At 35.4% G+C, this 72089-nt stretch overlaps 1 protein-coding gene across 1 annotated transcript; it reads right to left on the reverse strand.

Annotated features, from left to right (window-relative positions):
- Nucleotides 1-37771: 37771 nt before the first annotated feature.
- On the reverse strand, nucleotides 37772-38733 carry LOC141602271 (uncharacterized). The gene is made up of 2 exons (XM_074422573.1): nucleotides 38386-38733; nucleotides 37772-38293 (listed from the first exon to the last, which is right to left on the reverse strand). Exons 1-2 carry the CDS (start codon nucleotides 38731-38733, stop codon nucleotides 37772-37774), a joined length of 870 nt encoding a protein of 289 aa, XP_074278674.1.
- Between the last annotated feature and the right edge of the window lie 33356 nt (nucleotides 38734-72089).

Below are 72089 nucleotides of genomic sequence, written 5' to 3' on the forward strand. Positions count from 1 at the left end.
TTTGGCCATGAATGCCTTGGCTAAGGCGTCCTATGTTGTGAATGTGTCTAGAGGGTGAATATTTAACCATCGGTCCGCCTTACCCGTCAAGGAGAAGGGGAACAACATCATCCTTAGAGTGTCTTCGGATACCCCGTTCTTTTTCATCATAGCAACTTTTCTCTTGAACTTTCGTAGATGAGCATGAGCATCTTCTTCAATGTGCCCTCCGAACAAGTCTTTTTCAATCAATCCCACTTGGGCGGGGTGCATCTCAAAGTTGTTGGGAGACAAGGTGCCGAAGTTAATGGGATTACAAGCATCATTATGGTTAGGGCGATTGTGATCACGTAAAGCCATTGGAGGTACTTGTGGCGGTGATGATTGAGGTGGAGTTGGAATTTGAATGTTGTGAAATGGGTTTTCTATTGAAGTCTCAATTGTGTCGTTTGATTGTAGTGGGGTTGTGGTGTCAATGATTGGTAGGATGTGTGGGTTTGGTTGGTCTATGTTTGCTTGAGGAGGGTTCCTAACTCTATCAAGAGTCCTTGTCCTCAAGGTCCTAAAAAGCCTTTCGCGGTCGGAGTTGAAGAGTAGAGCTTGATGGTTCCTCCTAGGCATGCACTCGACAAACCGTTAGTCTCCTAGTGTCTTTACACACTAGGGGGGGCAAGAAATCACACACTCTACAATGAAACACACAACTACTAAAGCAAACTAGCAAGTGAGATAAAACTAAAGCTAGGACTCTTAACAAACTAAGTATAGCCTAACGCCCTCCCCGGCAACGGCGCCATTTGATGAGTAGAAAATATTGCCGTCATTCCTTATCATCAACAAAATTTATAAACCCAATTTAAGTAGTATAAAGCGGGTCGAACCACAAAGATGGCGGGGTTAATACTCAATTTGATGCGAGTCAAGTTTAGTCGGAAAATAAGAGAGGTTGATTCAAAACTAACAACTAAAATTAAACTAAAACGAGTAATTGTCTAGATGTGTAAACGATTGATTTAAAGACTAGAGTTTTCGGGTTCATCTAAATGGGTAAAGGTAAACATGGGAGAAAAATTGGTTAAGGGTAAAGACTAGTCAAGGAAAAGGCTCAACATTTTGGCCTCCCTAAAGATGACACATAACTTCCATTAAGCATTCAATCTTCTCTTAAGCATACTATCAAAACCCTCTACAAACTTTCATGTATAAAGGATTTAAGCAAACAATGAAGAAAGGTAAGAGCTTTCACTCACACAATTCATCAAACACCTTATATACATGCAAAAGAGGACTAAGCAACTCACCCAAGACCCAACTATAAATCACCCAATCATACCCTTAATTCCTACTTATAATCCCCCTAAACCCTAGGGGGTCACTACTCACACATATTCAAAAGAAAAGTGCAAACAATTGGAGAAAGACAAATAGACATAATATAAAGCATGGTGCAAATTACAACAATGGTAAAATGAGGAATTGAAATGTAAACTATTGATTAAACAAAGTAAATAAGAAGAGAATTATACCAACAATAAGGAAAGATGCTACTTTGATTGAATTAAGGAAGAATTTCTTCAATATCACCAAAATACAACTCGATAACCAAATGTAAACAATTGGAACTAAGTAGATCTATATTAATTAAGTAAGTAATTAAGGTCTAATTAAGGGAAGATTAGTACTTTGCTTAATAAATCTTGCATAAACTTAGGGAATTTCTGAAATCTAGGGTTGTGTGTCTAAAATGATTAAGGGAAGGGGTATTTATAGGTTGCATACAATTAGGGTGGAAATTACAAAGTAGGGGTACAATGCGGAAAAGGGGCTCCCAGCCGGCCGGCCGGCTGCCGGTGCAATGCCCGGCTGGGAGTTTGTTGGAAGAAATGAGTTGGAAAATATCATCAGGTGCCCCCGGCCGGTGGAACGGCTGCCGGTGATCCACCGGCTGGGAGTGCATTTGACTTTTTCTTCTTCTCATGTTGACTTTGTGATTGGCCTGCACTCCCAGTCGGCCGACCGGCTGCCGTTGGTCTGCCCGGCTGGGAGTTCGCTGTAACTTCTTCAATTTCCTTGCTTCTCCGTGTTCTCCCAGCCGGCTGCCGGTGGCCTGCACAGCTGGGAGTTCTCTGGAACTTCTTCCTTTTCCTCCTTCTTGATGTACTCCAAGCCGGCTGCCGGTGGCCTGCCCGGCTGGGAGTTCTCTGTAACTTCCATCCAAAAATTGACATGCCAAGTATATGGGTAGTCCAAGCCGGTTGACCGGCTGTCGGCCTACCGGCTGGGAGTTCCCCTCAGCATTTCTTCCTCCTTCTTCATGCTATGTCTATCCAATGGTCTCGCTTGCTCCGATTATTCCATTTACGCTCCAAAACCTGGAAGACGGGCATAATATCATAGACTAGGGAATCGGGCCAAAAAATGCAATGCAAGACGCACAAAACCGACTCAAATTGAGTCGGAAAACATGAAAATAGAGAGGAAAATTGGTTCATTTGAACACTATATCAATGCGTGAAGTCATCTCGGAAGCAATTCAACGTTCAAATGAGCTGGCTAAGTGGAGAATGACTCGATCGAAGACTTTTACTGACCTAGTCTATTTGATCGAGCAGTTTGGCTATTAAGGAGACCTCGATCGAATTCTTATTGTGTTCGATCGAGAGGTGCTAAATTGGAGGTCCTCGATCGAGTAGTATTTTCACTCGATCGAGAGGTTTTCGCTAGATGTTGTTCGATCGAGCAGTTCCAAAGTGCTCGATCGAGTAACTTGCTATTTGACGTGAGATTAATATCTTAATGTCGTATCTTAGGTTTAATAATTATCTCTCCTATAAATAGGAGAGACGTATTTACCTTTAAGCATCTTTTTTCATATCACTTTACCTTTGCCTTGAATACTGCTTGACGTTGCTCTTTACCTTTCTGGATCTTGTTTTATGTAACCTTTCTCTTACTCTCTTTCTATTTGAGCTTTCCCCTCTTTTGCTTATATCTTTTATCATGTTTGTTCTTGCTTTACCTTTCGTTATTGTTTTGTTAGTTATTATGTGTAGCTAATCCCTTAATGCTAGGATTAGGGGAGCCATGATAGTAAATCGATGATGCTTTAATTGATTAGGAGGTTTTGTTGTGAGAATTTTTTGATATCAATATAACTGTAATTGTTAGGTTGAATGCATGCAACTGAATCAATTAATCCGGTTAAATTCAGACCTAGATCGAGAGATTGGAATGAATAGACCTGTTATGGACAATAGACTACACTAATGAGGGTGAAAGCTAAGTTAGTAGTATTTTAGGGCGGATAGCGGACCGAGAGGACCTTTCCACTACCCTTCTCACATCAGACCAACTGACCTACCTTTAGCTAATTTGTGCGATATCATGGTGAACCGACATCCTGGCATCTTTTTCTCTTTTTTTTATCTTGATCCTTTTCGCTCTTGCCTTTTTAACTTTTATTGCTTTAGTTTAGTTAAACAACTCAAACCCCTTGTTTTGTGACCTTAGACAGACTAGAATAACGAGTAGATAGTGACCGCCTCCCTATGGATACGATACCCGGCTTACCGCTGCTGCATAAGTTAGAGCCAGTTGGTTTTATTTTTGATAGGGTTACGACAGCCGTGTCAATGATCGTATATATTGGAGGATTTGTTGTTGTTGTTGTTGTTATTTGGAGACGTAAGACGGTTGGGAGACCGTTTTAAGCTTAAGTCGCCTCTTGGAGCTTCCCACTCCAAGAGGGATGTGCACATTAATGGCTTGAGTCACGTTGGGACTCGTGTGGTTGAGACACGACGTCTGGCAGGGGATCCGGTTGGCTTCCGGACCCAGTACATCTGGGCGTGTCCCGGTACCTGTTTGTGGTTATCGGTATCTCTGGGCGTGTCCCGGTACCAGTGTGGTTGTCGGTATGTCTGGCCGTGTCCCGGTACCATAGTGGTGGTTGTTTGATAGTGGTTTATTCATATCATAGTCATGTTGTATGCTCACACACTCGAGTCGTGTCACACTTTATTTATTTAATGCATGAAACTGACGTTTGTTGTGTCTGTGTAATTGTCACCTATTTCCGGGGTGGCCGGTGTCAATCCATATGATATTTCTGATCATATGGGGAGCAGGTTAAGTACAGGTTGTTTGGATAGCACATGGGAGACGGGACGAGTTTAATGAGTCACGAGACGAGTCTAGTTAGCTAGAAGAGTATAGATGTCATGAGTTGTACTTTTATTCATTTGTTTACGTTTATGTAAATCATTAAATATTACATTAATAAAAGGTTCTTTTATTGAAGTTTTGAAACACTACCTCGGGAAACTGATATGGTAATGCTTCAATTATCTTGGCCGGATAATTGGGGTGTTACGTGAAGATTGCACGAAAGAAAGCTGAGAAGTAGTGTGCATACTCGATCGAGTTGGCATGTACTCGATCGAGTGGACATGTACTCGATCGAGTATACTACTGTACTCGATCGAGTAACCTAATTCGTTGAAGACTTTTCCGATATTTCCTTAAAAGTCGTCTAATTTGTATAATATATACTAAGCTCGTATTATGTTTTTAGGTTACGTCTTATTTACCTTTAGAACTCCTAAAACTGCTAAGTTTAGTCGGCTATTGTTATTTCGGATCTATAATTCGTTCTACAATCATTTGCTACGGTACTTTAATCTTTCTTCAATTATTATATTATCTAGTTTATTCTATTGCTTAATTATTCTTCTTACATGCTTTTAGTTATGTCTCCTATTATTATCATTGTTGTTAAGTATCTTGTCATGAGTAGCTAATCACCTTATCTAGGGTAAAGGGGATCTAGGTTGTTTAGAAGGGAATTAATGGTTTAATTGTTAGTAACATCGCATGAATTATCTGTTGATTATTGTTCTTCTTCTAATTATTTGATTTAGGCCTGGAATTATAATTAGTCTAGTGAATTAGTACTTTCACCGACCAGGTTAGAATTAATATAGGCTGCGATAATCAGATAGGGAAAGTTTAATTATAGCGTTTGCATGTTAAACTGAATTTAAAGGGCATAATTGAATCGACCGATCTTGTGACGTTAGGTAATTCGATTGACCTTCCAATTGATTAAAATACACCCCCGGATAATTGACCTAGTGAACCCGCTCCCTACACTTTGTAATATTATTGTTTACAACCTTTACTTTATTGCAATTAGTGTTCAGAAATCAACCAAACCAAACCTTCAAGAAAACGGTTACTTTAAGACACTTTAAATATTAACAAACTGAATATTACCGCCTCCTCGTAGATTCGATACCCTACTTACCGCTGACTATTAGTTAGTAGTGACCTAGGTTTACTTTGATTTAGGGGACACGACTTTACCCTTGCCAGGAGACCAACTAGGAATGCAAAACGAGTCGGTCACTCGATCCCCCTTCAGATGAACCATTTTGGTCTGAAACAATAAAATAGGGTCTTGAAACCATTTTATATGCAAATGTGACCATTTTAAAAAAAAAAACAAATTAGTATAAGCATTAAGTTGTAACAACACTAACTGAATCATTGTAATTAAATTTGATTATAAAGGATGATTCATGTCAACCGACTCCAAGTTATTTTGGGATTAAGGCTCTGATGTTATTATTATTGTATAAAATGATTATAAAACCGAAATTGACCGTCTAAAAAAAATTTGCGATACAAAAACATGTTCACTTTTCAGTTTTACAATGTGTTTAATGTCCGGCGGCTAATATAAAGATGACATCACGTTGCGGACGCATCAAGACGTGTGTGATATCAATATTACGAGTCATTGAACTCCACGTACAAGGAAAGCGTATTATTATTTGATCAAGTTGAAAAGGTGGCCCCCTTTAGCATTTCTCATCAACCACATATTTTACCAAAGCATGAAAGTCCAGATCCGCATTGTCCCACTTTGAAGTATTTGACCTACAATAAATAAAATGTCAACAACACTTAATTTTACTTCCATTTTATTCGGTTCTGGTTAGAGAGTTCAATTTAGTTTAAATTTAAAATTTTTTATCTTAAGTGTTATCAAAATAAATAAATACTCCGTAGGACATTAGTCCATTTAAGATATGCATTCGATAATTAATTGGCTTTCCTAAGATGAAGTATTGTAGATTTATACATTCGATAAATAGTTAAAATAAATAATCATCTCTACAAATCAAATACTCCGTATTAACCAAGTACTTGTTGATTTTTTTTTTGTAAAAAATACAAACAATAAATATTAAGTGGGCTGTAAATTTTAAAATAACAAAATAAAGATTAGTTACTCTACCCTAAAACGAATGAAATATATAACTACATAAAATTATTTAGATAAATAAAACAAACTTTTTCTTATTCTTTATATTTATATTCATTTGCCATGAGTAATACTAATACTCCCTCATATTCTCTATGTTCTTCCACAATTGTTTTTGGGTAGAATTTAGTGGGAGGATGATATGTGGATTTAAATGAAAATAAGAGAGAGAATGTGGGGTCATAAGATATTATAACCACAAAAGATAGATAAATAAGGAAAGTGGAAAATCTATGTGAATTTGTCGTTTTAGGAAATGTGGAAGATGTTAGAGAATAGGAGGGAGTATTTAACAAGTATTAATTATAAGTGGGATATTCATTTTACACAAATTCTCATCTGTGACGGACATATCCATCGAAAGCTTGCGACGGACCAAATACTACTCATGTGGAGTAGATAAGACAAAGGGCTTGTTTGGTATTCAACAGATTATAATTAGGAGAAACAGATTGGTCAAACAGATTACAAATGACAGATTTGATTGACATGTTTGACTAGTATATTACTATTAGCATATTTAGTAGAAGTGTTTAATAATTAACGGGTTTAGGTTAATACATTGTTGTATACATGTGCAAATTATAGACAAATTCATTTTTTATAATCTACTAAAGTGAATATGTTGGGGGAGCAGGCCCGAGCAGCATATTGGAAAACAGTAGATTGAAGCTCAATCTACTATTTCAATATGTCATTTACCAAACACGTAATTTAATAGATTGTTGAAAAGTAGAGTGTCTAGGGAGTAATGATCTGTTTTGTCTTATCTACCCATATGAATAGTATTTAATCCGTCACAAGCTTGACGGATATTCTCGTCACAAGGAAGACTCATCGTTCATTTTAAACAAGAATTTATATTTTTAAAATTATGTCACGTCAAATTATTTGCCTTTATTTCACGTCACTAAGGGATCATTTGGTTCGAAGTATTGGAATGGTATGGAATAGATTCTGATACCATAGTGGTATGAAGTTAAAACCCCATACTTGTTCATGAATGTTTGATTCGACCCGGAATGAATATAGAGGTAATAATAATATTGAATGGAGTTAGAAACTTGAGTGAAAACATTGGTATGAGATTCAAAGGGGTTGGAATAGAGTTAGAATCCATTAGCTATCTAATTCCATTCAAAAACCTCCAACCAAACCTTAGAATAGATTGAATTCATTCTAAAAGCTCCAACCAAATACCTCTAAAACTTGTGCTTGTCCCTATTTTATTGTGTTCCAATTATTATTTCCCCTCATTTTATGTGCTTATATTGAATACACCTAATACATAATACTCCCTCTTATTCACTATTATGTTCTACTTTCGTTGTTGAGGAGTTTTTAAGAGGAAGAAAATATGTAGATAAAAATAAATGTAAAAGAGAAAATATGAGATCACAAATTTTAAAAACCACAAATAATTAACATCTCGGTGAAGTAGTATTCTTCCCAAAATATCAATCTCACAATCTCACTAATACTATATAAGTATCCTCACTCTCTTCTTCTTACCTCCACTTATCTGGATTTCTTAAACTTCAAATATCATTAATTAATTCATCACTCAACCAACAAAATGTCATCAGACTTTGGCGATGTCCAAAACCCTAGTAGTAGTATTACCACTACTACAACTCTTCCTAATTTTCCTCCAAAAATAATCAAACAACTTGTTATAAACAACAAATCTTCCAAAAGATCTGGAAAAAACACAAAAACAAATAAGACCAAAAATAATTACCCTACTAAACCTCTCAAGGTTGTCTACATATCGAACCCGATGAAGTTTAAGGTTAATGCTGACGAGTTTCAAGCCCTGGTTCAAGGCTTAACGGGCCGTGATGCGGCCGAGTGGCCTGATGAAAGCTATAACAACTTGGTCCGAGTTTTGGCACGTGATGATGGTCAGGTCATTCACCAAGACCACTCGGGCCATGGCGGGCCCGAGTGGCCTGGTCCAGTGGACTGCTATGGGTCATCTTCTGAAGTGAGTCTTGATTATTTTGGACCGTTTGATGGTGATGTTTGTGGAGATGAGGATTTCCATGCTTTTATGTCTGGTGGTGATTGATTAGTTGGGTAACTAAGTGTTAAGCGTGGTTCAATTTAATTTAATTAAATTCCGAAGTCATGTAAATTTGATAATAAGTGAAAAAAATAAGATCCATAGCTTAGTCTAGGGTTAATTGTAAATAGTTTTATTGTTTTAGGCTTTATTTTGAATTAAGTTGTTTACCCATATCATTATATGTAATCATCTACTCCCTCCTATTTATATAACTCTCCCCTTTCAAAATGACACGCAAATTAAAGGGAGAGTTATTTTATTATAAAATATTGTGGTTGTGTAAGGTAATTGGAAAGAGGGAAGATTTATTGTGGGGTAAGATGATTAAAATAAGTATTGTTGTAGAGTAAAGTGATTAAAATAAGATAAAGTATGAGGATTGTGGGGTATTGTTATGGGGTGAGATGATTAAAATAAGTATAAAATTTTACTAAATAAGGAAAGGAGGAGAGTTATATGAATAGATGAAAAAGGAAAGGGGAGAGTTATAATGAATACTCCCTCCATTCAACTCCACATGACCCTTTTCTATTTTATACACTATTCACAAGTGAGCATTCACTATCAATTTTCTCTCAATACGTAAGTGAAATTATATTCACGTGGGATCTTGTTTGATTTGTCTTTACGAGTACATTAAAAATATCTAACTTTTATATTTTTTGCAAATACGTAACTAATGTTATTTATCGCGTAAAACACGCGTTGGCAAACGTGAAAAAAGAAAGTTTTGTGGAGTTAAATGGAGGGAGTATTAATAGATGGCTAGATTGCAATCAAAAAAAGTTGTTTACTTAGACCATCCCCAAGCAGAAGGTCGCCTTAATCGGGTCACCAAATTTTTTCCTCTTAATCGCACATTATTAATCTTGACCCATTTTCACCCTCCCAAGCAGAAGGTCACGACCTGGGTCACCAACCCAATCATTTTTCCACTTTTTAACATTTCCAATCATTTACCACATTCACTACCCCACCAAAACCTCTCTCTTACTTTTACAATAAAAATACAATTTACAAAATACAAAATATTTAATATTTACAATACTTACATAAAAATACAATTTACAAAATATTACCACTCAACTATTTCAAAAAAATACAATTTTTTATTTTAAAAAAAAAAAGTTGAAAATTAAAACACAATCTCAGCATTTACTCTATCGACACATGCATTCAACTCACCAACCATACCTATACCCATACCCACTGACAACCCAAAAAAAACCCCCGAAAATCCCATTCAATTTCATTCATAAATTATTGTTTCATTCATATCATCATTCATAAATTTCATTCATAAATTTTTTTTAGACAAACGTTCATTCATATATTTGGATTTGGGTTTTATTTCGATTTGGGTTTTACTTCATTCATCCCGATTTCAGGTAAATTCTTGTTAAATCGTTTATGTGTTCTTGTTAAATCGTTTAATAATTACTTGTGATATTACTTTCTGATTTCATTCATGCAATATTAATTGAAATCGAAATTAATCGTTGGAATTTGTTGGAATTTAATCAAAATCTTGTTGGAATTTAATCGAAATCTTAGTTGAAATTTGTTGAATCGAAATTCTTATAATTTGTTCATTCATATATTTGGATTTGTGATATTACTTTCTGATTTCATTTACCTAGAAAAGCAAGGAAGAAAAGGGGAGGAAGTTGCCGAAAAGAAAAGCAAGGATGAAAATGGACAGCCTGTATGCAGCAGAGAAGAAACGGAAGAAGAAGCAGAATAGCTAGACCTGACAAACAGATCAGGTCGTGTCGTATTCGTGTTCGTGTCAACTTTAAACGGGTCATCACTACCCCAACCCTAACCCGACCCAATTAGATAAATGGGTCATTTGTCTCAACCCTAACCCAACCCATTTAATTTTCCTATAACCCAACCCGACTTGTTTAACCCATTTATCTTGTAGCAGGTCATTTTTAACCCATTTAACCCGTTTAACCCCATAAACTAATAAATAATCTAAGTTTTATAGCCTTATTATCCCAAAAATGATGAATGAGAATGATTATTGTTAAGTTGTTTGGTTGGATTATTGATTGAACCCAGCTATATTATGACACTTTTAAATAATTGGGTTATTCGTGTCGGGTTCGTGTCAAAAGAGCTCAACCCTAACCCGACCCATTTAAGTTTCGTGTCGTGTTCGTGTCAACCCAATTACTTAAATGGGTCACAACCTCTCAACCCTAACCCGCTAACTTCGTGTCGGGTTCGTGTCGTGTTTTCGGGTCGTGTCAATTATTGCCACCTATAAGAATAGCTGCAGTTTTTGTTGTACTTTTTTTTTTTTAATGTTCTAAACCAATAGAACTACGCCACGTGTAAGGTCACCAACTTTTACCAATTTCTAACTCAAGGTCACCCGGTGACCCTGAGTTATTCAAGGTCACCAAATTACCACCTTATTAGTCCTTAATTACCGTCATTAGCATGACCCAACAAGGTCACGACCCAGTTGGTGACCTTGCTTGGGCATGGTCTTAGAAGTGAAATCTTTTGCACGGTTGACTAAAATAGTTCACATCTTTATCTAAAAATGTTGTTAAAATTTGTTCAGTATTAATAAGGAGTTCCTTGCTCCTGATGACAGAGATGTACTTTACATTCGTTTTACTCCTAAGGAGGTTCGTACGGCTGTGTTTCAACTTGGTCCGTTAAAATATCCGGGACCTGATGGTATTCCTGCTATCTTCTTCCATAAGTGTTGGCATTTTATTAAGCATGATGTTGTTGGGACGATCTTGGCTATCCTCAATGGTATTAGCTCCCCAGAATTCCTGAATAAGACTTTCTTAGTTCTTATCCCGAAATCTAGTGCCCCTGAAACAGTTGATAACTTCCGACCGATTAGCTTATGCAATTTTATAATGAAAGTCATTACTAGATGTATCACTAACCGTTTGAAAAAGTACATGGGAAAACTAGTGGGTGACTTTCAAAATGCTTTTGTTCCTGGGAGGAATATTGGCGATAATATTTTAATTACGAATGAAATATTACACAAAATTTCATCATCAAGATGTGGTAGGATGGGTAGGATGGCCTTTAAAGCTGACATGAGTAAAGCCTATGATCGGTTGGACTGGAACTTTATCAGAGGCACGCTTCTCTTGATGGGGTTTCCTCCTAATTTCATTCAGCTGATTATGAAGTGTATCACGACGGTGTCTTATGAAATTCTGGTAAATGGTGTTCCTTTAAGACGTATCCACCCGAGTTGTGGCCTTCGTCAGGGCGATCCTCTTTCCCCTTATATTTTTGTTATGTGCACGAAAATTCTCTCGTTAAACATTCTACGTATGGAGAAGGAGGGGATTATACGAGGAATAAATATCAGCAGAAATAGTATCCCTATCTCCCATATGCTCTTTGCGGATGATTCTATGTTTTTTATTGAAGGTAATTCTAAGACTTGCGAAAGCCTTGACAAAGTTATTAAGGATTATTGTCATGCCTCCGGCCAGGTTATTAATGATAATAAGTCCTCTATGATGTTAAGTTCGAGCTCCAGTCTGTCCTTTGCTCGAAAATGCTTGAAAACCTTCAACATACCGCGTGTCACTAATTTGGGATCTTACTTGGGTATTCCTACGGACGTGGGAGTCTCAGGTGGGAATAAAAGTTAAAGAGAAATTTTTGAGTTTATCATTGATAAGGTTAGGAAGCGATTATCTTCATGGAATTGCATTCTTCTATCGTCGGCGGGTAGATTGGCTCTGATTTCTTCTGTCTTGTCCTCCCTCTCGGTTTACTTTCTATCGGTATTCAAAATACCAGTAAGTGTGACAAAAAGATTAGATGCTATTTTGTCACATTTTTGGTGGGCGGGTCATAAGAAATCTCCCTCTATTAGCTGGTGTAGTAGACTTTTCCTAAGTCAACCCAAATGGAATGGTGGTCTGGGTATTAGACGTATGAAGGAGTTCAATCAAACACTTCTAGCAAAGATTGGATGGAGAATGATCACTTACCTAGATTCTATTCTCTGTAAGTCTATTGGTGCTAAATATGGCCTAAAGTGGCGTGATGGTGATCTGTTTTTTAACGATGGCAAGAGTAATTCTTCGTGGGGATGGAAAGGTATTGTTTGGGGCCTTCAACTCATCAAACCTCATTTAGCGTGGAACTTCTCCCCATTTTCTGACCTTGGTGTTTGGAATACTAAATGGGTTCATGGAACGGTGCCGAGACCACGATGTGTTGAGCTTCTTACTGATTCACCCAACTTGTGTAATTTGAGAATCAAAGATCTTAATTGTAACGGCAACAGTTGATCAGACCATAGACTTCTGTCTATGTCTTTTGATGAAACTTCCATTAAGGTCATTCTTGCTATTCTAATTCGATGTTCTGAAGGCAGCGACATCTTCTATTGGTCTGCCTCGTCATCTGGGAATTACTCAGTTAAAATTGGCTATCACATTGCTCTTTAAAATTATTGGAACACTTCAGCTTCTCCGAAGGACCGATCAAGAGTTCCTGCTGTAAGAATGGGTGTCTTTCAAAAAATCCTTTGGAATCTGCCAGGGCCGAAAAGCTGGATCATTCTCTTATGGAAATTTCTCACGGAATCGTTGCCCACTGGGGAAGGATTCCTAAGGAGGGGCTTTGATGGTCCGTTTACTTGCGTGCTTTGTGATTCACAAGAAACGGAATCACCGAAACACCTGTTCCGGGACTGTTCTTTTGCTAACAGAGTTTGGGCTATTAACAAGATTAACATATGAATTAATAAAACATGATTAACCGAATATGCCAAAAACTATATAGCAAAAAACAAATTTTTGTATCATCAACAAAACTATTCCATTTACATTACAATTTAATCCTCATTAAATCAAACATCTACAAATTCATTATATTATTATCTTAACCTATTAAAACAATAATATGAATAAATCTAAATGGAACTAATCATCAAAAACAAGAACAAAAACCGCAACAAACGGCTGTAAAAAAATTCTTCACGACACAAAAAAAATATTTCAGCCGATTAATTTTTTTTTTTTCGGAAACCCTAATGTTGTCTACAAACAATTTTATGAAAATCATCAAAATTAAAATTTGTGGCCTTGGCTCTGATACCACTTGTGGGATTTATCTGTATGCATCTCTTTAATTTTAAGGATTATAACGAATTATAATGATGAATGCTTGTCATAAAATTAAATTACACAAACAAAAGGGTAAAGAGATGAAGAATCAACCTTCGGTCCTAGCAAATTCGGCCTAAGAACAATATCGCAATGATATTCGCCTATTAGTTGCACCCAAGACGATATGAGAAATGCCCTTAACTTGTTACTAGAATCGATCCCCAAATTTCAGTAAATTAATTAGGGTTTTTGTTTTTTGTGTTTTTAGATGAGAGGTAAGGATGAGTTAGAATGATTAGGTCAAAAATAAGCTCCCTCTTCCTCTTATTCTAACCGAAAAAGAGAAGGGAATAGGGAGTCTTTTTTCTTCCTCATTTCGGCCCAAATCCCACCGAAATAATAAGGATTAAAATCCTTATTTTCGGTTATTCCAAAAATGTATAAAATGTGTTAAATATAAATTGTCATCTAGTAAGGATCGAACCCGTAACCTCTTGGTTTGAGTACCCTTACTATTACCACTATGACACATTCATCTTGTTGATTAAATATAACCGATTACATTTAATTACGAATTAACATATTAATTCGTCCAAGCTAACATTATATACATTAATTAAATATAACTTATTATATTCAATTTACGAATTGTGATTAATTGTCTCAACTAATATTATTTAATCTTCATTAAATAATTGTCTCATCAACACATTGACTAACTGTTTAGTCATATAAGGCATCAATGTGATTACATTTCCATAACCACATCTCTCAAACACATCCTATAGGTGTGACTTTTAGGGACCAGTTGATCACCGCCATCTGTATGATAATAACGTCAAACTCTCTAGCAAGCCAACCGTTATTAGGTAATTGTTAATCAACTGATTAAAATACTAAGTATACCCTTATAAACCTGTAAGAGATTTACAAATGTTATGACACTAATTTGCGGAGGACACAAGCTCCAACAAACTCCCACTTGTCCTCACAAGTGTATGTGCGATAACCGATTCTCATATCCTAAAATTTCTCCCACTCAATGTAAAACAATTTGCAAATTCCGTATTCATAAAGGTCGTATTTTACAAGTGATCTGTATCAAGAGTGGTTTCCCCGACTAGAGAGTAACTTAACTGATAAACGAATCAACATTCGAGCATGGCCATGCTTTTCAGTTACAACTCCTCGAGTGGCCCTGAGAAATAACTATACCTGATAAGGGTTGGATATTTTCCTCAACTCGAATCCTGCAGATGTAAGCACAGTATGAAATGACCCAGAAAAAATCTACTTAGCCTCCAGTTACGGCAGACCGTGAGAAAGAAACCAAAGTCACCCAAAAACTGCCTTAATCTCAAGAGACAGTCGATAGTCAAAAGAATCGACTCTAGGAACACAATGGATGTCCTATCCACGACATGACACATTGACACCTAATGTTTTTAAACATTTAGGACTCCATTACGTCGTCAAAAAAATTTGTCCTACGAGGTATCGTTATAATCTCGTATTTGTGAACGATCAGTCAACCGTTTGACTTATGACTCGTTGAACCCACCATCAATCGACTGCACAATATAATAGCCAGAGTTATCAGCTCTTGGAGGCGATTACGGACCAAAACTAATATAATGTAATTCAGTTCACTTTGTGGCGTTCAATGTTGTCAGTACAATCCACATGAAAAACAAAATATTATAATAAAACGATGAAGTTATAAATAGTATATGAAAAAGATAATGTATCAAATCCATAATCAACTACTACAACTCATGAACACGTTTATGAAGGAAAAGTAGATCTTTATACATAAACATATTCATATATGTTTTAATTTAATTTGTCATAAAATTAATAAGTGATCTTATGCATGCAAACTAATAAACAACATAAAGAAGAAACCATCATCTTACATTGTGATTTTCGGATTTATGGGCACAAGTGAGTTCACCTACTCACTTGTTCTTGAGCTCTCCAAATGGAAGAACAAGGATTCAAGTATAGAATCCCTCCCAAAAGCATATACCCAAGGAAAACTCTTAATAACTAATATTATTTAGATCTAGTAATAATATTAGTTTTACTATAAAATTGACACAATATAAATTGTAATTTTACTCTTGAATATCTCGGTCAAGAGAGGAGATTATGTGTGTTTTTATTTCTCTAGATTTCACAAGATGTAGAGAAAGATACATTTCTTACACTAGAAAAATGTTATGAAAAAGAATGAATGAATTAGAGAGGAAAATTGCTCTCTTTCTTTTGATAGGGCCGAAAAAGAGAAGAGAGAGGGAGACTTGGGTAGGTAGCCCAATACCTTTTATTTTTGCTCTTCTCAAAAGCATAGGTGTGCATGGCTACTCCTTTAGGTATAATTATTGTGTTTTCCACTCAAGATAAAAACACAATGTATATCATATACTCCCTCTAATTTAGGCATTTTCATAATAAAATGGATGGTCCATTTTATTTTGTCATTTGTCAATTTTGTCACATGTAACATGTTACATGACATGTCACAATGTAATGCATTTTTAACATATTAAAAATCAACATACTCATAAAATATGTCATTTACAAAATCGACTAGTAATTCGTAATTACTTGTACCAAAATGTTTCCAAATTATAAACTACAACATTCTGTATTTATAATAATTTATTCATTCCGTTTCAATTGTTTCTGTAAACAATAATTTCATCTAAGTAATAAAACAATTCGATTACTTAGACCGTGTCTCATTTAATCATATTTACAATAAGATACGTAAATTATACTCACAAAATCATCCGTCAATTTTAAGCAATTTAATTAACTCGTATCGGTATACGATTAATTAAATAATCAATTAAGAGTATTTCCCTATAGGTATGACCTAAGGGGATCAACTGATCACCACCGTCGCACGACAGTAATGTCAAACTCTAGTCAGCCAATCATTACCGATATGTGTGGACCAGTTGACTGTAAAATATTACATCCCACATGTATTCTTAAAATGAGATTTAATAATGATATTTAAATCATGTGATCGAACTATTGTTGAGGACACATTTCCCAACAATCTCCCACTTGTCCTCGACAAGTGTGCGTCACCAATTCTCTTGTCCTACTACTATCTCTCACTCAATGCAAGGTGTCTTTCAGGTCGTACTTGCAAGTGATCATATCGAGAGTGGTTTCCCCGATCTGGAGAATAACTAATTGACCGGATTTATCTATCATAGATACCTTCCGAGCGTGGCCACGCATTTCCAGTTCATTACTCCTCGAGTGGCCCTGAGATATTGTTATAACCCTGACAAGGGGGTGGACAATTCCTATCGCACTTATTTCCTTCGACTAGCCACAGCCATCATAACCCAAAATATGCCCATTTGACCCCATTTACGAAGGTCGTAGTAACACAAATCAAAGTTAATCTGAAACTGTGCCATCTTAGGCGAACAGTCTTTAGTCAAAAGAATCGACTCATTAGAATACTATAGCAGCTCTCGCCACGACCAGGCTATATAAATTTGTCAGAACTCTATAAGCGGTCATAAGGCCCGACAAAGTGTTCCTAACAGTCTGCCTATGTGATCGACTAGTCATCTCACATGACTGTATGACACTTGAACTTGCCATCAATCGCATCACACTCTAGTCACTTCGAGACGTCACCTCATACAAGTGACTATGGGCGAATACAATGCTAATCCGTGTTCACTTTAACGGGGTTCAATTGTCTCCACAACCCGTTTGGATATAACAAAGTATAATAAAGGAGTTTTAAAGTAAAACTCGAACGACAAATGCGATTATCACACATGAATAGTCAATGCCTGATTACTATTTCATGTTCTATAATCTAATTTGGTCTTGTATGTAGTTGTTCATTTCAATTCAATTGAAATGACATGACTCATCATGTTTAGCCTTTGAGAAGGCTTTGGTTAGTAGGTTTTATCAATTTCTTGTACCTTACTCAACCTCACTACATAGTCGTTTTCCTTTGTAATGTATACATTTGCATTACAAAACTTTCTGAGTACGTGTCGAGATCCAATCAAGACATAGGCCCTCTAGCCTAAGAATAGCTCCCACTGTTTTCATAGTGTGCAGGACTCATCATTCTTGCACATCTCATGATTGCAAGTGTACTCAATTTCCGTTATAAATAACTCTTATTGTTCTTTATTGCCTAGAACGATTCTAGAAAATCTATTTCTTAAATAACATAACCACAATGGTATCTTAACCATCCTAATGTGTTTTGATTATGGTTTTTGTCGGAAACCATGCGCAACCTCAATTGTCAATTTTCACTTGTGTAACACCCTTACACAATATTGCATCATAAACACTTTGCATCATAGCCTTAATGCTTCTGCCAGCACTTAAGAGTAATCTTTATGGCTTACTTGGTAAAGATTACTTAGATTCGATTTTGAAAACAATTCATCATACTCAAGGCATATGAAGTGTTATACATCATTTCTTTTTAATTGATTCTGCAGCGGAAGCAAATGAAATCAATCAAATATGTTCAATTTAATTGAACTAGTCATGAATCTTATCAACATAAGACTTCTTACTGACGCTAATATCATGTGGATTTATTTTCATAAATCCGGATATTCAAGATGTATTATAATACTCCAAAAGTCTTAAATCATTCTCAATGATCAATATGTCATCCACATATCGGACTAATTAAAAATTCCGTAACTCCCACTAAACTCCATGTATAAACACAACTTCTCGACTTATCGAGAAATGTTTTATCACATGATCAAAATGTTGATTCCAACTCATTGATGTCCTACTTAAGATCCTCTCTTAAGTTTCACATTATCTTAGGATTGCAAGAATCTATAAAACTCATGACATGTATTGAATACATTCCTTCTATTGAAGAAGTGGGTTTTATATTCACTTGCTGTATGCATATCCTCATAATGAAACACAATCCCTAAGAAGATCCAAATAGACTTAATCATTTCAATTAGTGCAAAACCCTTTGCAACCAATCTTGCTTTGAAATATCTCTTTATTAGTGCAAAACCCTTTGTCACTAATCAAGCCCTTTTGTTTCGGATTTTCATGGCTCTAAGCCTTGTATTGAGTTGTGACTTAAACACTCTTATGTAAGTCATATGTTCATTACTTTCTAGAAGTAATCAACTTGAATCAACAATTTCTTTTGTAAGTTATAAGCTCTTTACTTTCTTAAAAGTAGCATGAATTATCATCTTTAACAAGTGACGAATTTAACCTCCTAGGTTTTAAAGAAACAACGTCTTACACAAAACGTCTCATGTAGCCAAGAAAGACCAGTTTCTTGCGACATAACATTAAAAACAACGTCTTACACAAAACGTCTCATGTAGCCAAGAAAGACCAGTTTCTTGCGACATAACATTCTTTGTGGCTCTTGAATAATTTCTCCCACTCTGTCTTCTAAAAATAAACTTGTATTTTAGAAAGACAGCTTCACGAGCCGCAAACCCATCGTACTCGTGATAAATGAAGGGAAAAATGAGCATTTGTTTCTTGTGAAAACTTACAAACATGGTATCCTACCATTTCATATCTCATATGATTCGATTTAGTGGAAAAATAATTTAGACAAAAATGATAAAATCCCCAAAAGGATCAAGTAACTCAAAGTAACTTGATTGAAGTCCAAACCTTATCGAATAGCGTTTGAATTCTTATCCAATTACACATTATTTCATAATGCGTGCTAAGAGAGATTAACTTATGATACTATATCACATTTCCTTTGGCTTATATCAAAGTCTTCACTTTGATAATCCCATCACGACTAAATCGTGATTCCTTGAACTCTTGAACTTCTTCAAAGATTTCTCTATTTACCTTATTAAGTGAACACACTAGTGTCAACTTAAATCGTTGGTAAAAGATGATGATCAACCTATTTTGGATTGATGATTTATAACCTCGATCTCCTTTTCAACCAAAAAGTACGAGATATCTTGCTTTGAATACAAGATACGCATATACCCTTAACAATCTAATGGTTTCAAGAGTACTCGATAACTCTTTGCGTTCATCATTCCAAAATTTAAGGTTTAATCTTGGGTTAACAATTTGAGTCTTGCATCATCTTCATGATATATCATTCTAGTTTGGTTTAGAATATAATCACCTTGATGATGGGCTAGCCATACATCAAATCATGGTGTATAGGGTCACAAGAGTGAAACCTCTTTTGTATCTTTAACAAATTGTATTCTTATTTAAAGTTTATGTACTTAATAGTCACAATTAAGTACAACTCCAAACCCGAAAACTAAATTTAGTACACAATGACTCTATCTCTTGACTTCATTGTTGCTAGTCGTCATATTCTAATCATCCTATGTATCAAACATAATGATGAAAACCACCACCGGTTTCTAATATTGACGAAGTAATACTAGCAAAATTTATGTTTAATCAAATAAACATTTAACGAAGAAGGTTCCATTAGATGTGCCACAACTAACTTGTTGATGCTTCAATAATTTGGGGTAGTTTCCTTTCTCGTGTCCAACATTTAAGACAATGGAAACTTTATCAGTCGGGATTGATAGGTTTAGTATCGTCATTCTCAACAACTTTACCTTTAACATAACCTTGTATCAATTCCATTATAATCTTTACTTCTTGAACCTCGTCCTCATCTTAACGGTTTAAGAGAATGCTCCCACTTATTTCAATGAGTCTTTGCTTTGAGAAGCAAAATTGAATTCATGAAGATTACTCTTCATTTGTTCGTTGTCTTAAAACTTTCATTGAAGTGGTTGCGTTATTTTGGTCAATTACGAATTCTGACAAATCTAATTACCAAAATATTTTATCGCTTCAAGGTACTTAATTCAATTAAGTATATGAATAACAATCCATTGTAAGTAGATGTGTTAGTCAAGAATCAAAAACCTGTTTGATAATGAATAACCTTAATCTATACTCTTTACAAGAGATCCTTAGCAATGGTTCTTTTGAGGTTTTAGAAGCAAATTCATATTTGTCTTTAGTTACGATGTTTTAAAGGAGATTTGAAAAATCGAAATGATATCGTATATGAATTGTGGTAAAGAAATAGAACAATATGATAACGGAATAGTGGAAAACTTAACATTTATCGTTTTAATAATACTTGTAAATAGTATGATTTAAACAAGTTTTATGCATTTTTCTAGTGACCTCTACCCAACTAGATAAATGATTCCAAGACCCTAATTCATATCGACTTCGGCACGGTATGGCCGATGAAACCTTTATCAATATAACTCGGTGGATTAACGTTTTAATCGATTCTACTTTTAGAACTCTTGGTCGATAAAATTACTCTAATAATTATCTATAGCCCGGAACACATGCAACTACGGTCGCGAATACTTCCGTTGAGCTCAATCCAAATTTCGAATAAATGTGTCCATGATCCAAATCCACATCAACTTGGGCACGGTATGGCCGATGAAACCCTCATTAACATGAACTCGGTGGATTAACACTCATCACCCACTTCCCCTACATAACAAGGTTTGTACCCCGGTAGGGCCGAGTGCACTCCCTCGCGAAATAGGTTTTCATGGTTTCTACTATTTGGTAAGGCTATGTCTCAATTAATTCTTTTAGCGAAAGGTCATGTCAATTTATTATCTATCACGTTTTAAGTGAACTAAAGCGGTGAACTATGATAATTCTAATTGACACGGTTGATAAACTCGATAAAATAAGGATGCATGTTTTAGTTATGACGATTTAGCGATGCATGTGACATAAAATAAAATGCAAGCATAAAGATAAATAAATCCTAGTATGGCCTTTCCTAAAATAGAAAAACTATTTAACTATTACATATTCGGAAACCAACTCCATTGGTCCCTTGAACTTCGGTTGTGGCCCGCATCTCGAGGTAACACCGTCTTTATGTTTCGCCATCTTGAAGAAATCCGTCTTTGGGAACTCCGGAATGAATAAAATTACATAATAAATTACATAATTTCCTATTATACATTTGTAACTAAAATAAAATAAATCTATTAAATTACAAAACGGTGATACGAGATCACAAAAAAATTACAACCGAATCGATATTCCCATACATTTCGGGAAATACCAATTAAAATCTAAGGCCATACTAAGTAAAATTACATAATTCAAAATTACATAAATTAAAATTATGACAATCATAAAGAAAAATGCAGCATTATAATATGTATGAACATGCTCAATTTAATGCTAAACCGCCTTTAATTAGCCAATATCGTATATTACTCGGTTTTTACGGATTTGCGTGATTTCAACATTTTACAATCACAAAAATACATAAATTCATATTTATGCATAAGTTAATTACCCTAATCTCTTAGGACTCAAAATTTAGTCTTCACTAATAATTTGACCATAATTAACCCATATTTTATAAAATTGTTTATAAATGGAGTAATGGACCAAAAATTACAAAAATAAGCTATAAACTTCAAATAAATCACAAAATTTTAAATAAATTCAAAATTTGAAATTTAAACTCATGAACATTCTGGAAAATTACCATGACACTCATAATGTTCAAAATCTTAGGTTAAAAAATTTCAAAAATTTTCCGGAAAAACAATGTTGCGGTTTATCGGTTTTAACAAAAATAATCATAAAAACATGGAAAAATTATATTCATTAATTTTTCAATTTTAGATCTGAAAAAGATAATAAAAGGCAACATTAGACGTTTTTTCTAAGTCATAGATTATGATTTATTAATTTTTCACTAATAATGTCACTATTTATGCTATTTTTCTTCAAAAATCTATAAATCATGCAAAAAGACTTCTTTATAGTCAATTATTTTACACACATCTTGTAAAATTGCATGTGACAATATATTAATTTTCTATGACCAGATTCGAAATTTAACTCATATTAACCCATTTTTTCACCAAAATTCGAATTTAATAATGAAAAATCCATTTTTCGAGCATAACAAGTCCAAAAATTATGAAAATTTACAGGTTATCTCAAAATAATATATGTGACAACATATCCAAAAATCAACTGAAAATTCGAAGTATAGCTATTTTTAGACCGAAAATGACATTTTTACTCATAAAATCATATTTAAATGCCATTATTGTATAATATGAACAATAAAAAACCGTAAAATTAACCAAAATATCCTAAAACATTTTAGGACCAGAAATATTAACATGCATGAATTAATTTCGTGATATGTCATAATAACACAAAATTTACAAGTTTTATATGTTAATCTTTATAACTCGGAAAAACTTTTAACCGATTTGCATGCAAACAACCATGGCTCTTGATACCGATTGAAGGAAAAGTAGATCTTTATACATAAACATATTCATATATGTTTTAATTTAATTTGTCATAAAATTAATAAGTGATCTTATGCATGCAAACTAATAAACAACATAAAGAAGAAACCATCATCTTACATTGTGATTTTCGGATTTATGGGCATAAGTGAGTTCACCTACTCACTTGTTCTTGAGCTCTCCAAATGGAAGAACAAGGATTCAAGTATTGAATCCCTCCCAAAAGCATATACCCAAGGAAAACTCTTAATAACTAATATTATTTAGATCTAGTAATAATATTAGTTTTACTATAAAATTGACACAATATAAATTGTAATTTTACTCTTGAATATCTCGGTCAAGAGAGGAGATTATGTGTGTTTTTATTTCTCTAGATTTCACAAGATGTAGAGAAAGATACATTTCTTACACTAGAAAAATGTTATGAAAAAGAATGAATGAATTAGAGAGGAAAATTGCTCTCTTTCTTTTGATAGGGCCGAAAAAGAGAAGAGAGAGGGAGCCTTGGGTAGGTAGCCCAATACCTTTTATTTTTGCTCTTCTCAAAAGCATAGGTGTGCATGACTACTCCTTTAGGTATAATTATTGTGTTTTCCACTCAAGATAAAAACACAATGTATATCATATACTCCCTCTAATTTCGGCATTTTCATAATAAAATGGATGGTCCATTTTATTTTGTCATTTGTCAATTTTGTCACATGTAACATGTTACATGACATGTCACAATGTAATGTATTTTTAACATATTAAAAATCAACATACTCATAAAATATGTCATTTACAAAATCGACTAGTAATTCGTAATTACTTGTACCAAAATGTTTCCAAATTATAAACTACAACATTCTGTATTTATAATAATTTATTCATTCCGTTTCAATTGTTTCTGTAAACAATAATTTCATCTAAGTAATAAAACAATTCGATTACTTAGACCGTGTCTCATTTAATCATATTTACAATAAGATACGTAAATTATACTCACAAAATCATCCGTCAATTTTAAGCAATTTAATTAACTCGTATCGGTATACGATTAATTAAATAATCAATTAAGAGTATTTCCCTATAGGTATGACCTAAGGGGATCAATGGATCACCACCGTCGCACTACGTAATGTCAAACTCTAGTCACCAATCATTACCGATATGTGTGGACCAGTTGACTGTAAAATATTACATCCCACATGTATTCTTAAAATGAGATTTAATAATGATATTTAAATCATGTGATCGCACTATTGTTGAGGACACATTTCCCAACAGTTTAATTCCCATGGAAACAACGTGCCCTACATGCTTATCATAATTCAACGATTCAGTAGTAGAATCTGCTACAACACTCTGTCTGGAACTCTTCCAGCTGACCTCAGCACCATTAAGAGTGAAGACGAACCCGGAATGAGATTTTGAATCATCTCGATCCGTTTGGAAGCTAGCATCTGTGTAACCGATTGCGCATAGCTTAGTATCGCCTCGATAAGTCAATACCCTATCCTTAGTCCTCCGTAGGTACATGGATTATTTTGGTACCGACTCGGCATACTCAATGCATATGCCACGTCTGGACGTGTGCATATCATGGCATACATGATTGATTCTATTGCAGATGCATAAGGAACACGACTCATGCGCTCAATCCCTTCAGGCATCGTGGGTGACTGAGACTTGCTCAACTGCATCCCAGACGTCATTGGAAGGTTCCCCTTCTTAGAGTTGGTCATGCTGAACTTCTCAAGAATCTTATCCAAATAAGACTCCTGACTAAGTGATAACGTCCGTCGTGATCTATCTCGGTAGATACGAATTCCCAAAATGCGTTGTGCCTCACCCAGATCTTTCATCTGGAAATGGTTCTTCAACCATTCTTTAACCGAAGATAGAAGAGGAATGTCATTCCCAATCAGGAGTATGTCATCGACATACAATATCAAGAATACAATCTTGCTCCCACTCGACTTGATATATAAGCATGGTTCTTCGACCGATCGAGTGAAACCATACTCTTTTATCACCTGGTCGAAACGATGATTCCAACTCCGAAAAGCTTGCTTAAGTCCATAAATGGAACGCTTAAGCTTGCATACTTTCTTAGGATGTTCAGGATCTATGAAACCTTCGGGTTGCACCATGTACAACTCTTCCTCCAAATAACCGTTTAAGAAGGCGGTTTTCACATCCATTTGCCAAATTTCATAATCATAAAAAGCGGCAATCGCTAAGATTATCCGAATGGAACGTAGCATGACTACAGGTGAAAAAATCTCATCATAATGCAATCCGTGCACTTGAGTGAAACCTTTTGTCACTAGTTGTGCCTTATAGGTATCTGGTTGCGCGTCTACAGAACGCTTTATTTTGTAAAGCCATTTGCACTGTAGAGGTTTTACCTTATTAGGTAAATCAACTAGATCCCATACGTCATTCTCATACACGGAGTCCATCTCGGATTGCATGGCTTCGAGCCATAGCTTTGAGTCGGAACAGGCCATAGCACCTTTATAGGTAGCGGGTTCATTACTCTCTAGGAGTAAAACGTCATTCTCCTCGACCATACCAATGTATCTGTCCGGAGGATGAGAGACTCTACCCGACCTCCTAGGTTCCTCAGGAATGTTAACCGTATCATCAGTTGGAGGAACAACTTCCTCCATCTGTTCCTCGGTTGTTGGTTCCGGGAATCTCCGACAGACTCGAAGGTTCTATTACTTGTCTTGTTCTCGAGAAATTCTTTCTCTAAGAACGTCGCACTAGCCGCAACAAAAACTCGATGTTCGGTAGGCGAATAGAAGTAATGACCAAATGATCCTTTTGGATAACCTATAAAGTATGTCTTGACCGATCGCGGGCCGAGCTTATCCTCGTGTCTCCACTTGACATAAGCCTCGCAGCCCCAAACCCGAATAAAGGACAAGTTAGGTACCGTTCCCTTCCACATTTCATATGGAGTCTTGTCGAGCCTTTATTCGGACTTCGGTTAAGTATAAGAGCAGCTGACAAAAGAGCAAAACCCCATAATGAATCAGGTACTACCGTGTGACTCATCATGGATCGAACCATATCAAGTAAGGTTCGATTTCTCCGTTCGGACACACCATTCAATTGAGGTGTTCCAGGTGGAGTTAACTGCAAAACGATTCCACGGTCTTTAAGGTGTTGATCAAACTTATTTGAAAGATATTCGCCACCCCGATCTGAACGAAGTGCTTTAACCTTTCTACCCAGTTGGTTCTCAACCCTGTTCTGGTATTCCTTGAATTTCTCAAAGGACTCACTTTTATGCTTCATTAAGTAGACATATCCATATCTACTCAAATCGTCCGTGAAAGTGATAAAATATCTATAGCCATCTCTAGCGGTAATTGACATAGGTCCACAAACATAAGTATGTATGAGTCCTAATAGGTCACTAGCGCGCATTCCAACACCTTTGAAGGAAATTCGAGTCATTTTGCCAATGAGACATGATTCACACGTGCCATATGTAGAAAATTCGAATGCGGGAATAGTCCCATTATCGACGAGTTTCTTTACGCGTTTCTCATTTATGTGTCCCATTCGACAATGCCATAGATAGGTTTGATTTTTGTCACCAACCTTTAATTTCTTATTATTCACGTGTAATATTTCCGTGGTTTTATCTAAGATGTAAATTCCATTCATGAAAACTGCTTTGCCATAAATCATTTCATTAAAAAGAAAATACGGCTATTATCCTTTATTGAAAATGTAAAACCGTCTATATCGAGTACGGAAATAGAAAAAATGTTCTTAGATAAACTGAGTACATAGTAACAGTTATATAAAAATAACTCAAAACCACTAGGGAGTTGGATTACGTATGTTCCCTTCGAGACTGCAGCAACTCGTGCTCCATTCCCGACTCGCAGGTCCACATCACCCTTTTCGAGAGGAATGATGTTCTTTAGGTCCTGCAAATAATTACACAGATGAGAACCACAACCAGTATCAAGTACCCAAGTTCCGAAACTTGCATTGTTAATCTCAATCATATGAATATAAGATGACATACCAACAGGAACGACGCGGCCTGCTTTAATGTCCTCACGGTACACGGGACAGTTCCTCCTCCAATGTCCAGTCTTGTGACAATGGTGACACTCAATGTCACCTCCCTTGCTCTTTGCCTTGCCCTGTGAGCCATTAGTCTCACCGGGCCCACTCTTACCGTTTCCTGGCTTCTTGAATTTTGGCTTACCTACAGTTAGGTCGCCTGGAGCTTTGCCCTTACCTTTACCCTTGTTGGAAATCGTGAGAACATCCTTCTTCATGCTCCCACTCAATTTCATATCCTTCTCGGTCTGTACGAGAAGTGAGTGTAGCTCATGAGGACTCTTTTTCAAGTCATTCATGTAGTAGTTCGCCCTGAAAAGGGCAAAACCATCGTGAAGAGAATGAAGCATTCAGTCAATGACAATGATCTCACTGATTTTGCAATCAAGTGCCTCCAACTTCTCGACATTCTCAATCATGTTAAGAATGTGTGGGCTAACCGGTTGGCCCTTTTGGAGTTTCGCATCAAAGAAGCGACATGTATGCTCATAAGTAACGATCCTCGGTGCTTTTGAGAACTCGTTAGTGACCGTGGTGAAAATTTTGTTCGCACCTTGGGCAATGAAGCGTCTCTGCAAATTGGTTTCCATTGCAAAGATGAGTACGTTCTTTATCGTACCCGCTTCCATAACGAAATCACTATAAGCAAGTGACTCGTTAACTCCCGCATTGGGGCCTGGGTTTACCGGTATTGGCTCGGTTAAGTACTTGAACTTACCGTCAGCAATGGCAGCATTCCGTAGTGCTGCCTCCCAGTCCGCAAAGTTGGACCCATCATTCTTCAGTCGCGTGTACTGATTCATGTTGTCCATAAAAACTTTCAGCCAGGACTCGCGTCCAAGTGTGGCACTAGGCATTGGGATTTCGTTATTTCCAGCCATTTGTTGTAACAGTAAAATAAACGTGTTCTACACTGCGAAAAGAAGAATAAATAATAAGCATGTGCATCGATTTTAATTTAAGTCTAATGATCTAATGTCATAACGCGAAGACTCAAGCATTTATATAATTGACCTTCCTCAAGAATTATATAAATGATCCCAAGACTCAATTATCTATAAATTGATAAGCCAACCTTTTGGCTAATTCTACTGTTAGAATTCTTGGTCGATAAATTTCTGTAAATTCTATCTTTAGTCCATCATAATCACGAGAAACTCTTCGAACTATAATGTTGAGATAAACTAAGTCAACACAAACTACTTACCCAACGTAGAAGGGGTCATATTATGCCTACCGATGAAGAAGGGATTCATAGTTGTTTGCCCTTATAAAGACTAATCTCAATTTCCGTTTTAGAGGAAGATCCCATCAACTTTATTTTAATTCATTTTAAGTGAACTAAGGTGATGGCTTAAAAACATGTGACATCTGTATGTCTATGAAAACTAACATACAACCTATATGTGTCAATTTTCATGCATTTTAGTAGTAGGTGGTTTGGTTTTAGGCGGAAAATGATGCATAAACTATCGTGTGAATGAAAAGCAATAGGAATGAAAAACGTAAAAACAATAATAAAGTCCTAGTGTGGCCTATCCTATCAAAATGAACATTAAATACAAATTTGGAATCCATCCTTGGACCCGAGAAGCTTGTCTCGATGTTCCATCTTGATCCATGTAGCGGGAGTGAGCTCCAATCTCCATCTTTAGTCTTCTTTGAAAATTACAATAAATAAATTTACATAATAAACCTATTTATTACATTCTAATTTCAAAACCCAAAAACTAAAGAAAAATAAAGGAGATTCGAGATCTCATAATTAGATAAAAATTATGTTTCCTTCATTATGAAAACATAATTAACTAAGGCCACACTAAGTATTACAAATTACAACCGATTGCAAAAATACGTAAATAAATTCATTCAACGATTCATTCAACAAAAGAAAAGCATCAACTAAAAAAAATATGCGAGACATAATTCTTTAATTATGTTGATTAATTTTATCCAAACCACATATTTAAATTATCAAATTAAGTGACAATTCCTCAATTAATCACATTAATTTCAATCTTAATTCATATTAAACTTGTAATATGAATTTAATCCATCAATATTTTAAACTGCTTTAAAATAATTAGGTATCAATTAATTATGAACCGCTTCACAATAATTTATCATACATTGTAAATTTAATGTATAATCATTCTTGGCCAAAACAAACCAAACAAAACCTTTTTTTTATTTCTTGTCTCGGCAAAACTGAAAAACAAAACAGCCCGCGTTTTTTTTTCCTTTCTTCACGGTTTTTCTGTAAAAACCGAAACAAAACCTTTTTTTTAAAAAAAAATTCCGCCTACTCTGAACAGTAACAGAAACTATTTTTTTTTTCTCGGCTGAAAAAAATGAAACAACAAAAAAAAACAGAAACCCTTATTTTTTTTGTCTTGGCTGGAAAAAATTAAAAGAGCCCCAATTTTTTTTTATCAATTCGGCATGATGCCCTAATTGCAAAAACATAATATTGATGAACAATAATCGTTTATTGTTGCTATTAACAAGATTAGCATATGAATTAATAAGACATGATTAACCGAATATGCCAAAAACTATATAGCAAAAAACAAATTTTTGTATCATCAACAAAACTATTTCATTTACATTACAATTTAATCCTCATTAAATCAAACATCTACAAATTCATTATATTATTATCTTAACCTATTAAAACAATAATATGAATAAATCTAAATGGAACTAATCATCAAAAACAAGAACAAAAACCGCAACAAACGGCTGTAAAAAAAATTCTTCACGGCACAAAAAAAATATTTCAGCCGATTAATTTTTTTTTTTTTCGGAAACCTTAATGTTGTTTACAAACAATTTTATGAAAATCATCAAAATTAAAATTCGTGGCCTTGGCTCTGATACCACTTGTGGGATATCTGTATGCATCACTTTAATTTTAAGGATTATAACGAATTATAATGATGAATGCTTGTCATAAAATTAAATTAGACAAACAAAAGGGTAAAGAGATGAAGAATCAACCTTCGGTCCTAACAAATTCGGCCTAAGAACAATATCGCAATGATATTCGCCTATTAGTTGCACCCAAGACGATATGAGAAATGCCCTTAAATTGTTGCTAGAATCGATCCCCAAATTTCAGTAAATTAATTAGGGTTTTTGTTTTTTGTGTTTTTAGATGAGAGGCAAGGATGAGTTAGAATGATTAGGTCAAAAATAAACTCCCTCTTCCTCTTATTCTAACCGAAAAAGAGAAGGGAATAGGGAGTCTTTTTTCTTCCTCATTTCGGCCCAAATCCCACCGAAATAATAAGGATTAAAATCCTTATTTTCGGTTATTCCAAAAATGTATAAAATGTGTTAAATATAAATTGTCATCTAGTGAGGATCGAACCCATAACCTCTTGGTTTGAGTACCCTTACTATTACCACTATGACACACTCATCTTGTTGATTAAATATAACCGATTACATTTAATTATGAATTAACATATTAATTCATCCAAGCTAACATCATATACATTAATTAAATATAACTTATTATATTCAATTTACGAATTGACAGTTAATTCGTCTCAACTAATATTATTTAATCTTCATTAAATAATTGTTTCATCAACACATTGAGTAACTGTTTAGTCATATAAGGCATAAATGTGATTACATTTCCATAACCACATCTCTCAAACACATCCTATAGGTGTGACCTTTAGGGACCAGTTGATCACCGCCATCTGTATGATAATAACGTCAAACTCTCTAGCAAGTCAACCGTTATTAGGTAATCGTTAATCAACTGATTAAAATACTAAGTATACCCTTATGAACCTGTAAGAGATTTACAAATGTTATCACACTAATTTGTGGAGGACACAAGCTCCAACACTATTAATATGTAGGTCTCGTTAACCCGATTGTCAAAAAAAAAAATGTCGGAGTAGTAAAATATTAATAAGTTACTCATAATTGAGCAAATAGATAGTCACGTCCTTGTCCAAAATTTGACTAAATAGGCTCTATTTGGTAAAGTATGGTAGCGTATTGAACAAAAAAATTCAGTTACTTTATATTTTTTTTTACAAGCGATAAGGCTCTATGCGACGGTCACAAGTTTGAGACGTCTCACAAGCTCTCACACTTAATTTCCAACTTGTTCTCCCATTTGCATTATGTAAAAGGTCACAAGCTTGTGACGTAAAGTGTCCATCACAAATGAGAATATGAAATAAAATGCTACTGTCGAGTTTATGGATCTTAAGAGTTAAGAGGAGGGTGGTAAATTATGTACCCTTTTAAAACTTTAAACAAACAAACACGGTGATTTCAATTTGTTAATCAGTACACAGTTTGTTCAGACAATTCTAATGACCGTATAGTCAATGATAATCTGCTATTCTGGATTCGAACGCAATCGTGAATAAAAGATAAAGAAAATAAAGAAATAAAAAGCGATAAAAGAACGAGAACACAAGAATTTTTGAAGTGGTTCGACCTACTCTCTAAAGGTTTACGTCCACTATCTCTCTTATAATTATTTCCTTTATAACCCAATTCTATTACAAAGAAAAATCCCACAATCAACCCGATTGTGCAACTTGAGTACAACCCCGTACCCTTATAAAGCACTCTCTCACAAAAGTGAAAGTTACAACTCTTTTGTCTCCTTATATGGTGGTTCATAAATTAGAACAATGGAAAACAAATTAAATTTATGGATATGAGAACTTAAGCACTCGAAAGTGGTTTAAAAGACACAACACAAATATTTTGCAAAAGATGGTTTAAAAAACATAGTTCGAAAACAATTTGCAAAAATGGCGTTTAAAAGCTCTTTAAATCGGTGACTGAAAATTGAATTTTTCCTTCTGATTTTATAGGAGAATTATGGTTACGGGTTACCCATATCTCCTAAATTTTTTGCAGTAATATATCTTTCAAAGATAATATTTGAATAAAATATCACAAACAATATATTGACTTATTATTCAAGACAATTCTATAACAATATTCAAAAATATCTTTTATCACAAATCAAGGAAGTTTCTCATACCAGGATATTCCATCCCCAATCCCCTATCTATTAAAATAATAGGTGAATTCTATCATTTTCCCGCCAAAAAACATATTCTTAGAAAAAAAACTAATGATAATTATGCTCACTAAATAAGGAAACTAACAATTACAATTCATCTATTATATTTCATTAAAATTAATCTTTTCATCAAATTATATTATTTTCACTAAACTCTAAAGTATACTATTTTAATTAAAATAAAATAAAAATGATATAAAACTATAAATTGTTAAATACTAGGTTGAAAGCCCGTGCGTTGCAACGGGGTAATTAACTTAGTTATAATGAGAAAATGTTATAAGACTTTAATGTTTACATATAATCATTTGTTTACATATGATTAAAATATCTTTTTCAAAGAAAATAAAAGATAAATACATACACACCTACCGTTTATTGATTATGTGAGAAGAACAAATAATAAATAAATTCCGTTATTATAGAGATAATACTAAGAGACTCAAAAGATTTTGGGTTGATACCTAATTTTCAAAGATGACTCTTATTTATAATAATTATTGGATCACCTCACCTTATGGTAATTTTCCGATGTGGGATGATTCGATTATTTATACATTATATATTAACCACACCTACATTATTTTTCAATGTGGGACAAATAACATACTAATAAGTACACCAAATGTTTCACAGCTATTTCGACATCCGACCCGATTAATAATGAGCAAATACTATACTATGTTCGTACATTTTTTTTTCTATTTTTTTATCATAATTAAAATATGTGCACATTATTTTTTATATCATATTGTAAGAGCTTTAAGACAATATTTGAGAGATTCAAAAGATTTTGGGTAGATACCTAAGTTCCAAGGATGTCTTCTATTTATAATCACATGAACACCCCCACTTTATGCTAATTTTTACATGTGAGACAATTCTATTATTTATACGTTTAATGTGGCACATATAATTATAACACTGCGACAATTCTATTATTTATACGTTCAATGTAGCACATATAATGATAACACACTAAGAAGTATATAATCTTTAATATGTGCAAATATTATGAAATCTATACTCTAATGATAACATTTTTTACCACAAATCTAATTATATTTTTTGTATTAAATATTATTTAGGATATTTCCTAAATTATTTTTTAATAATACAAACTCTTAAGAGTTTTCTAAGGCAATACTTAAGATACTAAAATGATTTTGGGTTAATACCTAAGTTCTAAGGATGAATCATATTTATAATTATAGGATCACCCCATCTTATAGTGATATTTCGACGTAGGACAATTATACTAGTATATGTAGTATATTCACAACACCTACATTATTTTTCAATGTGGGATAAATAACATTTTAAGAAATACACCATTTTTTCCGCACGCAGTTCCACATCCAACCTGAATTCCGAATACGGGCAATTGCTACTTCATTATATCCAATAGTTATATACCATCTATTAATATTTGTACTTTTTTTTTCTATTTTTATCATAATTAAAATGCGTGCAAATAATATGAAATCTATAATCTTATGATAGCATTTTTTACTCTCAATATAATTATATTATTTTCATAACTTTTTTTAAATACTTTTTTGTAAATGAAATGTAAAAGTTTTTATATAAAATTATAAATATCACTTGAATATAATATAGAAATAGAAAAAATATGTTATATTATAATTGTAATTATAATTAAAAGACTTTATACTATATTTTCATATCGAAAATATTAGTTAAGATACTTTCCTAAATTAATTATTAATTAATTTTTAAAAATACAAAGTTTTAAGAGCTCTCTAAGACAATACTAAGAGACTCAAAAGTTTTTGGGTTGATATCAAGTTCCAAAGATGACTCTTATTTATAATCATAGGAACACCCAATTTATGGTAATCTTCCGATATGGTATAATTCTAATATTTACACGTAATATATTCGCCACACCTATATTATTTTTCAATATACAAATAACATGCTAAGAAGTGCATCATCTTACTATTCGTACGTTTTGTTTTGTCTACTTTTTATCATAATTAAAATATGTGCAAATAATATGAAATCTATACTATACTAAAAAGTACACCATCTTATTCTTATAATAATAATAATAATAATAATAATAATAATAATAATAATAATAATAATAATAATAAAAGATATTTCAAATGTCATTTTTTTTATTTCACATCCTAATACACTAATTATAATAATTAAAATATGAACAAATAATAATACTTCCTTCATACCATTGAATTGTTTACATTTTCTATTTTAGTCCATTTCGCTTAACTGTCTACGTTTCTATATATGAATATTTTTTGATCAATTAAATAATGACTCGCATACCCTTGTTACATTTTGGTGGGTGGGTACCAAAATATGAGGGGTTTATATGAGAGTAGTTGTGTAAGTAAGTAAACATATGAAAAGTAGATATACCCCACTTTCTTAATATTTGTGCAAAAAGTAAATGTAAACAGTTCAATGGAAGGGAGGAAGTAGTAAATAATACAACATTTATACTCAAAAGATAGCATTTTTCTCTACGAATCTAAATATATAAGTTTCGAAATGTTATACATTATACTTTTTGGTTAGATTGATAATCAAACAATTCTTTATCTAAAATATAGCCGTGATATTAAAAATATTACATAATATCTTTGTCATAATGATAACATTTTTTTTACCACCAATCAAATTATATTATTTTTATAATTTTTTTTTCGATACTTTTTTGTGAAATGAAATGTTAAAGTTTTTATATAAAAATTATAAATATCACTTGAATATAATATAGGAAATATATATCATATTATAACTATAATAATTAAAAGATTATCTACTATATTTTTTATATCAAAAGTTTTATTTAGGATACTTTCCTAAATTAATTTTTAATAATATAAACTTTTAAGAGCACTCTAAGACAATACTTAAAAGACTCAAAAAATTTTGGCTTGATACCTAAGTTTCAAGGTGCCTCCTATTTATAATCATAGGATCACCCACCTAATGGTAATCTTCCGATGTGGGATAATTCAACTATTTATACATAATATATTCACCACATCTACATAGTTTTTCGATGTGGAACAAATAACATATAAGAACTAAGAAGCACACCAACTTTAATCAAAATTAAAGTATGAGCAAATAATAAAACTTCTTTCATACCATTGAATTGTTTACATTTTCTATTTTAGTCCGTTCCGCTTGATTGTCTATGTTTCTTTATATGAATATTTTTTGAACAATTAAATGACCCGCATACCCTTATCTACTTTTATACCATTTGGTGGGTGAGTGCCAAAATATGAGGGGCTAACATGAGAGTAGTTGTATAAGTAAACATATGAAAAGTAGATATACCTCACTTTCTTAATATTTGTGCAAAAAGTAAATGTAAACAACTAAATGGAAGGGGAGAAGAGTAAATAATACAAAAGTTATACTCAAATGAAAGCATTTTTCGCTACGAATCCAAATATCTAACTTTCGAAATGTTTTGCATTATACTTTTTGATTAGATTGATAATCAAACAATTCTTTTATATAAAATGTAGTTGTGATATTAAAAATATTACATAGTATCTTTCTTATAATCTTGAAAGATCTTATAATATATACTTCCCTAAAATTAAAAAAGATGATGTTGACGCTCTAGAATCGCTCGAAAAAACTCTCCTATATATATATATATATATTTTTTTTTTATTTATTGATCCTATTATTAGATGATGAGTTTTTCCATATTCGATCTGTATAAATTGATCGTTGTTATTATTTTCGTGACAAATTTTTTTTGAAAAAAATAATATAATTTGAAACTTATTAGTTTATGCTATAAAAATGTTTTCATTAAAATATATTTCAACTCATTACTCAATTCTTTTATCTAAATTTCAGTTCTAACTTTTATTTATCAAAACAAAATACAATGATGACAAATGTAAACAGTTATAAGGTACCAATATTATATAAGTAATTTTATAAAAATATTAAACTTTAAGTACCTTGCATATAATATACGAGGTCTAAACTAGTATACTATTAAAAGATAAAGTCTCCTTGACATTTTTCCGCCTCCAAAATGCACAATTTAAATAAGGAAACTATACTATTAATAATAAACTGGTATAGAGCCTGTGCGAATGCACGGTATTTTAGATTATCGTGTGTAGAGAACTTAATAATTATAGCTAATAATAATATATAAATGAACTTTGAATTTTATTTTTAATTATCTACAATTATTAATGTGTAAAAATACTAAGAACTAAAATAGAGCTAATTTTATATTTTTACCCGCGATAAGTTTATTATTAAAAAAATAAGTTTAATTACAAAAACTGATGCTTATTTTTACGCATTTGAAGCATATAACTATTTTTGTAATTTTTGTTATAATATACAAGTAACAATTTAAATAGAGTAAAAAATTTAAAGAATAGAAAAGTGAAAAGCACACATTGACTTTAATAATATGAGTAAAATCTGGATACGTTTTAAATATAATATTTACGACATTTAAGATACATATATTGGACTAATGAGATAATAATGAATAAAATACATTTAGCCCAACTATAAAAGCTACCGTGTTTGATAAGATACTATGACACATAAAAGCCATATATTAGGTCCAATACATATCTAGATAAAGTTAGGCCCAATTTCTAGCTAAAAGCATTTAGGCGGGAAAATTTTCAGTTTTCTTATTCTTTTACTATAAGGGGAATTCTTTTAGTATAAGGGGGATGCTTATTATATACATTAAATCATCCCCAACATACTAAATGATTAAGTTTCGAAAAATTCAAGTGATACCCTTTAACTTTGTCACTTTTCACATGGTACCCAATATTTTAAGTTTGTGTATATCGTGTCTTTCATGTTTGATTTTTATATGCAACATGCCTTTTTGTCGTTATTAAAAATTTCAATTGAGCATAACGTCTACATAAGAATTCAGAATCGGTCAATTTTTTGTTCTAAACTCATTATCTTGTCATAATCTAAGATTTGAGGGGAAAAAATTGTCGACTGATATTTTTTAATGGTTTTCCCCCCTGAAAACCTCAAATCGACTATAATTTTGATGTTAAATTTTCTAATGACCATTTTTTGATTCATCAAATTATAGCTCTTGAAGAATTAATCAATTTTAAAAACAAATTTGGCCAATTCCGATTTATAGTGTACGATTTATGCTCAATTGAAGATTTTAAGAACGGTAAAAAGGGCAGATTGTACTTGAAAATTAAACCTCAAAACTATCATGTGCACAAACTTAGGGGCCATTTGGTTCAAACAATTGGAATGGAATGGAATGAATTCTAATACCAAGGAGGTATGGAGTTAGAACCCCATACTTTTTTAATGCTTGTTTGGTTTGAGCTTGTAATGGATTCTAAATGCCATACATGTTGTTTGGTTCACATTTGGAATGGATTTCGAATCGTTTTCTTTTCTTCATTATAGATAAATACAATTAATATTATTTAAAAGTAAAATTAACTATAACAAAAGCAAAAATCCAAATTACTCCATAAAAATCCATTGAACATGTTCATATAATACGACAATAGCAAAAATATTCTAACACCAATAAAAATCCACATAAAATGTTCTATGAAAAATATGATAGTCTAAAAATAAACTCCTCCTTCCATGCATCAATTATTGCCATTTCGAGGCAAGTGTGGGTGAATGAGGTTAAAAATAAACTCCTTCTTCCATGCATCATCTGGACTCTGATAAAAGAGAGAGAGATCACTTGGAATAGACGCCAATTTTTGTGAAGCTAATAATGCTTCATACCTAGTCAACCCTTGCACACCCACCAGGCAGCTCATTTACCAAATTTTTTTTCTGATTTTCCAATTCTTGCTCAAGAACCATAATAGCGTGTTCATGTTGTTGGGTGGTTGATAAAGCATTAGCAATAGTAGACATATGAACATTCATTCCACTCATGAAATCAGATAAGTTTGAAGACATATCTTTGAAAGAAGTAGTCAAATCCACAACATCCGACATCTTTCTCTTCTTTGTTTTTTGTTTCGTATTCTCCATCTGAATTTTCACCGTCTTTGCTTTCTTAGAAGTCGGCTCACTTGGACTAGATTGAGTAGGCCGATAAAGTGACTCATTATCATCAATAAGATCATCTTCGTCACTTTCATCCTTGCTTAAGTCAATGGGCTCATTTTGTTGGTTCTCCACTGCTTCAGCAAAAGTCTCAGAATAATTTCCAGTGGCTCGATCAGGGCCATAAATAATTGCCAACTTATCAAAGTGTGGAAATGAAACATTCCACAATCCATGGGCATTTTTATTTTGCTGCAACAATAATACAACACATTCTCGATCAAGTTGAGTTAAAAAAAATCACTAATTAAGAAAGAGAAACGAAAAGAGAGAAAAAGTATTACCCTACAAAAATCATCATAAGATTGTCTTTCACACTTTATCATATGCTTCTCATCATCCCAGGAAAAGCCAGAAGTGCGAAACATCTCCGTTAGTGCATTATATTTATCCTTAAACCACTTTATCTTTGACTCAATATGAGGATTTGCTATTAAACCACATCCTGGGAATTTTTTGTTCATCATATCTTCCAACTTATTCTTAAACCCATTCTTGAAACTACCATCAGCTTTCCATTGCGGATCACTATTCAACTCTAACAGCCCATCAATTAAATGCTCTTCTTCAAGTTTAGTCCAAGAACGCTTATTTTTACCCCTTCCACCTTGAGATGTTTGCCCAACATCCATGCTATATACAATCAAATGTTAATAATCCAGCCAACAATAAAATAAAATTATTGCATTCCATTATCATAAAAATAAAATAGTAACATAGGATTTCAAGAAACATTTGCAGAGTTATTGAAACATTACAAAGCATAGGAAAATCAAGTGGTAAACAACTTATGCATTTTGGTTACGTCTAGCTCTCCAATTATTATACATAGTTTGCGCTAAGGTATTCCGATTATTAGTTCATGCATCAGATGTCTCAATCAAAGTCATATAATCAACTTCATCATCTGAATCCTCATCATCACTTTCATCATCATCATCGTCATCTGAGGCCTCATATATTGTATGATCAGTTGGCATATATTTGCGAATGAGGTTATGTAATAAGGAACAAGCCTGAACTATACGACCTTGAGTTCGTACTGAAAAGAAAGAAGGAGACCTAACGATACCCCATCTCCCTTTTAATAATCCAAAACATCTTTCAATAACATTTCTGGCTTTAGAATGCCTCATGTTGAAATACTCTTCTGCACTCATTGGTTGTCGATCCCCCCACTCCTTGAGGTGATATCTGTGACCTCTATATGGTGCTAAAAAACCCTCACAATTTGTATACCCCGCGTCAACCAAGTAATAGAAACCTTCAATTTATTAAAAAAACAAAAAGTCACTTCATTTCACAATTGAATATCTAGTTATTCTTTTTTTTACTAGTATCATTATTTAGCTTTATTACCTTGAGGAACCTTTAAACCATGAGGCTTACTAATAGCATCTCGAAGGACACGACCATCATGAGCAGATCCTTCCCAACCAGGTTGAATATATATAAACTCCATAAATGGATTATATACACCTAACACATTCATAGCAATTGAACCCTTCCTTGTTCGATATCTTGGTCTATCCTCATTTGGAACTTGTACACTAATGTATGTGCCATCTAAGGCTCCTAAACAGTTCTACAAAACAACAAGTATATGTGAGCAGGCTTAATATTTGCAATAATTATTAGTCTTGTAAAAAAATATTGCAATTCATTAAATAAATTATAATTACCTGAAAATATTTCCATCTACCATCTTCGCATTCTTCCATTATAGGCTTTGGCTTTTTAAGTAAGTGGTTATGTAATTTTAGTACAGCAAGGAGACAACGATGGAAGTTTCTACTCACACTTTCTCCACTTCTGAAGAAATGATTTCCTATCGTCCTATTTTTAAAATGATGTGCCAATGTATATAAAAACATGGCGAAAATTTCTTCTAGTGACATATTTCGAGTTTCCTTCAAGTCTCCAATATCTCTAACCATCTCACAAAGCACGTAAAATGTCTTTCGATTCACACGAAGTTCGCTCTTACAAATTATATCACTATACTTAATTAGTGTATACAAGTGTCTTTGTCTAAGACGCCTTTTTTCATCTTTACTATATCGAGGATGCTCAATTCTATGAATAGTCACGCCCATCATGCACAACACTAGATATAGAATAATGACTATATTAATCACAACCAAAATAGTCAATAACAACTCAATCTGCTTCTTCTTCCTTCTCTTTAATAAGGTCAATTGAGAGGGGGACATTTCTGAAACCATGAATTATGTAACTATAAGACAAATGAAAAAAATCGAATAATGATTATGGAACCATGAATTATAATTACAAGCTAGTCTCACTTGTGATGGACATTATCCGTCACAAGTGAGTGACGGGTCACCTCCCTTACATACAAATGCAAGTGGGAGGCAAGTGGGACGCTCTATTTTCGCCCCACTTGCCCTCCCACTTGCATTTGTGTGAGAGGGAAGTGACCCGTTACTCACTTGTGACGGATAGTGTCCGTCACAAGTGAGAATTTGTGTAAATTACACATATGGAAAAAATTGTGATATTATTATCCACAAAAATTGGCAGAAGTATACACATCCAATCAAAGAGTAACTCATGTCTAACTACGTATAAAGTTGTTTAAAGAACAAATTATGTATACTCATCTTTTCATTTTAAGAAGAAATTATTAAAAAAAAAACTATCTTCATAATCAATGCAATGCTACGTATATCAGTGGCGGCAACAACAAAACAATCTTTATAATCTCCCTGATTCTACTTCATTCCTATGCACACAGCTAACAACAGGCATGACTTGGTCGACATTCATAATCATTAGCTAACATCCAAATTCATTTCCCACCACCCACTATTCATTATAATCCAACAAATATTTCAAACGATAAATACGACTAACAGCTATTCTGAGCAGTCTTTGTCCCTTAATAATGATATCATCCAACGTATTAATCAAACCAAAAAAACAAAATTGAAGTCTATCAATGTAGTGCTACGTCCATCAACATTAATTAAACAAAAAAAAAACAAAATTAAAGGCTATCATCGACGTCCATATGCGTTAATCAAATTAAACAAAAAGAAAAAAGAAAAATTGAAAGCTAATTTGCATACTTGACAATCTGACAATGGAGTTTCAAGGGATATCAATGGAGAATTGTTAGGAAGAGCATGTACCATTTTCTTTTTCTTTTTTTTCTTCTGTTTTCAATAGCTTTAGGGTTTGGATAGGGTGGAATGGATTTAGAATCCTAGGATGAGACTTGGGTATGAGATTCCAATGGTTTGGAATGGATTTAGAACCCCTTGGGTATCAAACTCCATTCCAAAAGGGTCCAACCAAACACTTGAATGGAGGAAATCCATTCCAATCCATTCCAAGTACCCCAACCAAACACCCCCTTAAAAGTTGGATACCACGTGCAAAATGGCAAACTTTAGGGGTATCACGTGAATTTCCGATTAAGTTTCCTTGACATTACTTTCCCTCCAAAATGCACGATTTAAATAAGGAAACTATACTATTAGTAATAAATGCCTATTATATACGTTTATTCATACAAATTAATTGAAAAATCATTATAATTAATTATTATTATCTTTGAAAATTAAAGTAAAATACTATACACTATTATTATTATTTTTGTGACAAAAAAAAAATAATTAAAGAAATTTGAGAAAAAATAAATTATAAAATGTTATTATTCGTGATTAGTTTTGTGGTATTTAAAAAAAAACATTAAAATACAAATCCCATAGCATTAATCAACTCTTTTGATTAGTTTATTTGTTTTAAGTTTTTCTCTAAATCGAAATACAAGTATGAGAAATGTGAAACATTAATGATCTATCTATTAAAAATAAAAACAATAATATAATAAAAAAAAATAATCTATATATACCGTGTAAGAGTTGTGATACGTGAATTATATATAGCCTTTTTAAGCCTCTTTATGCACGTATTTCTATGCCATCCTCGTAGTTTTATGCTACGAAATGCCCCGAATATTCTAATTTGGTTTGTTATGCTTTATTTGCAGGAATGGACCTGAAAGTGGTGGAATCAAGCATTTTATCGTCCGTTTTGCATGCATTTGGAGGATGAGTGGATTTGGAGCAAGAATACTGCTGCTATGGGATGCATGAAGTCATTTCGGAAGCTAAATCACCAAGTCAAGACTGAAGCTAACGACATAAGTAGCTGGCTGAGTCAAAGTCACTCAATTGAAGGCTTTTATGATCGATCGAGTAGTTTTGGATAGAAGAAGACTTCGATCGAGTGAAATCCATGTTCGATCGAATTGTGCATAATTGGAGTTCCTCAATCGAGTAGGTTTTCTACTCGATCGAGAGGTTTTGCTATGAATCTGTTCGATCGAGTAGTTATAAATTGCTCGATCGAGTAATTCGCTAATGGGCTCGGGCTTCTTTAGCTTAATTTCGTTTTCTAAGTTAAATAATTGTCTTTCCTGTAAATAGGAAAGATGACATGAGATTTGAATATAACGTCATTCATTAATTTTCTCCCTTTTACTGTTGAACATTGCTTTTCTCTCTATTTTCCGGATCCTAATATGTAATCTTCTCTTCTCTTTACTCTCTCTTTAGTTTACGATGTCCATTATTCCTTTTTTTTTCTCGCTATTGCTTTGTTTATCACTATGTCTAGCTAAATCTCTTGTTAGGATTTAGGGGAGTCAATGAACTGTTGTTAGTTGCTAATTAGGTTTACAGATCTTTCGCTGTTGTTATGTCTATGTTGTTACTCACTGCAATTAACTGTAACTAGCTACTTGAATCGATACATTTAGCTTAATTAATCTTGGTAAGCCTTAATCTAGACCGGAAGGTTGGAAGGGGTGAGACCCGCAGTGAACAATATGATGCTTTAGTGAGGGCGGAAGCTAAGCTAATAGTATTTTAGGGCGAATTGAGACCGGAAGGAGATATTCGTTGCCCCTTAGACTGATACACGCGACCGATCTGTGACCTTAGCTGCAATTAACCGATGTTCATTGATGACCCGACAATCCTAGTTCTCTCTTTCTGCTAATCTCTTTTATTCTCTTCTCTTGCCTTAATCTCCCTTAGTTTAGTTTCTACAACTCAAACCCCCAACTGTGACCGTAGACAGACTAGAATTAACAAGTAGATAGTGACCGCCTCCCTGTGGAGATCGACCCTACTTACCGCTGACTTCTGTTAGTAGTACTTAGGTATTTATTTTTGGTACTTAAACGACAAGTATCATGTTGCACGAGATCTACAGTAATTCAAATTCATTTGGTAAAAATATCTTTTTGTTCAAAATTCTTTTACGAAATAAATTTAGAGAAAGTTTCAGCCACGTTTTTATGAACCATCATGGAGTAAACTGTCCTTCAAACTGTCTAGAACATTCAACGAGTAAGTTTAAGAACTATACCCTTACATTTAGCTAGACATTAACAATAAAGATTTGATCGAGGCTTCAAACACCTTCCATGTAAGATGTCAATCCTTGTAAACCTATTACAACTCATGTCTAGCTAACAATTATTTGTCAAAGGGGTACAAAAAGATTAAGGACTTATCATCATCAACGAATGTGGTTCAACAAATTCTTCTTTTGGTAATATGCAAGTCCCTATAAAATTATGTTCCCCCTCAACACAAGAATACAGAGTCACAATATCACAGATATCCAAGATAAGTAATAGAAAAGGAAAACTTTCACAACAGTTTAAATAAGATCAGACAAGAAAATACGAAGCCATTAGTTTAAAGAACACAAAAGAGAACATCATAGTCAAAGGTCTACTTTTAAGTAGCTACTAAATACTATAAGTCCCTAATCTTTTCCTCTCTTGACATCATCAAAAGGAGAAAGAAGCTCAAAAAGAGTCTTCGCATTATCCATAGTCAAGGACACTTAGAAGACACTAAGAAGCAGCTACCGGACACAGTCAAAAGACATCATTATAATAAATGAAAGACTATTTAATAGAGTACTAAAACAAACGCACCAACAAAATGTTGTAGGCAAAATAAACAGGTTAAGGCAGGATGGGGGTAAGGCTATTTGGTCAAGTGGGGGAGAATATGGTCAAACTTGGTTTGAAAGGACACCATCTTAGCCTCCAACTTGGCATCAAATTTGGCTTCAAGAGCAGCCATACCACGATCAAGCTTCTCTGAGTGAGTATTTATAGCCTCCGTCATGACATTAAACCGGAAACTCAAAACCTCAATACCCCATGTGGTAGCACTACACACATCAACACCAGCAGGGTGACCTCCAAGACTCACCAAATGATCACCAATCTTTTGCAAAAACATATGTTGCAACAACCCATCTCGCATATTATATCTCAAAGCATTCCTAAAACTCTGGGCAGTGAGAAGACCCATCTCCTGAAACACATAAGGGAGCCACATCCCATACGGAAGAGGATGAACCTCGTTGGATTATTGAACTGTGGTAGCAACTGATCGAATGTGGTGAAACATAATAGATGGAAGATTCATTGGTAGTTGCTTAAACATGTGATACATGATGAGCAAATAAGAGAGAAAGCAACTCTCACGAGTTTCCTTACGAGGAGTAATATCACAACGGATACAATTGATCACAAATTTCTGGTTAACAATCAAATTTTAGGGATGAATTTTGGACTTATCAGTGGCATTAGCATCAAAGTATTGCAGGACTTCTAATTTAATCACATAATCAAGAGGAGGCCAAGTATTCTTATTACACTCACCAAAACCCTTATCAGAAATCTGAAACATATGGGCAAGGTCTTTTGTGCACAATATTAAGGTTTTGCCATTGATGATTGCCGTCTACATGTTATATGAAGCATTAACGGCCATAGACTGGTAAAATTGAATAGGGCAAGTCATGTCGAAAAGTAGGACCCAATTTTGTATCTCTAGAGTAGCATAAAAGAAGCTCACCTACACCTTTTTCTTCAACCATGGAAGAGGATAATAATGCTCAGACACGATTGGATAATTAAGCAGACAAAGACATATAGCAAGTTCAGCCTCCTCCAACCCGAGAGACTCATGAAACCTTGTAGTCCGGTTATGGTTTAGAGTGGAGAAACCCATAACAGTAAGACTTGAGCTAGAATCATCCTTCCCTGCTTCTTCATTAAGATATGAATGAAGAGAGGGAGATCGTTTTTGTTTAGGGTTTCACTTAGATCCATCAACTTTTCTTTCGGATAAGTAATGAATAATCTCCAAAACTTTTTTCATATTGATCTTCCCAAGTATCCTCGGATCCCCCTCACTCTGGTCAACAATTGGAGTTTCCTTCGGGACAACACATTTTCACCCTTTTTAATCAACGTCTCCTTCCCTTTTCAAGACGTTGGTGAGAATTCAATTGGCCCCTCTGGAATAGGAGACTCCTCGCTTTCCGTAGTCGGTTCCTCAATAGAGACGGTTGCATGTGGTGTCTTGGAGAGGGTGGCTGTAATAGTTTGGGAGTTTGAGGAACGAAATGGAGGGAATAGTGAGAGTAAGAGGAGGATGGGTGAACAATAAGAGAGCGAGTGTGATTGGATGAAATTGGCGTACATGATTTGCATGGCCACGGTATTACTAGTATGGACATAGTGAGTGTATTGATGATGGTAAAAACATTGATATTATCCTTATGGAAGTACCTGTGGACGCGGGCCCACGATGTTCGCTTGGGAAAATAAGCTTTTGCATTTGTGGAGTCGCCACCAATTTATTGTGGAAAATTGGAAACCGTTCGATTACTTCGCGTCATGTCAAGATACAAAGTAATGACATAGACACTAAGAACTCTTTACCCTTAGAATTTTATGTCTAGAATGACTCTCGTGGATGCCAATGAACACGGATGTTCACAGAGATCTGGAGTAAGGGGTGAGGGTACGTATTAGGAAGCTCTTTTGATCGAACACCTAATCCCGCCCGCCTCGATAGCGGCCTCTACTAATGATTAGGGAAATCGTCTATATTTGATATGTTGTCGGTTATATGCATGCAATGCAACATCCATTAGATTAATCCTAGCATGTGAGAATTAACTAAGTCGGTGAACATGTAATTTAGCATACAATTGGGTCGAAGTAAGAATTTAAGGTGGATTACATGTGAAAACATACAAACAAACGATAATAAAGAATATGAGAAAATACAATAATTGAAATTACAATAATAACAATGGTTTGATTGATTTACGTCAAAAATACACTTAAAACGGATAATTTGAGAAAAAGAAAAGGAAACCTTGTGGGAGTGTAAAGGACCGCAGAAAGAGAGTATGTGAGAGTTTGAAATAGAGGAGAAAGTTTGTTGATAAGAGAGTAAGTGATGTGAACTTCGGGGACGAATTTCGTTTTAAGGGGGAATATTGTAATACCCGATCTTTTGGGTTGACCTTAGGGACGTGTTAGGACTAGTGGAAGACCTTGAAGGAACGGAGGACCATCTATGAATGCCTTTAGTGTTACAAACCTTGCTGATAGGGGATGTTGTGGTCTGTACTAGACCAAGTGAGAGTTACTCGATCGGGAATACTCGACCGAGTACACCGAGTAGACCAGTTTGAGGAGTTTTATGCGCTGTTTTTTTTTTGGACTTAAGGGGTAAGTATATATACCTCATAAACAGAAACCCTCAGTCATTTACCCACCCTAAACACTCTCTAGAACCTTCTTACCTGTCTCTAAATCTCCTAACCATCTACCTTGAAGATGAAGCATGGAATGTGGGAAGTTTATGTCGCCTTACACCTTTCCTTGTAAGTCTCTATCAAAGTTTTTATTCAATTTATAGTTGACCTAACCCATAATCTATTCCTTCAATGAAATGAATCATATGATTTTTCCACCAACCATAGTCCGTGCTGACGAAGACAAGACATTTGACAGTTTTGGAGCTCATTGAAAAATGAAAGAAAAATGAATAAACTCAAAAAGGATCAAACTCTTTGCGGTAAGGCACTCAAGAGCACGAGGCTCTAATACTAATTGTTGAGTTTATGGATCCGATAGTTAAGAGGGGGGGGGGTGTGAATTAAGTACCCTTCTAAAACTTTAAACAAACAAAAAAGCCGATTTTAATTCGTTAATTAGTATATTGGCAGTTTGAACAGTTCTTATGGTTGTTTAATCGATGATAATCTGCTGTACTGGATTCTAATGCAAACTTGAAAAAAAGATAAAGGAAATAACGAAATAAAAAGCGATAAAAGAACATGAACACAAGAACTTTTGAAGTGGTTCGACCTACTCTCTAAAGGTCTACGTCCACTATCTCTCTTATAATTATTTCCTTTATAACCCAACCTCATTACAAAGAAAAACCCCACGGTTAACCCGATCATGAGACTCGAGTACAACCCTGTACCCAAAAAACCACTCCCTCACAAAAGTGAAAATTACAACTCTTTTGTCTCCTTATATGATTCACAACTTAGAACAATGGAGAACAAATTAAACTTATGGATATGAGAATTTAAGCACTCGAGAATGCTTCAAAAGACACAACACAAATATTGTAATACCTCGCATTTTTAGTCAAAGTCAAAGGTAAAAGTCAATGGTTAAATGTATTTTTTTAAATTTATTAAGTAATATTTATGAAGATTAATTGTAAGACGGAAAAAAATAAAAATAAAATAAAAGGGAAGATAATACGGTTTAGGCGTGTGGAGTATAGTGCAAGGGAGGGGGGAGTTGTTATCTTAGGGAGGCTTTATTCACACCAAAAATAATAAATAACTAGTTTAGATCCCGCGCAATAAATGCGCAGTATTTATAAAGTTTTTATTTTGTATTACTTAATAATGCTAAATTAAAGCCTCATTAACTTTTAATATTTCACGTCATTATATTTTGATATGGAAAAAAATTGAACTGTAAAGTTATTCAAGAAAATTGAGTAAAATTGAACTGTAAAATAATAGAAGTATCTCATTAATTGTTCATTTTTCTCGTTATTGTATTTTGTTTCGAAAAAAAAATTAAAACTGAAAATTAATCCAAGAAAATTGAATAATGTGCTAAATTGTATTTTTTTAAAAGTATTTATTTTATACCACAAAGCTGATGATTCCAATTTTATAAATTATCTCAATTTTTTTGTCATGAAAGTAATCAAAACGATTTATAACTTTGTTAATACAAAGTATGAGTCAAGTCATTCTTAAATAATAGCATCAATAAAAGATTTAATATTTTATAATTTTATATTATTTATATTTTAACTAAAATATTATAGTTTAATGTTTATGAAAATTATATAATTTGATAAAAAGATTAATTTTAATGAAATACATTATAATTATTAATTTCTTTATTTAGTGAAAACAATTAAATAAATAGCTTCCTTATTTAAAAGATGCTTTTTGGAGGAAAAATTCATGAATTCACCTATTCTTTTAGTAAATATTCATAGTAATTTCCTATTTATCACATCTACCACTGTAAATAAAACTCTTTTCTACCACCTTATTATTTATTGTTTCACAAAAATTCACATAATATTGAGAGAGAGTTTTGAGAAGGGTTTGCTCATCTTTCTTCCATTTTAAGATCAAGAGGTAAGAATTTCATAAAACCGTCTTATAATTAATTATTTTTTTTTGGTGAAATGTGAGCTTTTGCATTAATAATAAAATGATACATGATAGTCCATTCTTAGCAAGCTATAACAATCAACCTACTAACTTACACGAGATGAATATTAAGCAAAGCTAACCAATCTCTATCCTTCAAAGCAGACATTCTGTCAAGTTATTGTAGAAGACGATGATGCACTTGAGTAGTAATTTCCTTGACTAATAGATCAGGCTTCCTTACTTTGTGTTCCAACCGACATATATTCCTTGCAAACCAAATGCTATACCAAGTAGCCATCTTGGCCATCCTGCAAACTCTTTTCTGGTTCTGTGAATAGAGACCAGACCTGCCATTGAGATTAAGATGAAGCCATTGTTCCACTCCTGCAGTCACAATACAAATATAAACACAATCAGTGAACATATGTTCATGTGATTCTGCAGCATCCTCACAGAACAAGCACTATCAGAGGTACAAACACCAAACTATGCCAGTTTAGCTCGAGTGTTTAGAGCATTCCTTTTAATGAGCCAGCCAACAAACGCATGTTTTGGTATATTCCAAGGATCCCATACCTCCTTATACCATTGGACAGGGGGGTGTGTGCCCTGCAGCCAACAATAGCCAGATCTGACAGTGTAACCAGTAGGTTGAAATACCCATTGGTTACCCTGATAGCTACCAGATAACAAGTCCCTAACTTTACAAATGTTTCTCCAGTTCCAGTTTAAATCTGGAGAGGGTTGATAGTTAGACCAAGATGCACCTTTAAAATACACATGGTCAATCCACAAGACCCATAGTCTATCAGCTTTTGTGTATAACCAGTGTACCAGTTTTCCCACACTTGCAACATTCCACACCCTAACATTTTTAATCCCCAAACCACCCTCTTTTTTACTATAACAGATGTCATGCCAAGCCACCAAGGGGGATCTGTGATATTCAGTGCTACTATAATTAATTGTTCATACTTTAATACCGTTGATCACCCTTGACCGGGACCCTATTGACCCGAGACCCTTGACCATGCCTCTTTGACTGGCGTCGACCTGGCCGGGGATGGCTTGACCACGTTGACCACGCGGTGGTGGTGGCGTGTTGGGCGATGGTTGGGTGTTGTTGTGGGGGATGTTTTATTAGCCTTGACTCGAGATTTATTTGCATCTTAATATTTTAATTAAGATCTATTAGTAATTAGATGTATTCATTGTTTTATTTAGGTGAAGAATTTGTGGAGGAGCCCTATTAACTTCTAATTACTTAATTTATTTGGAGAATTGCTAAAAGGTAGGAAACTACTCAATCATATGTTCTTATTGAATTATGGATGCAAACTTTACATGTTTGGTTGGATTAGAATTATTTTATGATGAATTATATAGTTGTCAGACGATCTTTCTAAGCTGATTGCTGAGTTTTATATCTTATGCCTATATTGTTCCATTATGATTTTATAAGTCGTATAGTTGGATTAATATATGTTGTTGGTGTTGGAATTGGGAGATTGGTTATTTATCTTGAGATGAGTATTATATAGGCCCGACCCTGTTGCGGTGCTGGACCTCTGTGTATAGGCCAGGCACGGAATGCCGAAGCGCCGTGGACCTGAGACTAAGTATAGGCCAGGTATGGCGGTGTTTGGGGTTTGCCATGGACCTGAGTATGATCTTGTGAGAGGACCGTGTGGTGCTAGACACGGCCAAGCCGTGAGTGAGGCATGGCTTGTGGTGGTGATGTGGTTTTGTGATTAATATATGTTGTGTCTTGCAGGTGTTGGTAATATATTATTTATGTTTGTTTAGTTTTCTACCCAACCTTTGGTTGACAGGTGTTTTGTTGTAATGTCAAATAAAATTGTTACCTGCAATTGATGACGTCTTGTTATGAACCATTTGATATTTCCAGTTAAAGGGGAGCAGATTAATAAACAATTTGGTTTTTGAGATGTGCTGGATGCCTTAAGGGGAGCGTAGGACGTGAGGACTTTGTTGGAGTCTAGCTATGACCTAGTTGTCATTAAAACATTAATTCTTTTATTTCCGCTGCTTGTAATTTAATTTATTCAAGTAATTCAAACAGTTGGTCGAGTTGTAATAAAACCTTATTCGGGTCTTTATTCAGTTAAGTTTCAATTATTTAAAATACCTTATGTATTGTTTGTCTTTATACTTACTACCTCATGCAACTAAGATGGTAACACTCTTATTTACTGAGGAATGTCTTGCTAAAGGCTCCTTGATAAATGGGGGTGTTACAAAGTGGTATCAGAGCAAACGATCCTAAGGCCTAAAACAAATGAACTTATTGAACTTAGGACGTGTTTAATAAAATGAACCCTGGGGTAAGAACTGTTTAGGAGCCCTCTTATTAGGTCGGTAGACGTCCTTAATATGGCCCTTTATTTCAGTTTTGAACCGGTCACATCGGGGAATGCTAAAATAAAGGGTAGTTAGCGTGGATGTTATATATATATGGGTCTAAATGCATGAATTTATGAGATGGCTAACCGTGTTTGCAGGGTATGAATTAAAAGGTGAGAAGTTATGGGAAGGAAGGAGAAGAGGGAGGCATGAAAAAGGGATACAGTTGGGCGTGTGATGCGGAGGATAATATGAACTTGAATTTGACTGTGAAGTAATATGAAATAACATGCAATTCCCTGTTCTTTTAATTGTTAATACTATTGTTTAAGGTAAAAATTGTATAAAAAATATGGAGTATCCTGTGAATCTATGTGAATGATATATGAATTATGTGAGTACAATTTCATGTCTAGTGATATGAGGAACGTGCTACCCTAAACAATGTTTAATCATGATAATAGTTGTTTAGATTTTATGTTTTAAGTACAAGTAGTTAGTGGCATGAGAAAGATAAGTAGTTGACGTGATTGACCGAAGATGGGACGTGTTAGGCGTGACAGTAGAGGATTGGCCGGACACATGCTAGTTCGATCAGTCCCAAATTTTATTTTGTTTGCAGGGATGTTAACTTCAACCCTATTATCCAAAATTTTATTAAGCAGTTGCTTATGTTTTGTTCATTCATTCTTAATAGAACCCAATCGTGCCACCAAAAAGATCCACACCTACTACCATGTCACAAGAGGAGATTGCCAGACTACTGGATATGAATGCTACTTTGACAGCTGCCCTAAAGAATGCGACCCAGATGAAAGTGTCAGTGGTGGATCATACTAAGATGAGTGCTGCTATTGCTCGTCATAACCCGATAACGTATGATGGACTGGGTGCACATTCATTACTTGGAGACTGGTGCAGAGAATTTGAAAATATATTTAAGTTGTTAAACTGCCCTGTGCAGATGTAAGTGGACCATGTTGCTTTCTACCTGAAAGGGAAGGCAGGATTGTGGTGGAGTCGTAATAAGAAGGTCATCAGAGAAGCTTGGAAGGAGAGTGAGGAGCCTTTTATCACTTCGAAGAGTTTTGTGGACGTAGGCCACCCGCAAGCCGGTCTACGGACATACAATAGTCTGAGAGCCACGTTCGGGGACGTAGAAATGTTCTCGAACGGATCGCTTTAGATCGGTCGGTTTCGTCTCGATGAAGGTCTCGAAACGATGCAGAGATGTTCAGAGTCGTTACTAAGAAATTATGGGATGCTTGGAAACCGTTCGAATCCACTTAATACCTAGGTCAAACGAAGCACAAAGCAGTGCTAGTCATAGGTACTAAAGATAAGGACTCGTCCCTCTTTTAACATCCTATCGCTAGGGCCATCCACTATCCAAAGGTTCTGAGTAAGAGGGGAGGGTACGTATTGTGAAGCTCTTTAATCGAACACACAATCCCACCCGCGGTAGCGGCCTCTACTGATCGATCTTGGTTGGCTAAGTGCAAAAGTTGATAAAATGGGTTTTAATGCATGAATGCGCATCCACATGTTTAAACCTGACATATGAGATTTGCTATGTAGGTTGTTTATGCAAGTATCAAGTAATTGATGTCGAGTTGGATTTAAAAGTTGATTTGCATGCAAAGACAAAAATTAAACATCCATTTACCAAGTTAGGTGATGCGGTCGTTTCTACACCAAAAATAAAATACCTAAGTACTACTAACAGAAGTCAGCGGTAAGTAGGGTCGATCTCCACAGGGAGGCGGTGTACTATCTATTTGTCTGTTTATCTGTCTAATGTCACTAATGGGGGTTTTGAATTGATTGTGTTGACTAAACTAAAGACTAAAGCAAGAGAAATAAAAAAAAGAGAAATTAACAGAAGAAGAAGGGTAGTATGCTAAGAGTCGGTCCACCGTGGCGGCTATCAGATCTTATATTATCGAGAATACTAAGGCGATTAGACTATTGATAAGAAGAGCTATGGTCGTCACCTTTCGGTCCTTAAACCGCCCTAGAGCGTAAACAGCTTAACTTTCGCCCTCACTGCTATACCCTATTGTAATTAAGCAAGCCTTCCCTTCCAATCTTTCGATCTAGGTCGGGGTTAACTAGATTTATGGTCTCCTGCATGCATTCATTCGACCGGATAACAGTTAAATTGCCTAATACAATTCTTATCGCAGGGCTAATCTATTTAATACAGTTAAAGCATCGCTGCCACGGCTTCCCTAATCCTAACATACTAAGGGGATTTAGCTAGACATGGAGATGGGGGAAACAAGAATAAAATAAATAATAACAATAAACATTAAAAGAAAGAGAAAAAGGGAAGAAGAAATTACTAGATTAAAGGATTCGGAAATAAAAAGTAACAGTGTATAGAGAAAAGAGAAGAGCAACGTGATCCTCAGATTATTGGACGATTACAAATGACATCCCTAACTCCTATTTATAAGAAAATAGGAGTAGGATTAAACCTAATTAACGAATTAAAGCTTAAAAGCCCAACCCGTCAGTGAAGCCACTCGATCGAGTAAAGAAATCACTCGATCGAGCAAACTCAGCCAGAAAACAGCTCGATCGACCAAGGAAAGTGCTCGATCGAGTAAGGGCATATAAGGAACTGGTCGATCGACTAAGCAAACACTCGATCGACTGATTATTGCACCTAAAACCACTCGATCGAGTGGATAAACTACTCGATCAGGTGGTTATCGACTTCAGCAGCTTAGAATTCTCGTTAGTTTGACTTTGACTTGTCCTTTTAGCTCCCGAAACACCTTCACGCATCCCAAGATAGCTATAATTCCCGCTCCAAATCTACTCTTTCTCCAAATGCATGCTAAACGGACGGTAATTGGCTTGATTTCCGCTACTTTCTGGTTCATTCCTGCAAATAAGACAAAATAACCCAAAGTAGCATATTCGGGGCATTTCGTAGCGTAAAACCACGATAAAAGCATAGAAATACGTGCATAAAATAGGCTAAAAAGACTATATAAAATGCACGTATCAAATCTCCCCAAACCAAACCTTTACTCGTCCCCGAGTAAACTAAAATGCAACTAATGGAACGGAAAAAGATAACTCAGAGCTAGCTACAAATGCCTACTTAAGCCAATTTAATGCAGACAAACTAACACTTATAGCTAAACAGTCAAATGCAAACGAGTTATAGGATGTTTATAAAAGTAGCTGAACCGTCGACCTTGCAAGACCTTTAATAGTGGACTCTCACGGGTCACTCTTCTCTCATGAAGCAAAGGGCGAACATATATGTATAAGAGAGAAAGAAAAATAGTCGCTCACCTAGACTACGACCCACATAAACATGCATGCAACCAATATGATAGACAATTCTAGCTACCGTACATACATTCCAACCAACAAGGTCCTGTCACAGCCGAGGGCTTACAAAATATGGTAAAGTGAGGCAATGGGTAAGAAAAGGCAAAACAATTTATGGGAATGTGGAGGTATAGGCGGCCAAGCTAGTACCTAAACAGAACCATATATCAACATCCAATTCCAACTCAATTATGAAATAAGCACATGCCCTTCATTTGGCATAAAATCTCACCAAACCAAACCAAACATACTCCTCATATGATGTAAGATAGATCATAGGAGCAGAAACCGTCAACCAAACAACATATTTTTTTTCGAATTTTTTTCTCTTTCCTTTTTTTATTTTTCGGTTTCTTTTTCTTATTTTTCGAATTCTCTCTTTTTTTTTTCTTTTTTTTTCATCACGTTTTTTTTTTTGAATTCTTTTTTTTTCAACATCCTCCCTTTCTTCATAGATTACCAACTCCGATTCAATAGAATATGCGCCAATGTTTGATACAATGAAATATATACCGCAAAACAACAATCTAAACTAGCTTGACAAGGCAGGCTAAATATGGATGTAGCTAAAGGGTCAACTGGCAAATTTGGCTAATGTGGAGTTAAATGGGTAAAAATGAAAGAAAGGGAAATTGTAAGCACCTCCCTGCATGTGACACCAACCACTAACCCGAATGTATGACGGCAAAAAGCAATTGAATTTCATAGACGTGCAAATTGATGATACATGTTATGCAAGGAGTAACTACTCACAATCCTACATGAAACTGGTCATAAATGACACCAGTTTATAAGGCTCTAAATCTTAGAAATTATAAGTAGGTTGCCAAAATTTCAGGTCAAGTCTATTCGTTCAGCTAAATTAAACATTAACTCGTAGATTATGCAAAAGACAAAGCTAAAAGATAACAGTTCAATGCAAGGCTTAAGCAAAAAGACAGTTATAGAGCAATATCATCATGGAAATCTACCGTTCCGACTCAACCTATATGCTAAAATAAACGTGAAATTTTTTGAATTTTTATCAATTTTTCAATTTTTTATTGAATTTTTTTGAATTTTAACAAAAATAAATAACAATGCAAACATAAAATAGACGTGATAACTGAAATGCAATTAAAACAAAATGCAGACACAGATATGGATGCATAACCTCCCCAAACCAAACCGTACAATGCCCCCATTGTACCAAAACATGGAAAGGAAATGCAAACTGAGGGAGAAAGAGAGTAAAAGCGGAAAAACTCACAAAATGCGCGAATAAAGGGACCTCCCCAAACCGACCATGAAATGGGAGGTTGCTAAGGGCCCGGAAAACCGTCTCAGGAAGCTAATCCAAGTCAATAACACTCGATGTCCGTCCAACAGTGGTCGATCGAGTAACATGGCCATCTAAACTGCTCGATCGACTGGAATCTGGGTCGATCGAGTGGTTTCTCATTCTGCAGGTGGTCGATCGAGTACATCTTCACTCGATTGAGTGGATTCATCAGCAAAGGTGCTCGATCGAGTAGAAAAACTACTCGATCGAGGGATTCTCAATGTATTTCCTGCAGAACGCAATGTAAACGGCCCGCAAACTAACAAGACAAGCATACTGAGAAAGTCTATGGTGTAGAAACCATTTATTACAACTGAAATAAAATAAAAAGCAAAATAAAATCGCCGGGTTGCCTCCCGGTTAGCGCTAGCTTCAGTCAGGTCCCAGCTCGACCTTCCTTTTCTTCGAGCCTCTCTAATCAGATACAATCAAAACAGCTCAAAGCGCGCAAAGAATTGTCAAATAGCTGCGCATGTGCTACAACAACAAAGATAAGTAGCACCAAAGTGGAATGAGAAATAGGAAGTAAAAATATAAAACCGTTTAAGTCTAACAAATTTCCTATGTGAGCTCCTAAATTTATCCACATAATAAAGGAGCGGGAGCAATCTTGTCAATATATAAGGGTCCCGATTGATTAACAGTTTTGAAATGATGAGGACGGTGAAAAATCTTTAAATTAATCGACCACATGTGAGGAGGTATAACTTTAAAAGAAACAGCGCGAGTCAAACGAGGCAAAATACTATTAGAACAAACAATAATAAAATTATCGTTTACTACCTCAGATTGGTTGCTCTTGACCACGGAATCATAGGTAAAAGAGTTTATTACCTCTTCCGTGCTAGGAGCAATTACCGTCTCAACTGCTTCTTCATCAACCTCCTCAGTGGAATCCATCCCGTAAATCGCAGCTTCAAGTGTATCCGACTCGGCTGTGAATAGGGGAGGTTTACCGTAACCTTCATCATCGTCAGACTCGTCATCCAAATCAAACCAAAATGACGAACCAAAGCTCCCAATGGCCATTTCAGTCGATCGAGCAGAATAATCACTCGATCGACCAACTTCCTCCCGCATCTCACTCGATCGAGTAACATCACTCGATCGAGAACTATCCTCCTGCATGTCACTCGATCGAGTAGGGATATTACTCGATCGAGGACTGTCTTCTGGAAATTCACTCGATCGACCATTATAAGTCACTCTATCGAGTGTTTCTTCCTGCATAGAGCTGAAATCTTCACGTGGGGCAGTGAAATATGAAAGGAACTCGTCGTCCGAGTCATAGAAGTCATCCTCATCATTGGGCAACACGGTTTCCTTACGAGAAAAACTGCTCTCAGCAAGATAAACCTCTTCTTCTTGCATCTCACCGCTAACCGAGCTATTCGTGACTCCGATTCGGGATTCGAGCATCCATATATCTATCACTCTCTTGCATTTGTGATACAAGCATTCTCATTAAATATGTCGACTCGCGATCTCTTCTCTCTCCATCTCACCGCTAATTGAGCAATCTGCAGACTCGAGCTCATCAAATCGCGAGACATATTCTTGCACTTGGAATGCAAGTGCCTCCATCAAGGATTTCAACTCCGCAATGTCTTCTTCTTGTATATCAGGGGAATCTTGTTGCGGTGGCCATTGATAGGGCAGATGTGGCGGCACAACTACAGCTGCATTGTGCTCAGCAGAACCACATCTCCGTAGAGATCACCCACTGTTCCATATAATGGGACATCGGTGATGGGTCAAAGGTACTCAAGCCTTCCTTCGATGTCTTTCACCTAGAGCTGTCTAGGTAGTACTGTAAGGCCTATCAAAACAACACTAAACAAAAGATTAAAACGGCCTCAAGGGAAAAATCCCGAGGCTAAAAACAGATAAAATTAAACAAATAAATAAATAGATTGCCTCCCGAACAACGGCGCCAAAATTTGATGCGGTCGTTTCTACACCAAAAATAAAATACCTAAGTACTACTAAAGAAGTCGGTAAGTAGGGTCGATCTCCACAGGGAGGCGGTGTACTATCTATTTGTCCTGTTTATCCTGTCTAATGTCACTAATGGGGGTTTTGAATTGATTGTGTTGACTAAACTAAAGACTAAAGCAAGAGAAATAAAAAAAGAGAAATTAATCAAGAAGAAGGGTAGTATGCTAAGAGTCGGTCCACCGTGGCGGCTATCAGATCTTATATTATCGAGAATACTAAGGCGATTAGACTATTGATAAGAAGAGCTATGGTCGTCACCTTTCGGTCCTTAAACCGCCCTAGAGCGTAAAAGACTTAACTTTCGCCCTCATCGCTATACCCTATTGTAATTAAGCAAGCCTTCCTTCCAATCTTTCGATCTAGGTCGGGGTTAACTAGATTTATGGTCTCCCGCATGCATTCATTCGACCGGATAATGCTTAAATTGCCTAATACAATTCTTATCGCAGGCTAATCTATTTAATACGATTAAAGCATCGCGCTTACGCTTCCTAATCCTAACATACTAAGGGGATTTAGCTAGACATGGAGATGGGGGAAACAAGAATAAAATAAATAATAACAATAAACATTAAAAGAAAGAGAAAAAGGGAAGAAGAAATTACTAGATTAAAGGATTCGGAAATAAAAAGTAACAGTGTATAGAGAAAAGAGAAGAGCAACGTGATCCTCAGATTATTGGACGATTACAAATGACATCCCTAACTCCTATTTATAAGAAAATAGGAGTAGGATTAAACCTAATTAACGAATTAAAGCTTAAAAGCCCAACCCGTCAGTGAAGCCACTCGATCGAGTAAAGAAATCACTCGATCGAGCAAACTCAGCCAGAAAACAGCTCGATCGACCAAGGAAAGTGCTCGATCGAGTAAGGGCATATAAGGAACTGGTCGATCGACTAAGCAAACACTCGATCGACTGATTATTGCACCTAAAACCACTCGATCGAGTGGATAAACTACTCGATCAGGTGGTTATCGACTTCAGCAGCTTAGAATTCTCGTTAGTTTGACTTTGACTTGTCCTTTTAGCTCCCGAAACACCTTCACGCATCCCAAGATAGCTATAATTCCCGCTCCAAATCTACTCTTTCTCCAAATGCATGCTAAACGGACGGTAATTGGCTTGATTTCCGCTACTTTCTGGTTCATTCCTGCAAATAAGACAAAATAACCCAAAGTAGCATATTCGGGGCATTTCGTAGCGTAAAACCACGATAAAAGCATAGAAATACGTGCATAAAATAGGCTAAAAAGACTATATAAAATGCACGTATCATTAGGTTTGTGGTGCCTAAGGCGATCCATTTGTTTGAAAAAGTGAGATTAAAATATGAACTGTAAAACACAAACTCGTCATTCTGATCCGTCATGTATTCGGGTTAACCGAAATCAAGATCGTCCTAGACAACTGCTGGAATAAAACAAAAGTAGTGCCATGCAGCCTTTTAAGACGCGAGCCTATAGGCTATGCAAGGGAGCTTCTCATGGTTTAACAAAAGGCGAAGAATAGAAGGGTATTGGGGGCGCGTGTCAGGCGGCAACCCAATTGAGCCTTATCGGCTTGTAAAAGGTTGTTAAAACCACTTTTGTTGAAAAGGTCATTAAGACCGCTTTTGTGTTAAAGTGTAGAATATGACTCGGAATATTCATCATTATGTTGATGATACTCGTTGTCGAGTTTGAATTTGCAAGCTTCACATGAATAGTTTTGTAAATAAATATGTAAAATTTATTTGCTCAACCGTTTCATCACCGTACTCGAAATAAATCGATATGGCACATACGTTAGCCAAGGGTGACATCCAATATGGTCAAGATAATGAGACAAATAAGATGAAATAAAATAAAAAGTGTTTGATATGAACAAATTATATTAAGTTCATTGCTTTGTAATTAGTCGATATTTATCATCGTACTCGGGATTAAACCGACATAGTATATGGAACCAAGGATGTGAAGAGTCTATCGATCCGAAATACTCAAGAGGGGGGGGGGGGGGGGGTGAATTGAGTATAAGTAAATATGCCCACTTTTTGGATAATGTCCGTATGAAGCGTGTATGTAGTAATTAGTATGAATTTATTGAATAAATTCAACTAATTCGATTGTACGTGAAATAGAAATGAGCAAAACGAAACGAAAGAAAGAGATGCAAGGGACACACGGATTTTTGAAGTGGTTCAGCTTCACACGTCGAAGCCTACATCCATATTCTTGACTTATTATTTTAGTACCTTTCTACGGATTCAAAATAATCAACCCAACTCGTACAACTAACTCTAGTTGTAACTCAATTTGAGTACCGTTAAATACTCGATTTGACTAACTTACCTTAATAATAAAGTACTTGATTGTTCTTCTAATGTTCACACAATTGAACGAGAAGAAGCAATATGAAGCACTATTAACCAATAACGTAATTTCAAAAGTAATTGCAATAAAGAACAACACGAATTTTCAAAACAATGTTCGATTGCAAAATAATGATAAAATTTAATTTGTTTGCAAGGAGATTTTAAAGCTCAAAGGTTGAAAAGTATTTTGAAAGAATGAATAAGTGTTTGTATTGATACTATAGGAGGAGATCTAGGTTTTCTTCTAAAAACCCTATATGCCGTGAGATCTCGTGTAGAGTGTTACACAAGAGACCAATATTTCTTTCTATCTTTATAATAATAATATTATAAAAGATAGAAACAAATATTATCCTTCCATCTTTACAATAATAATATTCTATAAGATAGGAAAGAATAAATCTTAATAATATGAAAGATATAACAAATCTCTAATCAAATATTATTTAAGATTTAATCTAGTCTTTAACTTGCACAAGGAATTTCGTATGGGAGGCTAGAAAGGAATTAGGTCAAATATTCCTTAATCTTGGAGAATAAGAAAGAATAAAAATAATATAAAGAGATAAGAAATCTCTAACAAATATTATTTTGATTCCCTTAATTTTTATCCAAGTAAGAAAGATATCATAATCCCTTTATTTAATCTAATAATATCTTTAAATAATGGAAAAGAATAAATCAAATAATATATGAAGATAAAATATCTTAGCCAAATATTATTAATAGGATTTATTCCAAACCCTAACTTGCACAAAGGGAAACCGTGTATGAAGAGAACGACTCACATGCCCAATTCCTTATTCACGAAACCCTAGGTAAGATATATTAGATTTAGGATTTAGATAAGAGTAGAAGGAAAATCCTAGATAGCATGACAACTCATAAGTTGTTTTACTAATCAATAGGATAATCTCAAACTTATTCGATCTAATCATGTCCCAATCCCACTCTACTATAAACACACTTTTCTTTAAAGATTTTATGATTTAAGCTTTGAAAAATAGATTTTAAAAACATAAAAATCGTGTTCTTCATATTGCAACTCAAAGTTATAGTAGAATCACCTATAACTTTGAGTTCAACTAGTAAAGTTATAACTAAAACAGCTATAACATTACTTGTCAAAATTACTTTTTAAAACAATGTTATTGAAAGATGACCTACGCTATCTAATCTTCCTGTAGATCTTCAATGTAAGATTCATCTCTTCCATCTTGATCATAAGCTCTTCATCTTGAACTTATTTTGAACTTCATTTAACATTCATCACTTGTAACTTGTAACTTGTACATTCAACAATCATTACTTGGAACTTGTTCTTGTAATTTGTCATGAGCTCAAATGAATCTTGAAGTTATAGCTAGAACAACTATAACTTTACTTCAAAAATCATCTTGCCAAAGTGTAACCATGTTTAATCTAACACAACTAAACAAACGATTACAAGCAACAAGTATATATATATAATTAAACACTTGTCATTATCAAAACATCATCATATAACTATATGGTCCAACAAATTCCTCCTTTTTGATGATGACATGTCTTTATGATTTGTGATTAAAGTTCTAGTTCCCCCTCAACTTAATACTATCGAATTATAGTTTCAAGGTCCAAACATTTGTGTTTAAAGTTATAGCAACTAAAGACCTTAAGAGATTAAAGGTTTTGACAAGGAGCAACCTTAGGCAAATACAAAGCATGGTCATTTCGCCCCCCTCTTGACATCATCAAAAAGACGAGAATCGACATAAAATGACTAGAATAATATCAAACGAGGCAAGAAATATAAAGCAGAGCACATATTATAGCATAAGAACGACTTCAACATAAGCAAGCCCTAAATATAAAGTTTGTAATACAAACCAAGTTGAGTACATATTTTTTAAGAGAGAATGAAAATAGTCACCCACCTAACTACGACCTACAAAAGCATGCATGCAATCTAACATGCTATATATATCTCTAGTGACCGTACATATACACTCCAACCAAGCGAGGTCCAAAACATATGCCGATGACTTACATATGAATGTGAGGTGAGTTAATTGGGTAAGAAGGGGCAAACTAATTTGGATATGTGGAGGTAAAAGCCAACCTAGCACCGATCACAACCAAAAGTAGCCATATTCCACATTCCAACCCAACATGAAAGATGATGCACTATGCCAAGTATGACACAAACTCACTCACATCAACAAGTACGCCTCCTCAAGTAATATGGAAATGATAAGAATAGGAGTAATAAGTTATTTCTTCTTTTCCATCTTTTATATCATTTTTCTCCTTTTTTTTTCACATTTTTTTCATATTTTTTTTCAGTCCATCTTTTTTTTTCCTTCCTTCCAATATCCATCACAAAAGCAAAAAAAATGACCACAACAAGACTTCGAAACTTACCAACAAGACTAGCTTGACAAGGGTACGCCATATGGAATGTAGTTGAATAAATGGGTCAAAACTATAATACCCGTCCTTTTAGGGACCCGTTGACCGACATTGACTGACCTTAGACACCTGCCTTAACCTTCGGAAACCTTAAGAGGGATGACTTGTGACGATGCGAGTCTTTGAATGCATGTTACTCGATCTAGCTGAGGCTACTCAATCGAGTAGCGTGGGAGCTCAATCGAGTAGATGCCACTCGATCGAGTAAGTGTGTTACTCGATCGAGTAACGGGTTTGCAGCGGGGAATTATAAATCGTATAATCGTAAAACCCAAATCATTTTCGCCATTCTTCCAAAACCTAAATGTCGTCTTTTCACTTCTCCTCCACCTTGGTTCACCTTCTTGAGGCCTTTGTGAGTGTTACACCATAGGGGATGGGATGCTTGAGTCGGGTAGCGGTCTTGACACCGGATTTCTTTGTATAGGTATGTTGTCATCATCATCATCGTCATCCTTGTTTTCAGTTAAGGTTGTGGTAGTAGTAATAGATGGTTATGATGGTTGTTGTAGGTGGTTTTGTTGGTTGTTTGTTATCTTGTGATCGGATGCGGGGTCGCTGCGGTTTTCTAAAGGTAGGTTCGCCTACTCAGTACTGTTGATGGTCTAGAGGGTCTTTTGTTGATGGTAATTAGATTGGTGTCATTGTTGATGATCGGTTGTGGTAGTTGATTATCATTGTGTTGAAATAGTAGTTGGTGATTGTTGTTTGTACAGCTGATTATGATTGTTGTCTGTGGTTCTCGAACTGCGTCCTCGGCTGAGTGGAGTCCCTTGCGGGAGTGGCTTCACGCCCTTGATTTGCCTTCTGTGGAACCCGCCACAGAAGGGATGTGCACATTAAGGAATATGGGTTTATCGCTCGGATAAGATGAGCGGGGCTTAGGTGGGAACGGCTGCGGCCCCCCACTGGCAGGACTGGACCTTCGGGCAGTCAGAGGTGTGTGGTTGGTTGGAGGAGCTGGTGTGTGTGTGTCTATTGCTGTAATTATGTTGAGTCGATTTTGTACTGGTTACTTTAGTTACTGACCTTGTGCGGTTTTGTTGTGTTGTCTCTTTGTTGTATGTCTGCCGTGATCCACTATGGTGAGCAGTCAGTCTTAGCAGGTTGATGTATGGATCTTAGGTGGGTGATTGGAGGGACGCGTCTACCATGAGTCATGGCAGAGATAGCTTCACATAGTTGATAGTAGTCTGGAGTTGTATCTTTTATATCATTTGTTGGTTTTAAATCACTTATAATTATATAATTGTTCTTTTATTGACATTTGATTATTGCTGACCTCGGGCAACCGAGATGGTAATGCCTTTATCTACTAGGAAAGGTCTTGTTAAGGCTCCTGGGTAGATGAGGATGTTACAAAGTGGTACCAGAGAGACGATTTTGGAACCTGTAACTAATGAGCCCAATGAATGTAGTGAGTCTAATAAAATGAACCTGATGTATGTATATTGGGAGCCCTAGCTGATGCTTGATTTTGGGTGAGTAGGCACCCTCATTTGAAAATCATGGCCCCATTATGCTTAAGCCAGTCACCGGGTATGGGAATATCGAGTCGGGAATTATGTGCTTAGTGTGTATGATGGATACGTTAGAAATAGCTGTGATGGAGTCTATGGTAATGTTTAGTGCGTGCAATTCGTGATGATGAACTGTGAAGGTTTGTGGTGGAATGGAAGTGTGTGTGGATGTAGTAGAGATGGTGAAAGTATTGATAGTTGCATGACAGTAGTGGGTGATGTGGTGATAATAATGAGCTCTAAGTCTTTGTATGTGTACTAGTTTATAAAGGAATTGTGAGTTTTTGTATATGATGATAATAGTAAGTTGTAAGTATTGTACTAGTTGTAATATTGGTCAAGTAGTAATTAGAATTGCAATGGATGAATTTGTTGGGTACTTTTATGATAGGGCATAATTATGTCGGATATATGGTTGATGAATTGTTGTGACATGATTGGAATTTTTGCAAACTTGAGTAATATAGGATGGTTTATTGTTAGATGGATGCTTAGAGTAGTTTATGCATAAGTTGGATAGTTGAATTTGCAAATGCGTAAACAATTGTGAAGTAATATGTTGATTGTATATGTGTATAAGTTGATAGTATAGCGAATCGTCTTGCATAATGATTGTCATAGGATGGAATGATGTGTATAGTGTCCAAGTGAAGTGGTTGTTTTGCAAATGAGTAGTGATAATGTGTCGTGATTAAATGAAATAATCACTACTACAAATCCAGGCAACTACAACGCCCCATTAACAACGAGTATTTACGAAAATCACAATAGACGTTGTAGAATGTATGGCGCGAATTTTACTAAAATGAATTACAACGGGTTACGTTATAAAAACCGTTGTTATTAGTTTTAACAACGGGTTACACAAACACAACCGTTGTTACTAATGTGGCGCAAAATTGACGCAAAGTTAGTGAAAAGTAATCACAACGGTTGCTTTTGGAACCCGTTGTTAAAACTTCTTTGACAACGGTTGTTAATTTACAACCGTTGTTAAAACTTATTTGACAACGGTTGTTGTTTAATAACCGTTGTCAATACCTTCCATACTATAAACCACATAAACACAAGTCTGCTGCAGCCACAAAACACAAACCTTAATACACAAACACAAACCCAGCAGCAGCCAAACACAAACACAAAACACACACTTTCTCATCGTCTCTTTCTCTCTTTCTCATCGTCGCTTTATCTTCTCGCCGTCACTGTTGATTTCATCGTCTCTTTACGTACGTTCTGTAATTATCAGGTTTGTTTCATCGTCCTTATTTTATTTTTCTAATTATTTCATTTCCATGTATGTGTTTTTATCGACCATTAGATTCCGTTCAGCATCTGCTATATCGTCATATAGCCGAAATTTCGCCGCTCCGTCAAGCCATCTTCTTTGGCGTCCTTCAGTACGGATCGAGCATAGTAAGAGTCTTAAGGATGATATCATTCATTTTGTTAGAGTTTGGAGTTTGTTTTGAAAGATTAAGGAGAGGGTTAATTTATTTGGAGTTTGTTTTAGCAGTTAGGGTTTGGAGAATATATTGAGATAATGGAAATGCATGTTAGTTGAGATAATGCAATGTATTTATACTAAGCAATGTGTGGGTTGAGTTGTTTTTTAATTAATATATATGTTAGGAAGTTGTGCCATAATCAGCATCATCATATCTCTCAATGCTGCTTCAAATCTTATTACTAACCCTTCTCATTCCATATTGTCCGTTCATATGCACAGTGATGGCAGTAATAATCTGGATCTTGATGATGACTGATCTATGGAGTTAAAAAAATGGAAGCAAATCAAACAAGCATAACTCAACACTTTCAAAATGATCATTTCATTTAATTTTAAACCAAATACATTATAGCAATTATCAGAAATCAAAAGATGTATAATAAGCCGGAACAACCCCGGTTAAGCGTAAAAAGCGCTTCTCAACCTGCCACCAATCACGCCACTCTGGTATACCGCTAACTTCCGGGTCATTGGCTTCATATTTTGCAATAACAGATTGAATATATGCAAGGACACGACTTGCATGTGGAGATAAGGTTGGAAGAGTACAACTCAACATATCTCTGGCTGCAGCCAAGTTGCGAGTAACAGGCCGACGAGGGTATGAAGATGATGATGATGAGGCTTTATTGACAAGCCGGACTGCTTCACGCCTCTTAATCCAATAATTCCGTTGATGTTCAAGGGATGCTTTGATTAATGGGTGTTGATCGGCGGGAAGCCCGGCGAGAACCTTCCCATCATCTTCAATCGTTTGTGTAAGCCATTCTTCGTTGTTGATAAAATTAGGGTTCATTGCCATGTTGTTTCAATTAATGAATGTTAGTAAAGGATGCTTTAATATTTATAGTCACATTTATAAGTTTTTTCAAAACCGTTGGTAATTAATTTAAGGGATATTCTGCATGCAACGGAATTATAACGGGTCGTAATTATGCATGCATCTAGTAATATTTAATTTTTTTTTTTTTTTTTTTAAGATCAAACAACAACGGTTATTTATTAAAAAACCGTTGTCTTTAGTTATAACAACGGTTTTGTATATTACAACCGTTGTTATAACTTTCCCTCCAAAATTGAGTCACACTTTCCACAACGGATTTTTATACTTAAAACCGTTGTTAATATTTTTAACAACGGTTTCCTTAAGAAAACCAACCGTTGTTAAAACCTTTTACAACGGACGCTTTAACAACGTCCGCTTTTTTATATAACAACGGTTTTTGACCGTTGTTATAGCCTGTATCTGTAGTAGTGAATCTGTGACGATTTCCAACCGTACTTTGGAATCGACACGAGTTGTTGTTTTGCAGGAATCGTTAACTAAACTTGTAAATTTTGACCTTGTTTCTAAACTTACTTAACCGATTACGAGTGCCTACTCCACTGAGTAGACCTTACTCGATCTAGTTGAGGAGTTATAAGATCAAAAAAGTTGGGACTGCCAGTGAAAACTCGATCGAGTAGCTCCAACTCCATCGAGTAGAGGCCACTCGTTCGACTAACATACTTACTCGATCGAGTAAGTGAACAGTACACGGGTTTATACGGGATTTTTATACTCTCTCCCTATCTTCTTCCTTCTTATTTTCTCCTAATTCTAAACCCTAATTTCCTCTAATCTCTCTCTTTCTCTCAAGAACTGGGTGATTTGTGTGTTGATTCTTTGGTTTTCTTCTTGTTTGTTTCGTCCTTTCCACTTGCTAATCATTCAAGATAAGAATGTTCATCCTTTTCTATGTTTTTAATCAATTAGAACCATATAAAAGGTTGGTGTTTTCTGAAAATTTGATTTATATACATGTAATCTTGCTTATAATTGTTGCAACATGATATAATTGCTTTAATTTGTTGATTATTGATGCTAGAAGTAGAAAAACTGAACCAATATGGGGGTTTATATGGACCGAAATTTCTAGGGTTTGGATTCAAATTGAAATTTTGTTTGTCTTTTGCATATGGAAGGGGGAAAATTGAGTAATGTATGTTATGGGTATCATGTTTAGTGTTGATTTTGAGTGGTTTTGCTCAAAATTTTGTCTTAAAACTCCGTCTTAAAAGTGCCTCAAACTGAAATTCGCCCCAACTTCTTTATGATACTTGCCTATTTGTGAAACTATTTTGAAAGTTTAAACCTTAAAATTTGTAGTTAAGTTGTTAATTGATGTTATTCTTTTCATAATTTTGATAGCTATAAAGACCGTCTGATGAGAATTTGGAAGTTGTATGCTTGAACCCTTTTGGTTTGTTTGGTGAAAGTGTGTATGTAGTAGTTCTTTCTTTTATAACTATGCATGAAAGTTTATGTATGTTCAAGTAAGTGTTCGTTTGTGTGCCTAAAATGTGTGTTGAAAACAGATGCCGAGACCCACAGTTGGTATCCGTCAAAGTAAGAGGGGGAGGGCTAATGAGCCTGAGGTTGGTGAAGGGAGTCAGAGACCTACGGTCCCACCTGTGCCCGAGTACCCTACCATCGTATTTGCTGATTTCAAGCAAAGAGATGCTTTTTTTGAGTTACAGAAACGTCGTTTGAAACCAATCCGCTGTGTTGACACCACACTCTTAGAGGACCTAGGGGTTGAGATGGATGTGAGGCATATTTTTGAGACTTTGGGTTTGACTGGGTTGTACCGTCTTAGGAAACATTCTTATGCTTTCTTAACTTTGGAGTTCATGAGTTCTTTTCTTTATGATGCGGCGGAAAAGACCGTCGAATTCCGTCTCATGAACACTAGTTTCCTCTTGACCATGGATATGTTTGCCACCCACCTTGGCCTTGCCCGACCGGAGAAGGGAGCCCTTAGGGATATCCGAACTGAGTGTGGAGCCAGTAGTTTTATGCCTTGCTTTACCGGTAAGAACGCCACCACCTCTAGCAACATGTTGATTAATGATGTCCAACACATCACTTTGAAGATATTTCTTTGTGCCCTGACTTGTTTACTCTACGACCGGAGGGATGTGAGTAAGCTTAACTCACATGAGGTGATGTTGCTTGTTGCCTACCTTAACCCCACCCGATCCCCGAGAGTCTCTTTCAGTGCCCCGACCATAGTATGTGCTAGCCTAGCTTTGATGGCCTCATCTGACACCCGTTTCTTGAGTTGTGTTGCCATTGCCACACGGTTGGCGGAGCGGTTGACCACCTTTGAGGCCTCCTCGACCTATACACCTTTGGCCCCGTCGGTGCCTACCTTGGACCATGAGTACTTTCTCGACTAGAAACGGTTGAGGACTTTGGCGGGTGGTGGGTTGGCCTAGAGAGTTTGGGGGATGAGTTGGATGAGGATACCTGCCCCCGGACACCTTCCCGTGATCGAGCCTTTACCAGTGGCAGTAGTGACAGCAGATTCTGATGATGAGGATGTGACACCTCCATACTCCAAGTGCCTTACCAGGACCACTTAAGGTATGAGAACGTCACCATCTCGGTTACCCGAGGCAATGATACTCAAATAGACAATAACGAAACGTATTTAAATGATAATAAAGTTTAATTGATACAAGCCAAACTCCAAAAACTATTAAAAGGAAATACAAGGTTCTCAAAACTGACAACTACTAAACAACTACAAAATGTTCGACACAGCGGAAGACTTCTAAAACTGCAACGTGATGACTCATCCCAGCTATCTCATGCGCATCGTCTCATACTTTCTCAATAACTGCTCACCACCCCCGAATGGATCACCACAGTTTTTAAAACATTTAAACGGGGTTAGTACTTATTACACAAAAACAATAGCCACAATGAAACAAGAACACAAACAGTTCAAAAAGCTCAAACCAATCTCCAATCTCCAGTCTCCAACTCCAATCTCCACACAACTGACTACACACCAAAGTGTGTAGCCCTGCCAGAGTACCCATCGCAACAAGTACTCCACGCCGCCAGTGGGGGACCGCAGCCGTACCCACCAAATCCCCGCTCATCTCCATCGAGCGATAAACCCAAGTTTCCTTAATGTGCACATCCCCTCTTGTGGCGGGTTCCACAGAGGGCGAACCAAGGGCGTGAAGCCACTCCCGCAAGTAACTTCACTCAGCCAGGGACGTGCCCCAAAGATCACAGAGAGCTATATAACAACAATTATACTACACCATCAACAACCACCAAATCAGAATCCAAGGCCAATACAATATACAACAACAACAGTAATCACCAACCACACTTATGTAAATAATACTTTGTAGGGAAAACCTTACCTGGAACAGCAATCACCAAGATCGTCAAAATCAGCTAATCAACATCGTCCTTCATTGAAATTACTTCCTATCAAACATACAATCATACAATCACAATCTAACATCAATAATACTCCCCAAAACCCCCAAATTACCCAATTAGGGTTTCAACCAACTTTAACAAAACATTATAAAAATTATATAAAAAGCTTACCCTCGACACAAGGATCACAACGGCGTAAAGAACAAGATGATCCGACACTCCTAGCCTTGGGGATTTGTTAACAATGCGAGGAACACACTTACGTAACTTCTTTTCTTCTCAAAAGGGGTTTTTAGAATGATAAAAGAGATTAAGAAAGATAACGGAGGCTTTATATACTAATCCCGCATTATTAACAAAACCCGTCAAAATCACCCGTAAAACACACTTACTCGATCGAGTAAGTGACATACTCGATCGAGTGTCCCTTACTCGATCGAGTGCTACACGTACTCGATCGAGTACCCATCAAGCAGACTACTATTTCGTATAAAAACATACTCACTCGACAGAGTAAGTATCACTCGATAGAGTACCCATAGACATAGAAAACCGTAGTATTACAGAGGAGGAGGTCCCTACTCAGTAGTTTTACCTCATTGATACTGATATTTTGGAGGTGATGCCTAAGCCGACAAAGAGGGATCATGCTAGACCCGAGGATAGACAGACGAGAGTGGGGAGCGGACCACGACGGGTGAGGGAGATGATGGCTGAGACCCAGCCAGAGCAGCATGTGCCTCCACAGCATCAATTTCCCAGCTATCCTTCCTTCTTTAGTCCCGAGATGAGGGTGAGTGAGCTCACGGAAAGAGTGTCTGCCACCCTGACACTCCGGAACCTCCATGAGATGGCTTATGTTCAGAGCATCGGGACTGAGGCGGCTCAGCCGGTGTGGTGGAGGGGTATTGAAGATGACAGCGGGGTATTTCATTCCTTTGGCATGGAGCGGTCTACTTGGGGAGAGCCTCCGAGTTACCTCTATGGATGCTTGGATCCATGGCGAGTGGGAGCATATTTCGGCGTTGGTGGCATTGCAGGTGAGGGTACAGCTAGAGTGGGCATGTCCGGAGGCGGTGGTGGCCATGAGATGATGGATGAGCAGACCTTGGAGTAATGATGCTCCTTTTCTTTCTGTCTTGATTGCATGGATTTGTAGTATTTAGTACTTGTTTTCGTTAGTACATTTGTTAGACCTCGGTTTGTATTTTGGCCATAAGGTCGCATTTTGGTTGTTTTTCAGACTTATTATGCAGGCTGCTAGTGTCGGGAATGAAGTTTCGACTTATGTACGTTTTTCCTTGGTCGCTCAAGGTACTCATTTAGGGATATCGACCTGTGGCTACTCGATCGAGTGCCCTTCACTCGATCGAGTAACTGCCGGAGGGGTTTAAAGTTGCATTCTGATCTCGACGTACTCGATCGAGTAGCTGATGAACTCGATCGAGTAACGTCAACTTGATCGAGTAACTCACTAGCTCGATCGAGTGCCCCTGTAGGATGGTAATTCCGTTTTAAAATGTGTTTGTAGCTTCGCGTTGCTGATTCTTGTGATAGAGTTTCTCGTTTTGGGTGGGTGACATCATTGACGAGTATCAAGTATGGTATACGGTTGTGAATATTTGTGTGGTTTATACAAGTTAATTGTTGTTTATATAATTTCGCATGCTAAACCGTATAACCTCAGGTAATACAGAGTATAATGGTTATAATTCTTGTGGCATAATTTGTATGGTCGCATAAGCAATTAATTGATGACATGGATAATAGTTGATGACAGGATGTCCGTTATGTTGTTCACTTTGCCGACAGTTTCATATATATGAGTCATATTTATGTAATGTCAATGAAGTATCATGGTTGATATGAGTCCAAATGTATAATGTGATTTGTTCGTAATGTCAATGTGGAATAAGAATTTGTCGCTTGGTGTAATCGTTAAAGTTGTTTGATGGTGAAATTCGGGGACGAAGTTCCTTTTTAAGAAGGGAAGAGTAATTTCGCATGAGAAAATGACGTAATTATGGCAATCTTATAGTACTTTTATGATAATTTTATAGTATTTTAAATGGTTGGGAAATTTCGTAGTGGTTATTGTATAATTGAGTGGTAGTTTGCAATTGTTGAATAAATTAGCATGTTGTTGTATCTTGTTTTCAAGTAATTGTTCACGATGTTGTCATGTAATTGAATGTTAGTGTTTAAATAATAGAATTATTGTTGCACGATTGAGTAATAGAGATGAGTTAAAAGAATTAATATAAATGAGTGGAATGAATGATATGTTGTTGTGTATCAGTAATAGAATTGTTGCTTTTGCGTG

Source organism: Silene latifolia, chromosome 9, assembly GCF_048544455.1.
Source record: "Silene latifolia isolate original U9 population chromosome 9, ASM4854445v1, whole genome shotgun sequence".
In the NCBI taxonomy this organism is placed as follows: Eukaryota; Viridiplantae; Streptophyta; class Magnoliopsida; order Caryophyllales; family Caryophyllaceae; genus Silene; species Silene latifolia.

What these genes read in the sequence shown, in the direction of transcription:
- LOC141602271 (XM_074422573.1), bottom strand. Translation starts at nt 38,733, where the DNA reads ATGGATGTTGGGCAAACATCTCAAGGTGGAAGGGGTAAAAATAAGCGT. An exon ending in CTTATGATGATTTTTGTAGG is followed by an intron (nt 38,294 to 38,385) that starts GTAATACTTTTT and finishes TTATTGTTGCAG; the next exon opens with CAAAATAAAAATGCCCATGG.